The 72,089-nt window shown below is 44.9% G+C and overlaps 1 long non-coding RNA gene across 5 annotated transcripts; it reads right to left on the bottom strand.

Annotated features, from left to right (window-relative positions):
• Positions 1-4,797: 4,797 nt before the first annotated feature.
• LOC148139977 (uncharacterized) lies at positions 4,798-56,250 on the bottom strand. 5 transcript variants are annotated; one of them, XR_015753276.1, is made up of 4 exons: positions 56,201-56,250; positions 37,035-37,142; positions 33,886-33,994; positions 4,798-4,916 (listed from the first exon to the last, which is right to left on the bottom strand). It is a non-coding gene; the product is annotated as an uncharacterized LOC148139977 (long non-coding RNA). The 5 variants fall into 5 exon arrangements; XR_015753278.1 differs by lacking the exon at positions 56,201-56,250 and adding an exon at positions 49,969-50,031; XR_015753275.1 differs by lacking the exon at positions 56,201-56,250 and adding an exon at positions 42,451-42,557.
• Between the last annotated feature and the right edge of the window lie 15,839 nt (positions 56,251-72,089).

Consider the following 72,089-nt stretch of genomic DNA (forward strand, 5'->3'; position numbering starts at 1 on the left):
TAAATTCTAGAGGCCATAGATTTAAGGGGAAGTTCAAAGGAAATGAAAACCGAAAGAACAACAGATGCTGTAAACCAGAAAGAAAAACAGAAGTTTCTGAAAAAAACTCAGCAGTTCTATCAGCACCTGTGAAGAGAAATCAGAGTTAACGTTTCTGGTGAAGGGTGACCAGAACCGAAACATTAACTGAGTTTTCTTCATAGATGCTGCATGACCTGCTGAGAATTTCCAACAACATCTTTGCAAGTTTAAAGGAAGCTGTGTCAGACAAGTTTCTTGAGCAGAAGGTGGTGAGTGACTAGAATGTACTCTCCTGGGAGTTGGTAAAAGCAGAAACAATCACAACGTTCAAGAGGCATTTGGACAGACACATAAGCAGGCATGGGTTGTCAGGGATATGGATCATATACAGGGAGATTGAATTAGTTTGGAATAACATCATGATCAGCACAGACATAGTGGGCCGATTATTCCTGTGCTGTGCTGTTCTGTTTTCCAGGGGGTAGAATGTGTGGAACGAGAGTTAATATTTTGAATGGAATATGTCTCTTCTTTAGAACATACAGTAAGTTGATGCATTTTGAGAGAAGCAATGTAGAAAGGGAATATATAATTTGAATGGCACAGACACAGAGAGCAAGACAGCAGGAATGGGGAACAAAGTGTACAAATCATTAACGGAGAGAGAACATAAATTGTTTTGAGGAAAACGTACGGGATGCTCGGCTTCATTAATACGGGGAATGATAACAAACTCACGGAAAAGTTGTGATTTGGAGATGCCTGTGTTGGACTGGGATGTACAAATTTAAAAATCACACACCACCAGGTTATAGTCCAACATGTTTAATTGGAAGCACACTAGCTTTCAGAGTGACGATCCTTCATCAGGAGCCCTCCACTATCACCTGATGAAGGAGCGTCGCTCCGAAAGCTATTATGCTTCCAATAAAACCTGTTGGACTATAACCTGGTGTTGTGTGATTTTTAACTTTGTACACGGAAAAGATGCTTACCCTTGACAAAGCTCTAGTTAGGTCACAGTCAATCATTGCATCCAATTCTGGTCAACAGATTCCTGATCAGAATGAGGAAGTTAAAATACCACAGAGGGGCCAGTTCCATAATTTGCTTCTCTTTCAGGACATGTGGATTCCACCGTATCCCCAGACAGATGAATTTGCCCTTGCCAGACAAGACTGAGAGTCCTGGGCACAAGCCTGTTAAACTGCCTCCCGGTCCCATTATCTTACCTCCCCTCCATATGAGCATATGTAAGTGAATCCCCCATTTACTGAAGGAAGAACCCTTCTGCCTTAATTTCTTCCCATGAACACATAAACATGAACAATACGATAATCAGTTTCTGTAATCCATCACACGTTATCACAGGACATCGCCATTCATCAAGCTTTGTAAGGTCATAATTACCTACTTTAAACTATCTGTTGACAATCGCCCATGTGACTGATATGCCTTTGTCCAATTCCTATTAAATATACTGTCTCTGTGGGTAAGGCAGAGATTCAGGAAGAACAGCCTCTGCAAGTAGACACTCAGCTAATTTAGAGATGCTTTGAAACTCTCGCCGGCTGTCTAATAATAAAGCTGTTGTGCAGAAAACTTGCGACGTCTGGATTAGTGGAGCAAAATAGACATCATCAATGAAGGATATGAGTGATCTTCAGGGTGTGGAGTAAACACTTACAGGAGTGATTCACTGATGAAGAAAATGCTGTCACTGGATTGATTTGAAGAAATTGCTATTTTCTTTGAAGTGAAGATGTAGAATATATTTTTGATAGAGCTGTATAAGATTACAACAGACGTAGATATAGCAGACAAAAATATCTGTATTCAATAGGTGATGGCATAAGAATTAAGATCAGATGAAAGGTTTTGAGATAGCGGGAGTTGAAAAATGTGGTGCAGGAAAAACACAGCAGGCCAGGCAGCATCCGAGGAGCAGGAGAATCGACGTTTTGGGCATAAGCCCTTCTGCAGGAATGATACTAGTGCGCCAAGCGGGCTGAGATAAAAGGTAAGGGGGAGGGAATTTGGGGGAGGGGTGCTGGGAATACGATAGGTGGAAGGAGGTGAGGGTGACGGTGATAGGCCGGAGAGGGGCTGGGGGCGGAGAGGTCGGGAAGAAGATTTCAGGTCAAGAAGGCGGTGCTGAATCCGAGGGTTGGGACTGAGATAAGGTGGGGGGAGGGGAAATGAGGAAGCTGGAGAAATCTACATTCATCCCTCGTGGTTGGAGGATGCCTAGGCGGCAGATGAGGTGCTCTTCCTCCAGGCGTTGTGTGGCCAGGATGTGACGATGGAGGAGGCCAAGGATCTTCATGTCCTTGGCGGAGTGGAAGGGGGAGTTAAAGTGTTCCGCCACGGGGCGGTTGGGTTGGTTGGTGCGGGTATCCCAGAGTTGTTCCCTGAAACGTTCTGCAAGTAGGCGGCCTGTCTCCCCAATGTAGAGGAGACCACATCGGGTGCAGCGGATACAGTAAATGATGTGTGTGGAGGTGCAGGTGAATTTGCGACAGATATAGAAGGATCCATTGGGACCTTGGAGGGAGGTGAGGGGGGGGAGGTGTGGGCACAAGTTTTGCACTTCTTGTGGTTGCAGGGGAAGGTGCCGGGAGTGGAGGTTGGGTTAGTGGGGGGTGTGGATCTGACAAGGGAGTCGCGGAGGGAGTGGTCTCTCCTGAATGCTGATAGGAGTGGAGAGGGAAATATATCCCTGGTGGTGGTGTCTGGAAGTGGCAGAAATGACAAAGAATGATACGATGTATCCGGAGGTTGGTGGGATGGAAGGTGTGGACCAGTGGGGTTCTGTCCTGGTGACGATTGGAGGGGTGGCGTTCAAGGGCAGGGGAGCGGGAAGTGGAGGAGATGCAGTGGAGAGCATCGTCGCCAAATTGGAGGGGAAATTGCGGTCTTTGAAGAAGGAGGCAATTTGAGTTGTTCGGTATTCGAATTAATCCTCCTGGGAGCAGATGCAGCGGAGATGAAGGAATTGGAAATATGTGATGGCGTTTTTACATGGGGACAGGGTGGGGGGGGGGGGTGTAATCTAGGTAGCTGTGGGAGTCGGTCAGTTTATAGTAAATGTCCGTGTTGAGTCAGTCGTCCAAGATAGAAATGGAGAGGTCTAGGAAGGGGAGGGAGGAGTCTGAGACAGTGCAGGTGAATTTGAGGTCGGGGTGGAAGGTGTTAGTAAAGTGGATGAACTGTTCAACCTCCTCGTGGGAGCACGAGGTAGCGCCAATACAATCATCGATGTAGCAGAGGAAAAGGTGGGGGGTGGTGCCAGTGTAGCTGCGGAAGATGGACTGTTCCACATATCTGACGAAGAGGCAGGCATAGCTGGGGCCCGTGTGGGTGCCCATGGCTACTCCTTTGGTTTGGACGAAGTGGGAGGTTTGGAAGGAGAAGTTGTTAAGAGTGAGGACCCAGTTCAGTCAGTCGAAGGAGGGTATCAGTGGAATGGTAGTGATTGGGTCGGCAGAAAAGGAAGAAGTGGAGGGCTTGAAGGCCTTCGTGATGGGGGATGGAGGTGTATAGCAACTGGATGTCCATGGTGAAGATAAGGATGGGGGCCGGAGAAGTGAAAATCATGGAGGTGGAGGGCTTGGTTGGTGTCCCAAATGTAGGTGGGGAGTTCTTGGACTAAGGGAGACAGGACCGTGTCGAGGTATGCAGAGATGAGTTCGGTGGGGCAGGAGCAGGCTGAGGCAATGGGTCGGCCGGGGCAGTCATATTTGTGGATTTTGGGCAGGAGGTAGAAACGGGCGGTGCGGGGTTGTGGGACTATGAGGTTGGAGGCGGTGGATGGGAGATCTCCTGAGGTGATGAGGTTATGGATGGTCTGGGAGATGATGGTTTGGTGGTGGGGTCATGGTCAAGGGGGCAGTAGGAGGAGGTGTCCGTGAGCTGGCGTTTAGCCTCAGCGGTGTAAAGATCAGTGCACCAAACTACCACTGCGCCTCCCCAATCTCACCATCAAACCAACAAAAACCTCCACCCCCATCCGCTCCAACACCAAACTCACCATCAAACTGGCAAAAACACCACCCCCACTTTGAGACAGTGGGAGATGAGCCAGTGTTTCTGCTGTCTGTATTGGCTGGAAATATGCAGAACATACTGCCTATTTTGGTGGTGCAGGCAGAGGAGAAGATGAATAATTGATAAAAACAATTATATCAGATCTGAGGGAAGTAAACTTGCAGGGTTTGGGGGAAGTATAGGGAGTGAGAATATGGGATTCTGCTACAGAGAGCCAGTTTGGATTTGATGGGCCTCTCTCTGTGCTATAATGCATTTTATTTGGACTTGCTTAACTTGCTCTGGTCACCGATTAAATTGTCATTGAGTAAATCTGCTCAGTGTTCCTACACAGACTAATACAGTCTCTCCTTCCACAGCAAGAGATAATGTTTACTGTTTTATACTGGGTTCGGGGGTGGGGGAGGGGGGTGTAACGGTGTGTATAACAGTCTGCCAGCATTTATCCGAAATGGCAAAACACCAGTGCAGCCAAACTAGGGACCGACTCTGGAAATGTGGGGAATGCCAGAAGGGAATTCTTTACCCATCCCACCTGGAAACTGGCCAAACCAGTCAGACTGGGAGAAGCTGTTGATACACCAGTCAATTTACTCATAACCACAAGTTGAAGGATTTTTTTTTCTCTTGTTCACACCAAGTAATGAACAATGGTTTTGGCAGTTCATAAAGTTTTGCATATAGAGAACTTAGTTTTGGAAATGTTCACAACATCAGTGAACATGCAGATTCACACTGGTTAGAGACTTTTATTTTCCTTTATTCATTGAAAGAGTTGGATGTTGATTGGCTATTGACATCCATCCCTGAACCATGTATCCTGGGGTTTGTTTCTGATGCCTTGTTATCTATTGGGGATAAAAACAGTTTCAATTAGCTTTCTGTTAAATGCATGGCAATCAAGTCAATCCCATAACTCTCAGGCAGATTAGTTTCTTTTGAAGGGCTCTCCATCTCCCCAACCTCCTCCATCCTCACCCCCAACAGTACAATAATCTCACAGAGTTTCTTTGTGACTATGAATGAGACAATCTGATCAGCTGCTTCTTTCCATACTCCTATGTCGGGTTGGATCTTAAACTCCCCTTGCTGCTGTTGTGATCCTGCATCATTGTACAGAGTTGCTCGTATTTCATGTCTTGGCCTTTCAGTGTTCATGACACTGCATGTAGCTTCTTGTGTATGGGGCCGACAGTGTAAGAGTTTAGCTCTTTCCTTCCACCAACAGCAATAAAATTGTACTCCAACAAAACTTACAGATTAAAGCAACAGGAATACCTAAAAATGAGGTGTTAACCTGATGAAGTTCCCAAAGAGGACTACTTGTGTTCCAAACAGCATAAGCAGCAAGTGATAGACAAAGTGACGCAATCCGGGAAACAACAGAACAGATCGAAGATCTGCAGTCCAGCCATGGACTGTTGTCAATGAAGTCAGAGCACAGCTGGAGTTCTGAGGACAGTTCTCTTCAAGATATTACCCAACAAGAATGTCAGACTGGATTAATTATCATAAAACTCAAGTCCGTTTGATATTCATATATTTACAATCAGTGTTCAATTCACCAAATGTAGCTGAATGTAAAGATAATCTTCAAGTGATTGTAACAGTGGAGACATCTGAATACTTGATCAGCAAATTAAAGCCTGTTGTGTTTAGATAGTAATAATTTTAAAGATATTTTTAAAAAGTAAGTTGACTTGAGTATAATGGAAGAAGGTGATTGGTGGGTAGCTGATAATCTTGTTTTAATCTGAAGTTAATTTAGGATTAGTTAACAAATAAACACATGGTAGGGAATCCCAGCCTCATGGAGTGCACATCCAGTTCCATGTGGGAAATCCAGGACACTTCTTGTGTGAGCGACAGCCACAAGAACACGGAGGTGACACGGGAAATGTCAGGAACACTTGTTTGACCACAGTTAAAGTACTGCACACATTTCTGATCCCCTTATTCCAGGGTTAATGTGATCACACCAGAGAGGGTACAGAGGAGATTGATCAGAATGATTCTCCGATTGGAAATTTCTGCTCTGAGGAAAAGTTGGATAGGCTGGGGATGATTTCCGAAGAGGATGAGCTGAGATTTAATTGAAGTGATAAAATGCTGAGGAATCCAGATCGAGTGGATAGGGAGGAGCTATTCATTAACAGAGAGGTCAGAAACTGAAGGCTTTAGATTGAAACTAATTCTCAGAAAGAAGGGGAGGGGAGACTTCATTTCACTCAGAGATGGTGAGGAGCAGGAACTCACTGATGGGGTGGCAGAAGCAGTAACCACCATCACATTAGGACAAAAGGTCATGGATGTAACTGAGATGCTGGAACATGCAAGGCTGCGGACTAAAGTCTGCAGAATGGGATCAATGTGATTTATTTGACATTTCTCCAGCATATTAAACTCAAGTCGAATTTGAGAATTTATGAGCATCATCAGACTTGATATCCAAATGTCGGAATAAATTTATCAGAAAGTTGCAGCACAGATCGCGGCCACTTGGCCCATCCTGTATGTGTTGGCTGTAATAGAACTATCCAGGCTTTACAGCATTCTGTACTCCCCATTGACAGCAACAATCTCAGACTGTGAACTCTGCCCTCTATGTTCTTATTATCTGTTTTTTCAATGTATTTCTTTGACAGCTGCACACCTTGTTTCCTAGTTTCAATCCCAGCCCGAACTCTATTCCCTGTGGCCTTGAGGGACTACCATTTCTGCTGTTTAATCTCTCCTGCCTTCCCCTATGTGACAGACTGTCTTTTTGTCCTTGTCTCACCCCCACCTTGCTTACAACCTGTTAAATTTCTGATGGTTCCCAGACCTCTGTGACTTCACTGTGTTCCCTGGGTCAATGGCACGAGTTTGAATTCTCTTCCTCCAGAGATAATTGGAAATCTTTCTGGTTGCAGTTTGCCCCAGATTTTATTTTTAAAAACAGAACATTTGTATCAGAGTCAAATATTCGTGAGACATCATCCACAATTCCGAGCATTTGGATGTAATCTGTGACCCTCCCACAGATGTGCAGGTTTGCTCTATTGGCTGTGCTAACATGACCTGTAGTGTGCAGGTTTAGCGGGTTGGGTTAGCCATGGTAAATGAGAGGTTATGGAGGGAGGGTGGGAGAGCAGGTCATTGCAGACTCGATGAGCTGAGTAGCCTCTTTCTGCACCTCAGGGATTCGAACGAGTTGTGATTGTCATCACATTTTCCTGATGCCCGGTTCATTCAGCTCAGGTACACATGCTGCCTTTGTGTTTCTGTGGGTTCTCACTCAATCCTTTCCTTCTGTTTTACATCAATTTCACACTCTACGTGAGGGTGAGAATGAATTTTTAAATACAAATACTCCAATCGAAACCCACACAGGTCAGGAACTGTTTTTGCTGCTGGCATCACTCACAAGGAACAGTAAAATAAAGGTTCAGTCACAAATCTTATAGGAACACAGAGGTTATAATCACCAGGAGAGTCTAAACAGCTTAAAACTCTTTTCTCAAGAGGAGGCTGAGAGACAACTGGTACAAGTAGGAAGCTTTGTGCCTGTGTTTTCAGAGATTTGTGGTTGAAATCATTGGGATGGAAGCAGGTTTTATTGCCCCAGGTCATCAAAGGTGCTATCTAAATGTGCATCTTTCTTTCTGTCTTTCAGTCTGAGTTAACAATCAGATGGGTTGGTCAGTGTCTGAGTGTTTTCCAAATCTCTGATTGAATCTGTCTCCCCCCACAATCTCAGGTGCCTCACCACTCACTGGGTCACGGAGAAACTCTGCCGTTACAATGAGAACTGTCTTTGCTGTCACCGCTCCTCGTGCTTCCGCCTAATCCCGACTTCCCCTCATTAAATCCCAGCTGCCTCTAGCCCACCCACATGGGCATGTTGAAGAGCATGACAGGAGAATGGATTGAAACCGAGAGTTCAATAGCCAGAATGAAAGAGGAAGGAGGAAATAAACCGGGTTTGTGGATCCCCTGGGATACAGACTCCAGGCTGAGTCCATTGTGGGCATTCCCGCAGTAATACGAGACAGCATGCCACGATGACAGTTAAACCTGGGTGGCAGGGGAGGTACACTGAACATTAGCAGGTTTAAGCTCAAACACAGGAGGTTTGTTCAGTCAGTAACAGTGTTTTAAACATGGATGTGAAGTGAGCAGCAAGGGGAAATGTTGACACAAGTTGCAGATGGACAACTTTCACTGGAAGGGGAGGTGGACATTCAGCCCCTCAACCCTGCTCTGCCATTCAAAACTCTCTAAACTCATCAATAAACTCCTCTGCAACAGACAAGATGAATATTGAAAAACTAACCATCTGCAAATGCTGGGAAATCAGAAATAAAAAAAAGAAATTTTCAGCAGGTCTGGCAGCATCTGTGGAGAGTGAACCTTTGGGTCCAGTGATCAGTCAGGTGACCAGCTGCAGCTGACCATTCTGCCTTTTCTGTAACACTCTCTGGAACAGGTTCTGGTGCGAGGGGAATGAGACGATCAATAAAAACTGAGAAAACAGGAGGGCGTGCTCAATCAGAATAACACACATTTTGGTCTTTCACTTTTAATTCAACTGCAAAAGTTATTCATTATCATTACATAAATAATAGGCCAGAAATCAACTCTTCATGTCACTGGGTCTCGGAAACTGTGTTAATTCTGACCTTGACCAGCCTACATGTGAATCCAGACCCTGAATGATGGGGTTGACCCTGGACCATCTTCTTGGCAGTCAGAATGAATGAGAAATGCTGCCCCAGCAAGTGATGCCATGATCCCATGAACAAACAAAATAAATCCAATCGCTGTGGTTACTTGTGAACTTGCCGGTGTTTCACAAAGCTGGATATCTGAGTGAATTGCTTCCCAACCTCAGAGCAAGTGAATGGTCTCTCCCCAGTGAGTATTCACTGGAGTACAGTGAGGTTGGATGGTGTCCTGAACCCAGCCGCACAGTGAGAGCACCTGAATGGTCTCGCACTGGTCTCCTGTGACCGGGAGAGATGATATTCACCATCCCAAGGGATACTGGGTAAAGATACCTCCAAAAGGGATCTATTGAGAGTAGACCAGGAGAAACTGCTCTCTTTCATGAAAGAATCAATAATGAGGAGGCACCGATGTCAAGGCATTGACAAAAGAAGCACATGTAACATGATACAAAGTGTTTTCATGCAGAGAAAGTTTATGGTCAGGAATGCACTGCCAAAGAGTACAATGGGAGCCAGGTATAATGAAGAGAATAGAATTGAACTGAACAGTTATTGGAAGAGGACGAATGGGAAGGTTTATGGGGTAAAGGTAGAAGAATAGCATTCGGTGAGGTGATCCTTTGGAGAGCTGATGAGCCAATCAGCCTCCTTTTGTGCAGTAACAATTCTGTGGACATTTAATTTTGAGCCCTCTAGGGAAATATCAGGGCAGGGTTTGTAAAGAGGTCAAATTGAATGAGGGTCTTGGTGAACAAAAGCGAGACACAGATACAGAGAGGTTTCAGGATAGATTGAATCAAATGTTACCAATTTGCACGGCAACCAAAATTACAGCAGTTACAAATGGGATTCAATAAGAGAGTGGAATTAGAGCAGCAAATAAATCTTGAACATTTATGCAGCTAAAGGGGATTTTGGGTAAAGACACCGCAGTTAGTGCTTATTTCATTCAAGACATATCAGCCAGGGTGCACGTCGTCCTATATCTATCCTATTGAGCTCTTGAAGAATTTTGTTCATTTCAAGTGTTTCATATTTCAGTCCTCCAGAGAAGACAGCTTCAGGCTCCTCAATCTCTCCTGACAGGACAAAGCTGCTAATAGAATTCAATTCACTGGGGAATGTTACTGACTGCTTCATGGATTGGAATTGGCAACTAAGACTGTAAGGTTACTGTATAAACTATCTTCAATTGTATTGCCAGATTGCCAGACACATGTGGGGCTTTAAGAAAAATAACAACTTACGGGCATTGAGTGTCAGAGCGCCTACTGTTGTGTGGGCATCCTGTTTAGATACAATCTATTGATAATTGTTAGAATCAACTTATACCGACTCCATAGAAGTGGTCAGAGCATTATAACGGTCATCGAAGCTGGTAACACATTTCCCATGGGTTAAAAGTCGTATATGATAGAGTAGGAACAAGGTTGGCTAGTAAGCTCCAGTTATTCAAAATCATCCTAATTTACTTTCAGAAACAAGTGAGAGAAAGCCACATGATTGCATTAGTCCAAATTGAGAATTTCAGGAGAACTAAAGGGAGAGTTGGTGTTGGGAGCTGTAGTAATGAAGGAGATAAATTTGTTTTACAGAGAGAGTTCACAGATGGGAAACCCAGCTTTAACATCACATTTAACGCACCCAATTCCGCACGTCCCGAACATTATACATAATATGGAAGGGGAAAGCAGCATTCCCAGCCCAGAGAAACCATTTGTGTTGTGCATGTGGTTGAAGATTTAACTGGTCATGTCATTTGGGAAGACCCCAATGTGAAAAGACCAGGTAGAGGTTGTGTAAATGTGGGGATTGTGGGAAGGAATTCACTTACTCCTCCCAGCGGGACACTCACTGCACAGTCACACTGGGAAGAGGCTGGTCACCTGCCCCATGTATGGGAAGGGATTTACTCGCTCTTGCAATCTGCTGAGGCACCAGAGAGGGCACAGAGGATTTAGACTCTTCACCTGCTCCATATGTTAGAAAGGATTCATTCAAATCTCTCTCCTGCAGTGACATCAGTGCTTTCCCACCATGGAGAGGCCATTCACCTGCTCCATGTGTGGGAAAGGATCCACCCAGTCTTCTGATCTGCTGAGACCCCAGTGAGCCCACCCTGGGGAAAGGCCATTCAGATGCTCAGTGTGTGAAAAGGGTTTCAGTGATTCATCCCTCCTGCTGATACACCCGAGGGTTCACAGTGGGTAGGAGTTGTTTACCTCTCTGTGTGACAAGGGATTTGCTGCATCTTCAACATGATTGAGACCAGTGAGTGGACACAGGGAAGTGGTCATCCACCTGCTCTGTGTGGGGTAGAGTTCACACATCACTGCAGGACTCTGATTCTGCAGTTACTGTTAATCAGAGTCAGGAGTGGACCTTGTACATGATGACACTGTTGGAATATTGATGTTGTTGGTGTTAACCACATTAACTGGGCTGGAGTTGACTGAATTTATATTGCCACTTTCTGAACATCAGGATGTCTCTCTGAGCACAAGGCTACACAAACAGCAATGTGACAATGAGCAGGGATCATCTATTTTGATTAATATATTGGGATTGAAGCACCTCTGCTTCAAAACACCAGGTACAAGGTCAGAGGCCAGCCTTGGTCAACGGCCTGTGTGGAGTTTCCATATTCTCCCCATGTTAGTGTCAGTCCTCTGGTTTCCTCCCACAGTCAAAAGATGTGCAGGTGAGGTGGATCAGTCGTGCTACGTTGCCCATGGTGTCCAGGAATGTGCAGACTAGGTGGATCAGCCATACGAAATGCAGCGTTACAGGGATGGAGTGCAGTGGGTGGGATGTTCTTCAGATGGTCGGTGGGATTTGATGAGCCAATGCTCTCCTTCCACACTGTAGGGATTTTATTCTATGATTGAGGATAAAGGCTACACTGCAGGGTGTGCCTGGAGAAGGAGCATGTGGTGTGTATCAATGCTCTCAATGCCTTTAGATAGAGGTGGGCACAGCAGGGGATACGTGCTTTATCTCTATCGCTGCCCCCTCCCTACAACTCTACCTTGATTTAGTCCCTTCTCACTCTGTCACTTGTAATGGTTTGCTTTGCCTGTAAGGGGTCTTGTTTGGAAATATTCAATTGGTTACACGGGTGGCTTACTGCTGGTAACAAAAAGCAAAATGGCGAAATGATGATGTTGATGGTGGGAAGGTTGCACAGCTGTGTGAGATAACATTTCTGGTTCGGAGAAATGGGGGAAAAAGAACGCTTCACAGCTCACAGAACGAGAACTGAAAAGCAGTTAAATCAAACCAAAGGTTCAGTCAGGGAGGGAATATTTCCCTGGAGTTTGAGCAACTGGTAAGTGATGGTATCCGGGAATAGACAGCATTTTGTTTTACAGGGAGTTTGAAATTTTAAAAACTTATATTCAGATCGTTTCGATTCTTTTACTTTTATTCTGGGATAAACTTGAACACAAGGTTTGCAAATTTATTTTTTTTTAAATGTAAAAGACAAATATTAAATAAAATCCATCAAACCTTCCCTCACTGAAAACTGATGTGGAGGTGCAATCTCCAGGAGAATCCCTGCCCTGCCTACTTCTTCCTACTCGGGCTCCATGGCTATATACATACCTGGGAGATAGCAGGAAGCAGCTATTCGGCTATTCGATCCTGCTCCACCATTCAATGGGAACCAGCTGACCATCCAGCTCAGGCTCCTGTTCCTGCTGTGTCCCCAATCCCCTTAGATATAGTTCTTCGAGGTAAATTCATCAAAGTCCTCCTTTGTCTTCACCACCTTTTGTTCCAGTGACGTTGCTGTGTTACTGTGTGGGTGTAGGCAGGGGCTATGTGATGGTGCTGCCTCCTGGAGGATGCACTCAGCATCCCTCATCATCCTGCAGTAACATCAACCGCTTTTCAGCAACTAGAGAGCGAACCCATTTCCAGGAAATGGGCATCACTGGCTCAGTCAGCATTTATGCCCCATCTCCAGTTATCCTTGAGAAGATGGTAGTGAGCTGCTGTCTTGAACCATTCACAGTCCATTTGGTGCAGAGAGACCGACAATGCTGGGAGGGAGAGTGTTCAGGATTTTGACCGAGTGAGTCTCTATCTTTGGTTCTTCAAATGCTGGTTAACTTAATCACGATCGGCACATGATTTTGAGATTTCAGTCTGCAAATCTTCACCATCTCGCACCCTGTATAAAGAAATATGTACAGATTAGAAATTCAGAACAGACAATTCTAATTTCTCTGGAATATTTTTCCCCTTTCTTCCCCCAAAGCTGTAAACCTCCAGCCCACTTACGCTCTCCCACTGTTCTGCCTCTGCTACCCCCTAATGTACACCCTCCTCATTCTCATGGAGTTGCTGATAAACAGATCCATGCCACCACTTCCCATCCCTGGTTAGACTCTGCACCGTTTCTGGGTTCACTTCCTTTCCCTTCAGTTGCTGCAAGTCAATAATGTAAGAGCAGAATGAAACAAAAGGAAACAGAAAATGAGGTGGCAGATCCTGGACAGAAGAGGAACCTTCAGTCTGGGGGAATGGGTCAGATCCTTCCTCGTTTCCCATAGGTCGATTCCCAGCATTACAATGAGTTGGGGATGGAACTTGGTTCCACGTGGGTGTGATGGCACATTGACCGCGCCCCCCCCCCCAACCGATCAATACTATAAGTAGATGCGTCCCATCTCCAGCCAGTCAGTGTGGAATGCTTTCCGCTAGTTACCCAAAACAAATGCTCCAAAACACGCCCACATTCCGTACATGTACAGTGCCGGGTTTCCCCACATGTGTGGTCCCTGCCTCAGGGATTGTGGGAGTTGTTGTCCCCATGAAGCCTCTGGAAAGTGAATGAAAACTGTGGGCTGGAGGGTGTTGGATCCCCATTCAGACACACAGGACAAGTGGGCTGTCACTGGGTTTTACTGAGACATCTGCTTAGACAACCCGAGTTCTGACGTAAGGAATATACATTCAGCCAATTGCGGGGTGGGGATGTTAATAAGGGGCAGCAAATTTTAAGAGAGGTAGCTCAGTGGCTAGCACTGCTGCCTCACAGCGTCAGAGAGCCAGGTTTGATTCCAGCCTTTGGTGACTGTGTGGAGTTTACACATTCTCCCTATGTCTGCATGGGTTTCCTCTGGGTGCTCCGGTTTCTTTCCACAGTCCAAAGATGTGCAGGTTTGATGGATTGGCCATGCTAAATTGCCCACAGGGTCCACGCATGTGCCAGTTAGACAATTAACAACAGGAAATGCAGGGTTACAGGGAATGGATGGGTCTAAATGGGATGCTCACTTTCGGGTTGGTGTGGACTCGATGGGTGAACACCCTGTTTCTGCACTATAGGGACTCTATTCTATTCTCATGAAGAAGAATGTACCTATCTCAATGTGTTCTGAATCTGTGGCATTCCCTATTCAAAATGCAGTGGATGCCAGAGCAATGAGCAAACTTAATGAAAAGATACAGATGTTTCATTTGCAATGAGTTGAAGGGTGAGAGAGCGCAGGTGGGAAAATCCAGCTGAGAGCGAGGTGAGCTCAGTCATCATTGTATTAAATGGTGGAGCTGGTTCGAAGGGCTGCATTGCCTCTCCTGTGCCCAGTGCTTATCTTCTTACGGTAATAACTGGGAAGCTGAATCCAAAACTCACCACCTTCAGAAAATGCAGGATACTCAGGTGGATTAGCGTTCCAAATTTAGATAGTGAGGAAGCAAGTAGTAGATAATGATTTTGCAATTTTACACTGAGGGGAGACAGTGATTTGTGGTGTACGACTGTGTAGGACATTCACAGCGTCCAGAATACTCTGTTGTGAATATCTATCCTATACTACAAAGCCAAGGTCTCTGACAATGAAACCCAAAACACCGCCTCCCCACGTGAGAAGTCTGGTTGAACTTAGAACACAGATGGAAAGCAGGAAGATTAAATCCAATCCCAAGATCCTGTGCTTAAACAAAGGAGACGGCAATAGGATGAGGCAGGAGTTGGCTAATATAGACTGGAAGCAAAGACTTTACGGTGGGACAGTTGACGGACAGTGGAGGAATATCAAAGCAATTTTTCAAAGTGCTCAGTAAAAACATATATCAGTGAAAAGGAAGGACTGTAGGAAAAGGAGTAATCTGCCATGGGTGGCTAAGGAAATAATGGAGTCTGTCAAATTGAAATAGAAAGCACACAAATTGGTAAAGACCAAGGTGAAACCAGGAGATTAGAAAAACTTCAAAGATTAACAGAAAGCTTGATGGGATTCGGGATAAAATGTAATGAGTAGCTATCTCCAGGGACAGAATAGCAGTTTACCCTGCTGGAAGGGAACCTATTGTGTGGGGAACATATGGCCTCTGTAATTGTTGAAGCACTTAACTGTTACCATAGAGATAATCCTGATCAAGTTAAAAATCACAGCACACTCCAAAAGCTTGTACTTCTAAATAAACCTGTTGGACTATAACCTGGTGTTGTGTGGTTTTTAACTTTGTCCATCCCACCCCAACCCCGGTTCCTCCACATCAGAATCCTGACAGACAGCCCCACTGAAACTGAAGCGCCTGCCAGATACCTGACTGAGCCACAGAGCTGTGGGGGAGGGGTGTGTGGTTTAACCACAAAGTGCTGAACTGAACTAGACTTTTTAAACTGCTGTTGCCATGGAGATAATCCTGAGAGTGTGTCTCTATTCAAAGTCACAAACCACAAAGGTAGAAGAATGAGAGTGGCACATCGGACAGACGGGGAGTTACCTGATGCTGCCTGGAGGTGTTCTGCATGTACACGATCCAGGTAACTGCCATGTCTCATCAATAAAGACTCAAAGAAGACCTCTCAGAGTTCTGTGCCCAGTTATTCCTATCCAGCAGGGTTTAGGAATATGAGTACACAGCAGTCAGTCTTCACAGTGGAGGATACGAAGACCATGCCAGTAATTGATAAGGAGACTGAGGAAGGTGAGGACCTAGAAAGACCATTTTCACGAAGGAGTTAGAGCTGGGCAAGCTAATGGAGCTAAAGGTAGACAAGTCTCATTGCCCTGATGGAATACATCCCAAGATACCAACAGAGTTAGGGGGAGAAATAGCAAATGCACTTAGTCATAGAATCCAACAGCAGAGACAGGCACTTTGGCCCAAACTGGCCCATGCCGATCAGAATGTCCATCCACGGTAACCCCATTTCCATGCACTTGGTTCATCTGCTCCTGATGAAGGGCTTTTGCCCGAAACGTCGATTTCGAAGCTCCTCGGATGCTGCCTGAACTGCTGTGCTCTTCCAGCACCACTAATCCAGAATCTGGTTTCCAGCATCTGCAGTCATTGTTTTTACCTTGCTTCTGAAACTTTCCTATCCATGTATTTGTCCAAATGCCCTTTAGATGTTGTTAACAGACCCGCCTCAACTACTTCCACTGGCAGCTCATTCCACATACATACCACCCTCTGTGTAGAACAGTTGCCCCTCATGTTCCCTTTCAGTCTTTCTCCTCTAACCTTAAACTGATACCCTCCAGTCCTTATTCCCTGGGAAAAAGACTGAGTGCATTCACCTTACCCATGCCTCTCATGATCTTATACACTTCTTTAATATATTCCCCCTCGGTTTCCTCTGCTATAAACAAAAACGTCCTCGCTTGTCCAACCTCTCCCTGTAACTCAGACCCCTGAGACCTGGCATCATCCTTGTAAATTTCTTCTGTACCTTTTCCAGTTTAATAACTGAAACCTACACTGCACTCATCACATTTCCCGTGTTTCCCCACGGTGCTGGAACCGATGTGACAACACCAATGGATTACAATCCATGATCGATAATTCACTCCGTTACAACAATTCCATTTTCACAGCTTTTTCCATGATGCAGGAATCCTTTCGTCTTTCTGGTTTCATGGTTAATTGTCCTCATACAAAACCAATCTGGGGCTTAACTGTTCCTGGGAAATGTGCCATGATTTTTAAGACTTTCAAAAACCAATGAAATCTCTCTCCACAGTCCCCGCTAACACAGACTTCGCTGGCTCAGTACTTTTTCCAGCCACACTGACATTTGAAATATTCGTCCACGGACAGAATGCACACCTTTCCATCCAGATGAAAAGGCCAATGATATTCAGATCGGCACGGATCCAGTAACCATCAAAATTGAACATGAAATTCAATGTGAAATTCTCAACTGCAAATCCCCCCTTTCAGTACTCTACAACAGAGAAAACAAAAAGTGCTGGAGATCCTCAGCAGGTCTGGCAGCATCTGAAATGGTGAGAGATGCAGGAAACATTGCAGCCTGGAAGAAGTGTTTCGAAGATTACACCAGGCACGTGCGCTTGATAACCAGTATGGAGAAGATGGAGGCATTGTGTTCAACAGTTTTATACCAGAGACTCTGACCCCATTTTATTCCGTGTTTCTCTGAGATTCCCTCTTTTCAGAAGCAGGCAGGAGTGGGAAGCAGTGGAGAATGTAAATGATGTGTGACCTTCCTAGTGAGAGGATTCGAGTACCGGAGCAGGGATCCCTTTCTGGAAGGACCTTGGTGAGACCACACCTGGAGTACTGCGTATACCTTTGTTCCCCTTTCCCAAGGGGAGCTAGCCTGGTTATTGAGAGAGAGTAAAGGAGGGTCACCAACCTGACTCCTGGGATGTGTAGATAGTTAAGGGCTGCAGATGCTGGAAGTCAGAGTTTATACAATGTGGATCTGGGGAAGTGCAGGTCAGGCAGCATCAGAGGGGCAGGAAAGTTGATGTTTTGGGTCAGGACAGTTTGTCAGTCCGGATGAATAGTCCTGACCCGAAACATCAACTTTCCAGCCCCATCGTATCCATGCTGGTCATCAAGCGCCTATTTGTTCTAGTCCCACGTTCTGGCACTCCGTGTAACATCTTGGTGTGATCATCTAAACACTTCTTCAAGGTTGCAATGTTTCCTGCATCTGTCACCATTTCAGATGCTGACAGACTTGCTGAGGATGTCCAGCAATTTATGTTCTTATTGCAGATTTCCACCATTTTGCTGAAGCACAGAGTCATAGACATGTATACAGCTCCATATTTTGTTGACTCACATTTCTGAGAGGACTGATGGCTGAAGAGGGACTCAATCCTCGTTTAATCCTCCTTTTCTTTGGCTTTCTGAGCCGCTAACTACATCACTAATATTCTACCTCCCATTCCCTGACCTGAATCTGACCCATCTAAGCCGACACTTTAGTTCCCAACCCCCTGCCAGACTAGGTAAAACCTCACCAAAGGAACTGCAAAAGCCCCCATCAGATTTGCCTCAGCTCTGCCCAGGGGTAACCGGTCAGGCTGGTATAGGACCCACCCAGAAACAGTCCAAGTGCCTGAAGAATCTAAACCTTTCTCTGGTACACCATTTCCCCAGCCACACATCCAGCTGATCTACCCTCTTATTCCTGCTCTCACGAGCACATGGCACTGGGAGTAAGTCTGACCTTATTACATTTCAGGAGCTACATTTCAATGCATTTCTGCTCTCCCTATATCTAGCTTTCAGGCCCTCATCCCTCTGTTTAGCGATGTTGTTGGTATCTGTGTGTTCCACCACCATGGGCTGTTTAACTTCCAGCTCCAGAAAGCCCTGCACCCGCTCCATGATATTGCGGATCCTAGCTTTATGGAGGTAACATACCATCCTGGATTCATGTCTGTGGTCACAGCAGTGCCTGCCCTAACCCTGAGCATTGAATCCCCTGTCACTATAGCCGTGTTTCCTCTCTTTCCTCCCGCTCTGTGCAGCGGAGCTCTTTGTGGTGGCATGACCCTGGCTGGTGCTGATTTCCCGAGAAGCTACCCCACCCATTCCCGCCCTTACAGAATCCCAAGCGGGATACAGTATCTGTATGAGAAGGGGATGACCACTGGGGACTCCTGCACCCCCTTCCTGAGCCTTTTACTTGATCTGATGGTCACCCATTCCCTTTCTGCCTGTGTAGCCCTCACCTGCAGTGTGACTAACTCACTAAACGTGCTGTCCATACATTCTCAGATGCTCCACTGTGAGTCCACTCACAGCTCCAGGTCTGAAAAGCAGTTTCCCAGTTACTGCAGATGGACACACTTGCAGCACACATAGCCGTCAGGCACACTGGAAGCGTCCCTTATTTCCCACACTGTACAAGAGGACCACACCGCGGGTCTGAGGTGCCCTATCACAACATCTCTCTACATTCATCTCGTTACTCCCATTAAGAAAATTTAAATGAGTGAGCAACCTTCCTTCACTTCAAACATGTACATTATGATAAAAAATATTTTACTTCAGCAGATATGTCATACTTTAAAAACTTAAATACTCCGCAGGTATCACTGAGAAATTGGCTGTTCCCATTGGGACCACGTGAATTACTGAATGGCCTGAACTAAACTTGAGTTTCAGCTTCACCTTCTCCCAGTCTCACCTCACTCTGTTTACACCCAACTCCAAAACACTCTCATTAAGCCAAGCAGCACTCTCAGTACAGCCTTGTCATTTTCAATGTCTGCTCACACCGACACTGCCCTCAGCCTCCTGTACTGTTCCAATGCATCTCAATGGGAGCTCAGGAACAGCATCTCATCTTTCAGTTCAGCCCTTTGTAACCCCAGAGTCAACGTGGACTTCAGCAGTTTCTGGATGAACAGACAGTTGTCAGAATCTGGAACGTTCCACCTGAAATGGTGCTGGAATTTGAGTCCACAAGGAAATTCAAGGAGAAGCTTGCAGGGAATTGGAAGTAGGGAGTTTACAGGTTAACATCATGAAGTGGGTGACTGGGACTAAATCTGGTATTTGGATAAATCTGTGCTCTCTCTCAGGCCAATACCTCCTTCCACAGCTGCAGGGCCAAGAATTGAACACATACCCAAAGGGTGATCTGACCAGGAACTTGAACATCCTTCTGATTTTTGCTTGACAAAACAATTGGTGATATTTTCCCAGACTGAACAAACCTTTCTCGTTCTACAGTTAAATGCCAATGATATTCAGATCCTGATGACTCCGCTGACTGTAGAAACTTGTTTTTGAGATCCCTGTCTCAATTATTCTCAATTAATATCCTAGAAAATGAATTCGCAAAACAAAGCTCACAATCAGTGCAAGGTGAATAGTGAAGGCGAACACTTCTCTTGGTATGTGTTTGATGTGTAAACACTCCTCTTGAAATCACCCCCCCCCCCCAAAAGAGGACATGTGCATGCGCCTTGCTGTACCTTGCCCCAAATAAAGATGGCGGCCATAACCCAGGACCTCTCACTGCCTGAGGCCCACAGCTGTTTTCCCCTTTGCTGCAAATGTGGGACCAAGATTTTCTAATTCAGATTAACGACCTGCACAGAGTATGACTAAACCCTCCCAGACTACACTGATACATCTCATCCGGTTTCTGCTGCCACTCTCCCCTTTCCGCCTCCTGCAAACACCAAGGGTCATCACGGGTTCTGTGACCCTTCATCAGAACCGATAACAGCTGGGAAAAGTAGAATCCCTACAGCGTGGAAACGGGCTCTTCGGCCCAACAATTACACACCCACCCTCCGAAGTTCATCTCACCCAGACCCATTCCCCTCCCTATTACTCTCCATTTCCCCGGACTAATGCACATCCCTGAACACTACGGGGAATTTAGCTGGGCCAATTCACTGAACCTGTACATCTTTGGACTACAGGAGATAGGGGTTAAAGAGTAAATAATAGGTGGGGACAGAGCGCAAAGAGAGACAGGAACATTTGGAAAGACAAAGGAGTGAATAACAATCTGGTGGGAGGGTGGAAAGCTGTTAGTGGAGGAGACAGGAACCTGGTAGCATCTCAGTGGTGGTGGTGGAAGTGGTGACTGATGAGTTACATTGTAGCTGCAAAAAGGTCCCGGAGCTTCAAGTTGCCCGTCACTTTAACATACAAGACTGTTCCCTGTCCAACATCTCTGTCTCATGCTTACTGCGGTGTTCCAGTGAAGCTTGATACAAGCTGGCAGAACACTCCAGAACATACCAAATGGTCTCCTATTTCAAGGACTGTAATTTCCCCTCCCATGTGGTCAACAATGCCCTCCAGTGTATCTCCTCCGCTTCTCACATCACTGCCTTTGAACCCCACCCTTCAAACCCCAACAAGGATGGGATCCCCCCACTCCTCACCTTCCACCAAGATACAACACATCATCCTCTGCCATTTCCACCACCTACAATCAGACCCTACCAGAGATATGTTTCCCTCCCCTCCCCTTTCAGCATTCCACAGAGACCATTCCCTCTGTGACTTTCTCGTTAGGTCCACGCTCCCCACCAACCCATCCTCCGCTCCCAGCATCTTCGCGTGCCACTGCAAGTAGTGTAAAACCTGTGCCCACACCGCCAAGGCACCAAAGGATCCTCCCACATCCAGCAGAAATTTCCCTGCCCACCCAAACACCTCAACTATTGTGTCCTTTGCTCTCAATGTGGTCTCCTCTACACTGGGGAGTCAGGACGCCAACTTGTGGAATATTTCAGGGAATATTTCTGGGGCACATGCACCAACCAACCCCACCGCCTTGTGGCCGACCACTTCAGCTACATCCCTTCCGCCCCCACGCTGCCAAGGACATGCAAGTCCTGGGTGTCCTCCACCCCCAAATCCAAGCCACCCGACGCCTGGAGGAAGAACACCTCATCTACTACCTTGGAACCTTTCAACCACACGGCATCAAGGTTTCCTCATCTCCCCTCCCCCACCTTATCACAGATTCAACCCTCCAACTCGGCACTGGCCTCTTGAACTGTCCCACCTGTCCATCTTCCTTCCCAATTATCCATTCGACCCTCTCACTACTACCCCATCTACCGCTACCTAGTCTCTTTGTAGCTGCCTTCCCCCCAACCCCAAACACCCCTCCCTATTTATCTCTCAGCCCTCTTCCCCCAACTCCCACATTTCTGATGAAGTGCTTATATGCCCAATATGTCAATTCTCCTGCTCCTTGGATGCTGCCTGACCTGCTGTGCTTTTCCAGCGCCACACTTTAACATAAGCTGGAAGAACAACACCTCATCTCCCAGTCGGGGACCCTACAATCCTCTGGCTTCAACATCAAATTCAATAATTTTAGGTCGTGAACTCTCCCACGTCCTAGTGTCCTTGCCCCTTACCCCACACACCAGGCCTTGTTATTACATAGCCTAGCATTACACACTACCTATGGTTAGCCACTAACAGTCCCCATAAACAGCTATTCACCGTCTTCTCCCCCCCCCCCCAGCCAAATCGTTATCCACTCTTTTGTCCAACTGCTCTTATCTCTCTCTTTGGACTCTATTCCCCCCCCCCCCTATCATTTACTCCTTAACCCCTACCTTCTGCATAAAAACCAACATTTTTTTCTCAGTAGCATCGGTTCCTGAGGATGTGTCACCGAATCCAACATGCGAACCGATTTCACTTCACAGATGCTGCTAGATCTGCTGAGCTTTTCCAGTACTTTCAGTTGTTCTGTGTGATTTACAGCATCCACAGTTCTTTCAATTTACCCGGAGTATCTAATTCAGGTCTAGCAGACTGAAACAGTGTTTATCAAGCCTCCCAGTCAACATTAACTCCATCTCTCTCCCAGTCTCTGCTGTCTCTCCCACTCCCTTCACACTCACTGAGTCCCCCCTCACAGTGACACTGCGCCTGCAAAGCTGATGGTCATGTGGTGGCCTGCTGGACCCACCCCTCATTCACTCCCATTGGCTGGAAGATCACGCCAACTCTCCGATTGGTCTGAAGCTGTGTCAATCAGCCAGGCCCCATTGTGACCTGAGTGGTGGGATCCTCCCAGGTGCATCAGAGGCTGAGGGGTGACCTCAGAGGTTTATACAATCAGGAGGGGCATGGGTAGGATAAATAGACAAGGTCATTTCCCTGGGGTGGGAGAGTCCAAAATGAGAGGGCATAGGTGTAACATGAGAGGGGAAGAATTTAAAATGGATCAGAGGGGCAGTTTTTTTTCCCACCGAGGTTGATGCGTGTATGGAATCTTCTGTCGGGAAGTGGAGGATGTTGGTACAATTATACCATTTGGCATCTGGATGGGTATATGAATAGGAAGGGTGTAGAGTGATATGTGCCAAGTGTTGGCAAATGGGACTTAGATTAGGTTGGGATATCTGGTCAACATGGACCAGTTTAACCAAAGGGTGTATTTTCATGCTGTACATCTCTACAGCTCTGCCCTGTGATGAGCTTCATCATTCATAGTGAATGAGACAGTATCACAGAGCACAGGGGCTGGGAGCTATTCAGCCCATTGGGGCTGTACTCTCTCCCTCTGGAGATGGTACCAGTCAGTTCCAACTCACCTCCCATTTGTACATAGCCTTCCAAATCCTTCCTTAAAAAGTTAAATTTCAAATTTGTTTTGACAATAGCTACTGAATCTGCATTCAGCTGTCTTTAAAACTATTCCAGATGCTCAGAACGTAGTGAGTAAAATAATCTTCACATTTTTAACCTGCATTATTTGCCAGTTACCTGAAAGTAGTTACTAAAAATTGTGACGTTAAAAATTTCTCACTCTGTCTCTCTATAAATGAAATATCCTGGAAACAAATCAACTACTGGTCGAAATCACTGCTTAACCTTCTCAGCTCCAAGGAGAATTGTCTGACCTTCTGCTAACTCTCCATAAAAGAGAAACCGACCTTAATTTTAATTTATTAGTGTCGTAGAGATGTACAACACAGAAACAAACCCTTCAGTCCAAATTGTCCATGCCGACCAGATATCCTAAATTAATCTCGTCCCATATGCCAGCACTTGGCGCATAGCCTTCTAAACCTTTCCCAATCACATATTCAATGAGATGTGTTTTAAATGTTGTAACTGTACCAGCCTCCACACTTTCTCTGGCAGCTCATTCCATACACGTATCACGTTCAGCTTGAAACTTTGCCCCTAATATCCCTTTTCAATCTTTTCCCTCACGCCTGTGCTTTCTAGTTTTGGACTCACCTAAACAGGAATAAGACCCGAGCTGTTTACCTTATCCATGCCCCTCACGATTTTATCAACCTCTTTGGTCATCCCTCAGCATCCGATTCTCCAGTGAAAACAGCCTCAGCCTCAGCCTCTCCCTATAGCTCAATCCCTCAACCTTGGAAACATCTTTGCACATCTTTTCTGAATCCTTTCAAGTTTCACAATATCATTCCGATAGCGGGGAGATCAGGACTGAAAGCAGAATTCCAGAAGTGACTGAATCAATGTCCTGTACAGGCGCAAAATGACGTCACAACGCCTGTATTCAATGCACTGACCGATAAAGGCAAGAATACTAAACACCTTCTTCACTACCCTGCCTATCTATGATTCCACGTTCAAGGAACTACGAACCTGCACTCCAAGATCTCTTAGTTCAGCAACACCGCCCAGGACCTTCCCATTAAGTGTAGAAGTCCGGCCCTGATTTGCTTTTCCAAAATGCAGAACCTCACATTTATCTAAATTAAATTTCATCTGCCACTCCTCAGCCCATTTGATCGGAGTCTCATTGTACTCTGAGGTAACTTTACTGTCCATTGCACCTCAAATTTTGGTGTCTACTGTAAACCTACTAACCATAGCTCCAATATTCACATGGAAATCATTGATATAAATGACAAAAAGCAGTGGACCCAGCACCCAGCCTGACAGCATTTTGCTCACCACAGGCTTCCAGTCCTAAAAGCACCCTCCACCAAGACATTGAATGCTCAGCAAGGTTAGAGCTCATGGAATACAGGGAGAACTAGCCAATTGGGATCCAGAACTCGCTCAAAGGCAGAAGACAGAGGGTGGTGGTGGAGGATTGATTTTCAGACTGGAGGCCTGTGACCAGTGGAGTGCCACAAGGGTCGGTGCTGGATCTACTACTTTTCGTCATTTATATGAATGACTTGGATGTGAACATAGCAGGCATAGTTAGTGAGATGACACCAAAGTTAGAGGTGTAGTGAACAGTGAAAACATTTACCTCAGAGTACAACGGAATCTTGATCAGATGAGTTAATGGGCTGAGGAGTGGCATTTGGGTAAATCAAATCTTAGCAGGACTTATACACTTAATGGTAAGGTCCTGAGGAGTGTTACTGAACAAAGAGACCTTGGAGTGCAGGTTCATAGCTCCTTGAAAGTGGAGCCACAGGTAGATAGGATAGTAAAGGCAGCATATGGTTAGAACATTACATAGAGGAGTTGGGAGGTCATGTTGTGGCTGTACAGGGCATTGGTGAGGTCACTATTGGAATATTGCGTACAAATCTGGTCTCCTTCCTATTTGAAGGATGTTGTGAAACTTGAAAGGGTTCAGAAAAGATTTACAAGAAAGTTACCAGGATTGGAGGATTTGAGCTCAGCTGGGGGTTGAATAGATTTTGAATAGACTGGGGCTATTTTCCCTGGAGCGTCGGAAGCTGAGAGGTGAGCTTATAGAGGTATATAAAATCATGAGGGGCATGGATAGGATAAATAGACAAAGTCTCTTCCCTGGGGTGGTGGATCCCAGCACTAGAGGGCATAGGTTTAGGATGAGAGGGGAAAGACTTTAAAGAGACTTGTGGGGCAACGTTTTCACAGAGGGTGGTACGTGTATGAAATGAGCTGCCAGAGGAAGTGGTGGAGGTTGGACGAATGCAACATTTATAACGCATCTTGATGGGTATATGAATAGGAAGGATATGGGCCGGGTGCAGGCAGGTGGGACTACATTGCGTTGGGATATCTGGTCAGCATGTACTGGTTGGACCGAAAGGTCTCTGCTTCTGTGTTGTACATCTATGACTCTTTGATCTTCCAGCCAATTTTGTATCCAAATAGCTAGCTCCGCCTGTATTCTATGGTGTTGAACTTGCTAACCAGTCTGTTATGTGGAACCTTGTGTCTTTCTCAAGTCCAAGTTAATGACTTTCATGCACAAAGCCGTGCTGGCTATCCCTAATTTTTTCTTGCCTTTCCAATGACATGTAAATTCTGTCCCTGAGAATCCCTTCCAACAACTTGCCTGCCACTGACTTCAGGCTCACCGGTCTATAGTTCCCTGGCTTTTCCTTACTACCTTTCTCAAATAATGATTTGGAGATGCCAGTGTTGGACTGAGGCGTACAAAGTTAGAAATCACACAACACCAGGTTATAGTCCAACCGGTTTAATTGGAAGCACACTTCCAATTAAACCTGTTTGACTATAACCTGGTGTGTGATTTTTAACTTTCTCAAATAATGGCACCCATCTTTCAGCACCTTGTCTGTGGCAATCGATGATACAAATATCTCAGCGAGGGGCCCAGCAATCACTTCCTTGGCTTCTCACAAAGTTCTGGGATACACCTGCTCAGATTCCTGGGATTTATCCACCTTTCTGCTTTTTAAGACATCCAGTACCTCCTCCACTGTAATATGAACAATTGCCAAGTTATCACTATTTATTTCTCCAAACTCTCCAGCTTCCATATCATTTTTCAGTAAAAACTGATGTGAAATACTTACAGAATCTCTCCCACCGCCTGCGGTTCCATAGACAGCCTTACTGATTTTTGAGGGTTGCTATTCTCTGCCTGGTTACTCTTTTGTCCATAGTATATTTGTTGAATCTCTTTGGATTCTCCTGAAACCAATTTCCCAAGCTATCTCATGTCCTCTTTTTGCTCTCCTAGTTTCCCGAGAGTATACTCCTCTCGGGAGTCACACAAACACAGCTCTCCATACCTGCCATATCCCTCCTTCATTTTCTTGACCAGAGTCTCAATTTCTCTAGTCATGCAGCATTCTCTACACCTACCAGCCTTGGCCTAAACAGGAAAATACTGTGTCTGTACTCACATTATCACAGGCCTATGGAGGCATTGGCAGATGTGGACATTAAAACAATTAATCATTCTCAGTAAAGAGGTACTGTTGAAAAAGCTAAGAGCCCAAAGGTAGATGGGTCTCCTGGCCCTGATAGAATGCATCCCAGAGATGGCGGGGGGAAATAGCAAATGCTCGTGATTATTCACTAAAATTTGTTCGACTCTGGGACAGTTCCGACAGATTGGCAAGCTGCAAACGTGATCCCACTTATTCTAAAAAAATGCATAGGGTGCTGGTGAGGCCACATCTGGAGTCCTGTGTACAGGTTTGGTCTCCTTACTTCTGCAAGGATGTTCTGGCACTGGAGGGAGTGCAGATGAGGGTCACTAGTTTGGGTCTGGAGTTGAGAGGGTTGGTGTATGTGGAGAGATTTAGGACTGAGTTCAGGAGGAACTTCTGCAGCTAAAGGGTTGTGAATCTGTGGAATTTGCTGCTGAGTAAAGCAGCTGAGGCTTTCATCTTGAATGTCTTTAAGGCGAAAGGTAGATTTCTGAACAGGTAAGCAATTAAGGGTTACAAGTAAGAGCAGGAAAGTGGAGCTGAGGCCATGAAAAGATCAGTCCTGGTCTTATTGAATGGCAGAGCAGGCTTGAGGGGCCAGATTGCTTACTCCTGCTCCTCTTCCTTATGTTCCCCCTTTCCAGCCATCCCTTTCCCTGGAAATAACCTCCCGCAAACAAATTTTGCAAGTTCTTACCTTGTGCCATTGAAATTGTCCAATTTAGAAGGCTACCTATTAGATCTGGTCTATTATTTTCTGTAACTATTTTAAAGCTAGTAGAATTATCAGAGAATCCAGACAGCGTGGAAGCGGGCCATTCAGCCCATCACATCCACACTGAACATCAGAGCCTTCTACCCTACCCCTATAACGTTGCAATTCCAATGAGCAATCCACCTGGCCAGCACATCCCTGAACACTATGGGCAATTCTGCCTGGATAACCCACCCATCCTACACATCTTTGGACTGTGGGAGGAAACCAGAGCAACCAGACGAAACCCAAGCAGACAACCACAACAAGGTGATCATCCCTTTCTTATTTCCCAGTTCCATCCAAATAACTTCACTAAAATACTCCCAAGAATATCCTCCCTGAGCACAACCATAAAGGTATCCCTAATCCAAAACGCCATTCCGCCTCCTCTCGTCCCCCTTTCTATCCTTCCCATTGCATCTATACCCTAGAACATTAAGCTGCCAGTCCTATCCATCACTGAACCACGTTTCTGTAATATCCATGATATCCCAGTCCCATGTTCAAAACCATATCCTCAGCTCATCTGCCTTCCCTGTCGGGCCTCTTGCACTGAAATAAATGCAGTGAAACTGCTCTGTCCCACCTCGTTCTGTGCCTTGCCCTTGCCTGCCTCGACTGTCTAACTTCTCAACTGTACCAGCCTTAGACATACCTCTTCTCTCACTATCTCTTCAGGTTTACCCCCACTCCCTCACTGGTTTAATGCCTCCTGAGTAGCACTAGCAAATCTCCCTGCCTGGATATTAGACACCTTCCAATTCAGGTACAATACATCCTTCTTATGCAGCTCAATTCTACCCCAGCAGAGATTCCAATGATCCAAACATAGCAATCCTTCTCCCTGCACCAGATCCTTAGCCACACATTCATCTGCTCTATCCTGCTGTTCCTACTCTCACTAGCATTCGGCACAAAGAGTAATCCAGATATTCCTACCCACAAAGACCTACTTTTTATCCTCCAGGATAATGTGCTATATTCTCTCGTCAGGACCTTATCCTTTCCTCTTCCGATGTCATTGGTACTAATGTACAATGAGCTCCCACTGATCATACTCCCTTTTGAGAACACTCTGTTCCCTCTCTGAGACATCCTTGTCCCTGGCACCAGGGAGGTACCACCCATTCTGATGTCTCACTGTCAGCTGCAGAAACGGCAGTCTGTACCCTATACCAGAGAATCCCCTATCACCATCGATCACCAGGAACCTCATATACCTCACATTACATTGGAGCCAGTCTCTGTACCAGTACCTTGCATGTCAGTGCGATATGCCCCTGAGAGTGTTACCTCCGACGCTTTCCGAAACAGTATACTTGTTTGAGATCAATCAGCCAGGTCCCATTGTGAGGTGAGTGGTGGGATCCTCTCTCTCTCTCTGCCCTGTGATGAGGTTCATCATTCACAGTAAATGGGGTAGTATCACAGAGCACAGGGGCTGGGGGCTATTCAGCCCATTGGGACTGTACTCTCTCCCTCTGGAGATGCTGCAAATCTGTCCCAACTCCCCTCTCACTTGCCCAAAGCCCACTAAGTCTTTCCTTAAAAAGTAAAATTCTAAATTTGTTTGAGAACACCTGCTGAATCTGTGTCCAGCTGCCATTCAGCCTATTCGAGGTGCGCAGAACTTACTGAGTGAAATGATGTTCACATTTTCACTCTGCATTATTTGCCAGTTACCTGAAAGTAGTTACGAAAAATTGTGATCGTGCTAACAATTCCTCTCTCTCTGCAAATTAATTGTTTGGAAACAAATCTGCACCTGGTCCAAATCACTGCTTAACCGTCTCAGCTCCAAGGACAATTATCTGTGCTTCTGCTAGCTCTCCACAAAAGAGGAATGCATCTTAATTTATTAGTGTCATAGAGATGGACAGCACAGAAACAGACCTTCGGTCCAATTCTTTCATGCCGACTCGGAATCCTAAACTACTGGAGTCCCATTTGCCAGCTATTGGGCCCTATCCCTCAAAACCCATCCCATTCATGGATGCCTTTCAAATGTTGTTATTGTACCAGTCTCCACTTCTTCATCTGGCAGCTCATTCCACACACACACCACACTCAGCTTGAAAACGTTGCCCCTTAGATCCCTTTTAAATCTTTGCCCTCTCAACTTAAGCCCATGTGCTCTTGTTTTGGACCCACCTCACCTGGGGGGGGGGGGGGGGGTGGGGGGGGGGGGGGGGGGGAAGACCCTGGCTGTTCACCGTATCAATGCCCCTCATGATTTATAAATCTCCATAAAGTCACCTCTGTCTTTGACTTTTCAGGGAAAATAGCCCCAGTCTCTCCCTGTAGCCCAAATCCTTCAACCCTGGCAATGTTTTTGCAAATCTTGTCTGACTCCTTTCAAATTTCATAACATCCTTCCCAGAACAGGGATATTCGAACTGAAAGCAGAATTCCTGAAATGGCATAATCAATGTCCTGTATGACGTACCAGCTTCCGTATTCAATGCATTGACTAATAAATATAAGCATACCATACAGCACCTTCACTAGTCTGCCTACCTGCGACTCTACTTTCAAGGAACAATGAACCTGAACTCCAAGGTCTCTTTGTTCAGCAACACTCCCCAGGACTTTACCATTAAGTGCATAAGTCCTGTCCTGATTTGCCTTTCCAAAATACAACAGCTCACATTTATCTAAATTGAACTCAGTCTGCCATTTTTTGTTCCAATGGCCCATCTGATCAAGATCCTGTTGTATTCTGAACTAACTTTCTACACTGCCCACTACACCTCCAATTTTGGTGCCTTCTGACCATATCTCATATATTCACATCCAAGTCATTTATTGAAGGCCCCAATATCCATTGCTGCAACACATTGCTGCTCACAGGCCTCCAGTCCACAAAGCAACCCTCCATCACCACTCTCTGTCTCCTACCTTCAAGCCAGTTTTGTATCTAAATGGCTCGTTCTCCCAGCATTCCATGTTATCTAACCTTGCTAACCAGTCTGCTTTGTGGAACCTTGTTCAATGCCCATGGAGACAATGTTCACAGGCTGCCATCATCAATCATCTTTGTCACTTCTTCAAGAAAAAAAATACACTCAAGTTAGTGAGACACGATTTTCCACAAACAAAGCCACTTTAACTCTCCCTAATTATTTCCAAATACACATATATCCTGTCCTTTAGAATCCCTTCCAACAACCTTGCCTGCCACTGACTTCAGGCTCACTGTTCTCTTGTTCCATGGCCTTTCCTTACCACCTTTTTAAAAATAATGGCACCTCACCTGTCGCTATCAATGATACAAATATCTCAGGAGAGGCCCAACAATCTTAAAGGAGGACAGAGGGGGTTAGGGAGGATATTCTAGAGGTTTGTGTCCTTGGCAGCTCCAATCGTTGAGTGATGTAGGTGGGGGATAGCTGTCAACGGAGACAATTAGTGGTTAATCGTGGGTAGTGTGTAATGGCAGGCAATGTGATAACAATGTGTGTGAGTTAAGGGTTGGAGGGGTGGGGTTCAAGGGCAGTGGTGTCGGAAGTAGAGGATATACACTGGAGGGCATTGGGGTTGACCACATGAGAGGGGAAATTGCAGTCCTTGAAATATGGTCCATTTGGTATGTTCTGCCAGCTTGCATCAAGCTTCACTGGAACACTGCACCTAAGCATGAGACATATGTTGGCCAGGGAACACGCTCGCGTGTTAAAGTGGCAGGCAACCGGGAGCTCAGGGTCGTTTTTGGCCTGAGAGGGAGCACAGATTGATCCAAATTGCACTTCGTTTCTTTGTAGGAACTGTCAGATTTAGTCCCAATCACCCAATTCATAATGTTAACCTGTAAACTCCTTATGGACTCAAATCCTAGCACCTTTTCAGGTGGAATGTTCCAGATTCTGATAACTCTGTTCATTGAGAAAAATGATCCCTTTTAAATCTTTTCCTTCTCATCTTAAGCCTGTGTCCTCTAGTTCTGAACCCACAGAACCCGGGAAAAAGTCCCTGACTGCTCACCTTATCCAGGTCCATCGTGATTTTATAAACATTTATAAGGTCACCTCTCAGTCTCTAACTCTCCAGGGAAAATAGTCCCAGCCTATTCAGCATTTCCCAATAGCTCAACCCGTCCAACCCTGGCAAAGTCCTTGCAAACCTTTTCTGAAACCTTTGAAGTTTCACAACATCATTCCGAGAACAGGGAGATTGGAACTGAAAACAGAATCCCAGAAGAGAATTAATCAATGTCCTGTACAACCACAATATGACGTCACAACAGTTGCATTCAATGCATTGGCCAATAACGGGGAGTGTACCAAACACTGCATTCGCTACCCCGCCTACCTGTGACTCGACTTTCAAGGAACTATGAAGCTGCACTCCAACGTCTCTTTGTTCAGCAACACTCCCCAGGACTTTACCATTAAGTGTACAGGTCCTGCCCTGATTTGCCTTTCTGAAATTCAACAGCTCACATTTGTCTAAATTGAACTCCATCTGACATTCCTTGCGCCATTGGCCCATCTGATCAAGATCCTGTTGCATTCTGAACTAACCTTCTTCACTGTCCACTACACCTCCAATTTTGGTGCCTTCTGTAAACCTACTGACCATACCTTACACATTCACATCCAAGTCAATTATTTAAGGACCCAATATCGATCCTTGTAGCACACTGCTGCCCACAGGCCTCCAGTCCGCAAAGCAACCCTCCATCACCACCCTCTGTCTCCTACCTTCAAGCCAGTTTTGTATCCAAATGGTTGCTCTCCCTGCATTCCGTGTTATCTAACCCGGCTAACCAGTCTGCTTTGTGGAACCTGGTTGAATGTCCACATAAACAACATTCACCGCCTGGCTTCATCAATTTTCTTTGTCACTTCAAAACATTCAGTTAAGTTAGTGAGACACAATTGTGCATGTACAAAGCCACATTGACTCTCCCTAATCATTCCTTACCTTTCCTAATAGATGGATATCCTGTCCCTCAGAATCCCTTCCAACAACTTGCCTGCCACTGACTTCAGGTTCACTGTTTTCTTGATCCATGGCCTCTCCTTACCACCTTTTTAAAATAATGGCACCTCACCTGTCGCTATCAACGATACAAATATCTCAGGAGAGGCCCAACAATCACTTCTAGATTTCCAGAAAGTTCTGGGATACACCTGATCAGGTCCCAGGGCTTTATCAACCTTGATGCCATTTAAGACATCCAGTACCACCTCCTCTGTAACATGGACACTTTTCAAGTTATCACTGTTTATTTCTCCAAACTCTCGAGTTTCCATATCCTTCTCCAGTAAAAAAATGACATGAAATATTTGCATATCTTTCCCACTCCCTGTAGTTCCATAGACAGCCTTGTTGATATTTAAGGGGTCCTATTCTCTGGTCCAGTTAATCTTTTGTCTGTGATATATTTGTTTAATCTCTTTGGATTCTACTTAAACCAGTGCCTGAAGCTATTTCATGTCTTCTTTTTGCTCTCCTGATTTCCCTCAAGTATAAAAGCGTGATCCTGTACACTCCCAATTCCTCTGCCTTTGCCATATCTGCTCCCAGGAGGAGCAATTCCACCCCAGGACATTCCAGAAAGGCCTCCTACTTCAAGGACCACAATTTCTCTCTCACTTGATCAACAATGCCCTCCAATGCATACCCTCCACTTCCTGCATCTCCACCTTTATCCCACCACTTCAACCACAATAAGATTATAACCCTGCAATCTTCACCTTCCACCCCACTAATCTCCAGATACAGTGCATTAACCTCTGTTATTTCTGCTACCTAAAGTCGGATCCCACCACCACAGACATATTTCCCTCTCCACCCCTATCTGCGTTCCACAGAGACCATTCCCTCAGCAACACCCTTGTTAGGCCCACCCCCTCCCACCAACCCATGCTCCACACCCTTGACCCTCCCTTGCCGCCACGGGAGATGTAAAACGTGCGGCCACACCTCCCTCTGACCTCTGTCCAAGACCTCAAAAGGATCTTTTCACATCAGGCAGAGATTTGCCTGCACATCCCAAAACCTCATATACTGCATCTGGACACTATGGGAAATTTAACATGGTTCATCCAACTAACCTACACATCTTTGGACTGTGGGAGCAAACTGGAACACCCGAAGGAAACCCTCAAACACTGGGGAGAATGTGCCAACTTGAACACAGGCAGTTGCCCGAGGCTGGAATCAAACCCAGGTCCCTGGTGCTGAGGAAGCAGCGTTAACCACTGAGCCACAATACTGTGGGATCTTTGGTGCTGATGTGCTGCCCCACTGATACCTCGGTCACTCACCCTACCTCATTTCCTAACTGGCAGTGATGACGGAGTGAAATTATTGCTAGACAGTTAATCCAGATACCCAGATAACGTTCTGGGGACCCGGGTTTGAATCCCATCACGGCAGATTTTGGAACGTGAATTCAATAAATATCTGGAAAAAATAATCTAGTGACGACAAGGAATCAATTGTCAATTGTTGGAAAAACCAATGTGGTTCACTCACGACCTTTAGGGAAGGAAAATGCCATCCTTACCTGGTCTGGTCTGCATGGGACTCCAGACCTATAGCAACGTGGTTGACTCTTAACTGCCCTCTGGGTAAACGCAGCAATAAATGCTGGCCGAGCCAGTGACAGCCTCATCCTGTGAACGAATAAAGAAAACAGGTCAGGTTTTGTTCCTTCTCTAGTCGGTACATCCTACAAACTGAATCTGAAATGTTCTCGTACACACTGAACAAATACCTTTCCACCCAAGCCCTTAACACTACAGCACTCCGAGGCCATGTTGGTAAAGTTAAAACCCCTTATCATTGTATCCATATTATTCTTACAGATAACCGAGGTCTCCTGGTAAAATTGTGTCTCATTACCCGCTGACTATTGGGAGAGAGTCTATAATACAATCCCAGTAAGATGGTCATCCCTTTCTTATTTCTCAGTACCAACCAAATAAATTGCCTGGATGTACTCCCAGGAACATCCTCCCGAAGCCCAGCCATAATGTTATCCCTAATCAAAGACACTTCTCTGTTGGCCCCTTTCCATCCTTGCTATAGCATCTATGCCCTGGACCATTAAGCTGCTAGTCCGATCCATCCCTGAGCGATGCCTCTGTAATTGCTGTAATATCCCAGTGCCATGTTCAAAACCATACCCTGAGCCCACCTTCCTGACCTGTCAGGTCTCTTGCACTGAAATAAACGCAGTGCAACTGGTCCGTCGCACCTCATTCTGTGGCTTGCTCTTGCCTGCCTTGACAGTCTGACTGGTGAACACTACCAGCCTCAGACTCACCTCTTTTCTCACTATCTCTTTAGGATTACCCTGACTCCCTCACGGGTTTAATGCCTCCCGAGTGGCACTAGCAAATCTCCATACTCGTCAGGACCCCATGCTTTCCCCTTCCTATGCCATTGGTTATTTTCCCTTTTGACAATATTCTTCTCCCTCTGTGAGACATCCTTGACACTGGCACCAGGGCAGCACTACCCCATTCTGACGTCTCACTGTCAGCTGCAGAAATGGCAGACTGTGCCCCTGACTAGAGAGTCCCCTATCACTATCGATCGTGCGGAACTGGATATACCTCACATTATGTTAGAAGCCAGTCTCAGTACCAGTAACTTGACTGTCAGTGCTACATTCCCCTGAAAGTCTATTACCACCTGCATTTTCCAAAACAGTATACTTGTCTGAGATGGGGATAGCCACAGGAGACTCCTGCAGTACCGACCTACCCCTCCTAGCTTTTCTGGCGGTAACCCATCAACCTGACTGTATCTGCAGTATCCTGCATTCCTGAGACTGTCACCTATAACACCCCTGGCTCCTGTCAATTCCTCACTGCCTTTAATCACTCCTCCACCAATCCATGCGATCCAACAGGATTTGCAATCACACTTGCTGCAGACATAATCATCAGGAACATTGAAACTCTCCCTAATCTCCCACATCCGACAGGAACAGCACACCACTCTACAACAGGCCATCTCTCCGTCTTAACAATCTACAGACCAAAACAAAGACACAGTCTTACTGCTCGAAAAATACTGCCAGACAATAATTTAATGCTTACGTTTCATATCTTAAACATTTAATCAAGAGACTGTAAGACATTAAAAAGAAATCCTCACCTTACTCACGATTGTAGATTTAATAAAATAAAATCGACTAAGATTGATATTTGAAGAGACTGAAACTCACTGAGCTGATCCCCGGCTCGGAGTACTTCCAAGGGTAAGGTCTCTCGGAGGGCAGCTGTGAAATGTCTCTGTTTCTCTTCTCTGCCCACTCCACTTCCAGAGAGATTTTTAACTTCACAGCAAGTCAGCTCAGAGGGGTCACTGCTTGGTTTTATTCACTGGGGGTTGTCTTTGCTGCCCAGATCAGTATTTATTGGCCACCTTTACCGCCTCTCTGAAATGCTGCAGTCCATGTACACCACAGTGATGTTTGGACAACAACCCCCCTCTGGCCATACAACCCTCCCTCTCTCTGTAATCCCCCTCCGGCTTCAGAAATTACATGTCCGTGGCATAAGATTTTTATTTGGATTCATTTTTGTTTAATAAACTCTCCCAAAGAAGTGAAATATTTTGCCCCCAAACAAATTTCTGTTGATTGACCTTTTGGAGAGGCTGACACATGGACGTTGCAGTATTTTACCTCAAATTGTACACCTAGAATGATGGAACTTTCTTTTAAACATTGCTAAAGAGGGAGGCAATGGCTTAATGGTATTCCTGCCAGATGAGTGATATGTACAGTGTTCCGAGGATTAGGGTTAGAATCCCAACATGGCTGATGGCAGCATCGGAATTCAATACAATCTAGAACGAAAAGGCGAATGATGACCATGATTGTTGATTGTTAGAAAACCCATCTGGTTCACTAATGTCCTGTAGGGAAGGAAACGGTCATCCTCACCTAATCTGGCCAACATGTGACTCCAGACCCACAGCTATGTGGTTAACTCTCAACTGCCCTCAGGCAAAAAACTTTACAAACTGTTAACAAATACTCCGCAGGTATCACTTAAAAACTGGATGTTCACATTGGGACCATGTGAATTTCTGAACAGCCTGAACTAAAACTGAGTTTCAGCTTTACCTTCTCCCCGTCTCACATCAGTCTGTTTACACCCAACTCCAGAACACTCTCATTGAGCCAAGCAGCCCTCACAGTGCAGCCCTGTCATCTTCATTGTCTGCTCATACCTACATTGCCCTCAGCCTCCTGTACTATTCCAATGCATCTCAATGGGAGCTCAGGGACACCACCTCATGTCTCAATTCAGCCCTTTGTAACCCTAGAGTCAACATGGACCTCAGCAGTTTCTGAATGAACTGACACTTGTCAGAAGCTGGTACATTCCACCTGAAAAGGTACTGGAATTTGAGTCCAAAAGGATTCTTAATGGGAAGTTTGCACGTAATTGAAAATATGAAGTTTACAGGTTAACATCATGAAGTGGGTGATTGGGTCTAAATCTGAGAGTTCTTAAAAAGAGATGACGTGTAATTTGGACAAATCTGTGCTCCCTCTCAGAACAATATGTCCTTCCTCAGCTGCAGGGCCCATAACAGAGCACACACCCAAAGGGTGAACCAACCATGAATTTGTACATCTTTCTGCTTAACAAAAATTTTGGAGATATCTTCCCACAAACAGAACAGACAAACCTTTCTCCTTCCACAGTTAAATGCCAATGATATTCAGATCCTGATGACTCCATTGACTGTAAAAACTTGCTTTTGAGATCCCAGCCTCAATTATTCTGATTTAATATCCTATGAAATGAATTCACAAAACAAAACTCACAGTCAGTACAGGAAGAATATAAAGACATACTTTTTTCTTGGTATGTGCTTGATGTGTAAATGCCTCTCTTCAAGTTTCACGACCCCCCCTCCCCTCCCCCCATCCTAGGAAGGGGACATGCACATGCACCTCACTGTACCTTACCCCCAATAAAAATGGCGGCCATATCCCAGGACCTTTCACCACCTGAGAGCCGCAGCCATTTTCCCATCTGCTGCAAACGCGGGATTAAGAGTTTCTACTTTAGACTTACAAACCGCACAGAGTGTAATTAAAACTTCCCAGTCTAAAGTGACTCATTATCTCCCTGTCTCCAAGGCCACTCTCCCCTTCCCTGTTTGCGTCTCCCACATTCACCATCGGCCGAATCTCGTGGCACTGCACAGGCAGAGTTACTGGTGACGTGTCATCTCACTGGCCACGCCCCTCATTCACTCCCATCGTTTGGATGACCAGCTGGTTCCACTTCATCCACCAGTCCTGCCACCTTTTCCTATTGGTCCGAAGCTGCCATCAATCAGCTGGAGCCCATTGTGAGGTCAGTGGTGGGATCCTCCCCCTGTCTGAATCAAACCCAGAAGGCGTATGGATGGTGTCAATCAGGAACAACAAGCAGAAGGTGCTGGGAAAGCTCAGCAGGTCTGGCAGCATCTGGGAACAGAAATCTGTACAGTAGCCCTTCCTCAGAACCGATGGGAGCTGGGAAAATTAGAATCCTGACAGTGTCGAAACAGGCCATTCGGACCAAAAGTTCCACAGCGTCCCTCCGAAGGGTATCCCACACAGACCCATTCCCCTACCCTATTACTGTATATCTCTCCTGACTAATGCACCTAACCTACACATCCCTGAACATTATGGGAAATTCAGCTTGGCCAATTCAACTAACCTGCAGATCTTTATATTGCAGGAGATATGGGTTAAAGAGGAAATAATAGGCAGGAACAGAACCCAAAGAGAGACCAGAACATTTGGAAAGACAAAGGAGTGGATTATGATCTGGCTGGGGGGTGCATTGCTGTTAATGGAGGGGACAGGAACCTGTGCCTGGCAGCATCTCAGTGGCGGAAATGGCGACTGATGATCTACGTTCTGCTGCAAAAACAGACCCCGAGCTTCCAGCTGCCTACCACTTTAACACACGAGCCTGTTCCCTTGCCAACATCTCTGTCTCATGCTTAGTGCAGTGTTCCAGTGAGGCCAGAACATACCAAATGGCCCCGTATTTCAAGGACTGCAATTTCCCCTCCCATGTGGTCAATATAATCCACTATATCTCCTCCACTTCCCGCACCTCTGCCTTTGAAACCCACAACTCCAACTGCAACAAGGATAGAACACCCCCCCCCCAAGTCCTTACCTTCCACCCAGATACAAGACATCATCCTCTGCCATTTCCACGAGCTACAATCAGACCACACCACCAGATTCTTAAGGGGTTTGACAGAATAAATACTGATGTGTCTGAGGGTAAATACTGAGGGGGGAGTTTGAAACCAGATTCTGAGTCAGTCACAGAATCAAGGGTTCTGTTTCAGATTCGTCACGTTTAAGGCAACACAGACACGGGTAAGGGGTTTCAGTAGAAATGGAGCTGGGGTGAGGAGGAAATAAGCAATGTTTAAGAGATTGGAATTCCTGGTGTTTGGGATTTTGTGGATGTCTGATCAGAAGGTCAGCTTCGCGTAAGATATAACTGCAATACTGTGAAGAGTGTAGTTCTGCTGAATAGTTCCCAGTGAGAGGGAGAGGCTCTGCAGTAAGGGAAAGGAATTTGTCAGGCAACGGGTTTAACCACTACAATGTTTCATTGGAGGAAACTGCGCCTAATCGAGTAGTAGAAATGTGGTAAGCAGTTTGATAACTGAGTAACAGTGGGGTAATGGAGAGGGATGATGGGGAGGGAGAGCTGGGCATCGTCAGTGTACATGTGAAACCCAACATGGTGCTTTTGCACAATGTTATCTCCTGGCAGTCTGTATGTGAAATACAGAAGGGACCAAGGACACCAAATGCAAGGAATTCAGAAAGGAAAGGGAGAGTGGAGATGGAGCAGGATTTTGGGAGAGAAGGACATAACCAGAAAAGACAGAACAAGGAACAATATCTGTGAATCGGCGAGGGGGACTGATGAGGAGGAGGAGGAGGAAAGAATGTTGGAAAGTCTATAGTTTAGTGAAATTAGGGTAAAGGGTCAAGATGAGCTCTGATAAGGCTTGACAAGAGACTGGAGGAAGATGTAAGTTTAGGACAAAAACTGGGAACACCCCGTGAGGCAGTTTGGCCAGTGGGAGGGAGGGAAGCAGCAGATCAGATTATCTCAGTCTTAGTGACAGAGAAACTCCATGTGCTCCAAACTCTTGTTGTTGGAGAGAAGGATGGAGGAGACAGAACGATGGACAGTGTTTCACAAAGAAACAAAACCTGGGTAAGTGATATTTAAAGTGAGTGAACAAACCTTTAACCAAACTATTAAAACAAACGACTAAAGTCCTGGTTCGAATCCCATCTTGGCAGATGGTGGAATCTGAATTCAAGAAAAAATAACTGGAATTAGGAATATCCTGATCTCCATGGAACCATTGTCAATGGCGAAAAAAACCCTGCCAACCTGACAGTGGCCCAGCCAGCTACTCACTGAAATAATGACTGCAAAGTTTCAACAAAGTAATGAAACTGGATGGACCACTCGGCATCTAACAAGGCACCAGAAAATACAACCACAGAATCAGCCCTGTCGATGGTGCAACGTCCTCCAGACTAACATCTGGATTTTGGTGCCAAAATGTGCAGAGCTGTCTCACAGACCAATCAAGGAGCAGCCTGACATACTCATACTCATGAAATCAACCCTTACAGACAATGACCAGACACCACCATCACCAGATTGTGGTGATGGAAAAGCGCAACAGGTCAGGCAGCATCTGAGGAGAAGAAGAATCGATGTTTCGAGGCTAAGCCGTTCATCAGCCTGACCTGCTGTGCTTTTCCTGCACCAGACTCTTGACTCTAATCGCCAGCATCTGCAGTCTTCACTTTCTCCTGAAATCTCTGGATATTTCCTGCTCCACCAGCAGGACAGACCAGGCAGAGGTGGTGGCACAGACAGGGAGGATTTGCCCTTGGAGTACTCAGCATTGACTCCGGACACCAGGAAATCTCATGGCTCCTGATGATTTCCACGTACTGTCCTCCCTTGGCTGATGGATCAGTTCTCCTTCATGTTGAACAACATTTGAAGGAAGCACTAAGGAAGTAAAATGGTGTCAAACGTACTCTGGGTACAGGATTTCAATGTCCACAATCGAGACTAACTCTGCAACAGAATTACTGACTGAGCTGGTCAGGTCCTAAACGACATAGCTGTTCATCTGAATCTGCAGTGGGTGGTGAGGGAACCAAGAGTGTACAACATACTTGATCTCATTGTTATGAAGTGACCAGCTGCAGATACATCTGTCCATGACAGTATCAGTACGAGCGACCATCACACATTCCTTTTGGAGACACAAGTCTTGGCTTAAAGTTGAGAAAAACCTCCATCGTGTTGAGTGACACTATCACTGTTCTAAATGGGACAGACTTTGAATAGATGTAGGACCTCAAACTGGGTATCTCTGAGGCACTGTGGGACATCAACAGCAGCAGAACTGTACTCCAGCACAATCTGAAATCTCATGGGTTTGTACGTCCCGCACTCACCCATCACAATGGACAGTAAAGGAGGGCATGCCAAGAGCAGAACCAGGCATACCTAAAAATGAAGTGCCAACCTGATGAAGCTACCAAAAAGGACCATCTGCATTTCAAACAGCATCAGCAACAAGCAACAGAGCTAAACAATCCCACAACCAATGGAACAGATCGGAGCTCTGCAGTTCTGCCACACCCAGTTGTGAACGGTGATGGACAATTAAACAACTCACTGGAGGAAGGATCACAGATATCCCCACCTTTACTGATGGAGGAGCCTCACACATCCATGCACCAGATAAGATGACAGCATCAGCAGCAATCTGCAGCCAGATGCAAAGTGGGATGATCCATCTTAGCCTTCTCCAGTGGTTTCTAACATCACAGATGTGAGTTTTAAGCCAGTTAGCTTGAGTTTGAATAACATCAAGAAATGGTTAAGTAGTGCAAAGGCTATGGACTCTGCCAACATTCTGGCAATAATACTGATAGCTTGTGCTCCAGAACTTGCCATCCACCAAGTCACGTACCGCTCCAGCACTGGCATCTACTGACAATGTGAAACATTGCCGAGGAATGTTCAACACAAAAACACAGGACAATCCAACCCAGCCAATTTCCCTCTATCAGTCCACACTCGATCAGCAGTAAAGTGATGGAACATGTTATCAACAGGGCTATCAAGCAGCAGCTGCTCAGCACAGCCAGCTGAGCGACACTCATTTTAGTCTCCACCAGGGCCACTTAGCTCCCGATTGTGGTACCGCCCTGATTCACAACCTGACAACTAACTAAATCCCAGAGGCGAGGTGAGGGTGACAGCCCAGTCCCACTCCAAGACCACTAATTCTAGCTGATTCCACCCTTGTCGCAGCTCATACACTCTCATCCATCTTGTGTTATCTCCAGACTTCATTATCCAAACGTACCCCTGGCCAGCTTCCCACATCCAACCTCCCTGTAATCTCAAGAAAAATCTCTGCTGCCCAAGTACTCCCTTGTACCAAAACTTGTTGATCCATCAAAAGGCTGCTATTCATAATCAACAACATAGAGCCACAGAGATGTACAGCATGGAAACAGACCCTTCAATCCAACCCGTCCATGCTGACCAGATATCCCAACCCAATCTAGTCTCACCTGCCAGCATCCGGCCCACATCCCTCAATTTAAAATTCTCACCCTGGATTTAATTCCTGATTGTGATCATCCCCTAGCTCGCTGCAACACACAACCTTTGAGACTTCGACAACCCATTCTGTTCGAGACTCCCAATGATCTGTTAATTCATTACTTTACCTGTGTGGCTGCTTTTACAGTTGCCAAAGCAACACGGTCTGAAATTCGCAGCCAAAACCTCACAGGTCTGCTTTCCCCCTTTAAGACATTCCTCAAAACCTGCTTATTTGGCAATGCTTTTGGTCACCTGACCTAATATCACCATCTCTGGCCTGATGTTTAAAATTCTCAATAATATTTTTGTGGAATTATAAGCATGATAATAAAAATACAAACTGTTGTTGATTTGGACATTATCTTCAGATCTTTACTGTTGCTGAGTGAATACTCTGTAATGTCTCTTACCCAACCACATTGTGGGAGCACCTTCACCACACAAACTGCAGCTGTGCAAGAAAGTCAAACATCACCCTCTCCACAGCTACAGGGCTTTGGCATTAATCACTGGTATCTGTGGAAGGAGAAACACAGTTGATGTTTCAGGGAGTGCAAAACGGATTACGGGGATTGAAAATGGTGCAGAATTTGATAGTCAGAAATGGAAGGAAGATACACTTGCTTATTGGAAAAAGGAATTCTTGACTGTTAAAGATTTTCCAGCAAATATTGATAAGCAGCACATGGTCAGGGGCTGTGCGGCAGTGAAAAATTAACTTACAAAAATGTCGGTAAAAATAATAGTAAAATACCAAACAGACCAAAAATACACCCATTGTTCGATACTGACGAAGCTAGATATTGACAAAGTGGTCATGAGGGAGCCCAGAGATGAAGCAGAGCAGTTTAAGTTGTTGTGATCCCACAGTCATAGAGATGTATAGCACCGACACAGACCCTTCGGTCTAACTCATCCTTGCCAAACAGGTATCCGAAGTGAGTCTATTCCCATTTGCCAGCACTTGGCCCATATCCCTGTAAACGCTTCCTAATCATATCATGTGTCTATTTAGATGCCTTTAACATGTTTTAATTGTACTAGCCTCCACCACTTACTCTGGCAGCTCATTCTACCCACTGCATGAAAGAGTTGTCCTTTAGGCCCCTTTGAAATTTTATCCGTTCACCCTAAAGCAATGCCCTCTACATCTGGACACCACCATTCCAGGGAAAACACCTTGTTCATTTACTCTATTCATGCCCCTCATGATTGTATAAACCTCCATAACATCACCACTCAGCCTACGCCACTCCAGGGAAAATAGCCCCAGCCTTTTATGCCTCACCCTACAGCTCAAATCCTCCATCCGTAACAACATCCTTATAAGTCTTTTTTGAAACCTTTCAAGTTTCACAGCACCCTTCTGATAGGAGTCAGGCCAGAATTGCACACACTATTCCAAAAGTGGCCTAACAAATGTCCTGTACAGAAACATGACCTCCAACATCCTATACTCAATGCTCGAAACAATAAAGGAAAATATACTGAACACCTTCTTCATCATCCTATCGACCTGCAACTTGACTTGCAAGGACTATGAACCTGCAGTCAAGGTCTCTTTGTTCTGCAAACGTCTCCAGGGCCTTGCCATTCAGTGTATAAGTCCTGCCCTGATTTACTTTTCCAAACTGCAGCACCTAACATTTATCTAAATTAAACCCCATCTGATCAATATCTCATTGTAATGTGAGGTATCCTTCTCCATTATCCACAATACCTCCAATTTTGTATGACCTGCAAACTCATTTACGATACCAAATAATTTAAATGAATGACGAAACAAATCCAGAAATAAACATCAATTTCTCTGACTTTGAATGTGCTCTGTGTAAATCCTGCCCAATGACTCTGTACCAGAGAAAGACCGCACATGCGCCTGGCTGCACATTGCCCCCGACAAAGCTGGTGGCTCCGCATGTGTCCAGTGAATTTTTGCCCCAAATAAAGATGGCGGCGTGCACCCATGCCTGCAGCCACACTGAGGCAATTCCCCGTTTACTGAAAACACGAGACTGGGACGTTCAAATTTGTGTTTTCCGATGTGCACATTTTGTTTGTAAAACCTCTCCGCTCATACAGAATCGCTCTCACCTCCTGCGGTTCCACAGACAGCCTTGATGTTTGCGGGTACCTATTCTCTGCCTGGTTACTCGTTTGTCCTTAGTGTATTTGTACAATCACTTTGGATTCTCCTTAAACCTATTTCCTGAAGCTATCTCATGTCCCCTTTTTGCCCTCATGGTTTACCTCGAGTATACTCCTATTGCCCCTATACTCCTCTAGGGATTCACACAAAAACCGCTCTCTGTACCTACCATATGCCTCCTTCATTTTCTTCACCAGGCACTCAATTTCTTTCGATAGGCAGCATTCTCTACACCTACCAGCCTTGGCCTTAACAGGAACATACTGTCTGTGTACTCTTGTTGTCGCAGGCCTATGGAGGCAATGGCAGATGAGGACAGAGAAGCAATCATTCCCAGTAAAGAGGTAATGTTGGGAAAGATAACAACCTAAAGCTAGATGGGTCTCCTGGCCCTGATGGATTACATCCCAGGGACTAAAGGAGAAGGCGGGGGTGGTGGTTGGGGGCGGGGGGGGGGGGGAGTGAATAACAAATAGACTCGTGCTAATTCACCAAAATTTGTTGGATTCTGGGATGGTTTTGACAGACTGGAAGCTGCAAATGCGGTGCCACTATTTTTCAAAAAGGACCCGTTAGCTTAACTTCTGTAGTGGAGAAAATGCTTGAATCTCTCAAGGAAGTAGTGCTGAGATATCTGGGTAGAAATTGTCTCATTTAGCAAACACAGCATGGATTCATGAAAGGCAGGTCGCATTTAAGGATTTACTGGAATTATTTGAAGATACGACGAGCGCGTTGGACAAGGCGGACTCGGTGGATGTGGTGTACCTGGATTTCCAGAAGGTATTCGACAAGTTGCCACACAAAAGGCTGCTGAATAAGGTAAAGATGCACAGCAGTATGGGTAATGTATCATCATTGATACAGGATCGGTTAACCAACAAAAAATAAAGAATGGGGATAAACGGGTGTTTGGTTTAGTGTTGGCACTACAACTGTTTGCAATTTACACAAATGTTTTGGAGTTGAGGACCAAGTGTACGGTGTCAGAGTTCACATTTGTTACAAAGATGAGGTAGAGCAATGTCTGCAGAGGCCACTGTCAGTCTGCACAGGGAGACAGATAGGTTAAGTGAGTGGGTAAGAGTCTGGCAGATGGGGTTCAATGTTGGGATATGTGAGGTCATCCATTTTGGTTGAACTAACAGCAAACTGGATGATGAAATGGTGAGAACGTGCACCATGCTGCTGTGCGGAGGGAGCTGGGTGTCCTTATGCATGAATCACAGGAAGTTGGTTTGCAGGTGCAGTAGGTAATTATGGCAGTGAAGGGAATATTGTCCTTCATTGCTAGAGGGATGGTTATGCTGCAGTTGTACAGGGTGCTGGGGAGGCCACACCTGGAGTACTGTGCACAGGTTTGGTCCCCTTACATTAGCAAGGATGTACTGGCACTGGAGGGAGTACAGAGGAGGTTCACTAGTTTGAGTCAGGAGTTGAGAGGATTGGTGTATGTGGAGAGATTGAGAAAACTGGTTCGAAAGTCATTGTAATTTAAAAGATGGAGGTTGGAGAGGAAACAATAAAATTATGAAGGGAGTAGATAAAATAGAAGCAGGGAGGCTATTTCCACTGGGGGCGGGTCAAACTAGAGCATAACCTGAAAATAAGGGTGAGCAGATTTAGGGCTGAGTTCAGGAGGAGCTTCTTCAGCTAAAGGGTTGTGAATCTGTGGAATTTCCTGCCGCGTGCAGCATTTGACGTTATCAACTTGAATGCCTTTAAGGCAAAATGTAGATTTGTGAACAGGAAAATAATTAAGGGTAATGGTGAGAGAGCAGGAATGTGGAGCCGAGGCCATGAAAAGATCAGGCCTGATCTTATTGAATGGCAGAGCAGGCTTGAGGGGCCAGATGTAAGTTCTTGCCTTGTGCCATCAAAATTGGCCTTTGTCCAATTCAGAACCTTAACGTTTAGATCTGGTATATTATTTTCTGTAACTATTTTAAAACTAGTAGAATTATCAGAGACTCCCAACAGTGTGAAAGCAGGTCATTCAGCCCATCATATTAATACTGACACTTAGAGCCTCCTAACTTCCCCCTGTAACATTGCATTTCCCAGGGCCAGCCAACCTACACATCCCTGAACATTATGGGCAATTCAGCCTGGATAATCCACACAACCTGCACATCCCTCAACACTCTGGGCAATTCAGCCTGGATAATTCACCCAACCTGCGCAACCGTCAACAATGGGCAATTCAGCCTGGATAATCCAACCTACTCTACGCATCTTTGGACTGTGGGAGCAAACCAGAGGACCCAGACGAGATCCATGCAGAAAACCCCAATAATGTGATCATCCCTTTCTTATTTCCCAGTTCCACCTAAATAACTTCACTGGGCGTACTCCCAGGAATATCCTCCCTAAGCAAAAACATAATGCTATCCCGAATCAAAAATGCCACTCCTCCTTCTCTCTTGTCCCCCTTTCTAATCTTCCTATAGCATCTATACCCTGGAACATTAAGCTGCCAGGCCTATCCATCCCTGAGTGATGCCTCTGTAATTGCTATAATATCCCAGTGCCATGTTCAAAACCATACCCTGAGCTCATCTGCCTTCCCTGTCAGGCCTCTTGCATTGAAGTAAATGCAGTGCAACTGCTCAGTCCGACCTCATTCAGCCCATTATATTAATACTGATCCTTGCCTGCCTTGATTATTTGACTTCTGAACTGTACCAGCCTCAGACATACCTCTTTTCTCACTATCTTCTTGGGTTTACATCCACTCCTTCACTGGTTTCTTGCTTCCTGAGTATCACTAGCAAGTCTCCCTGCCTAGATATTAGACACGTTCCAATTCAGGTACAATCCATCCTTCTTATGCAGGTCAACTCTACTCCAGAGGAGATCACAATGATCCAAAAAAAGTGAATCTTTTTTCCCCCTGCACCAGCTCCTTAGCCACTCATTGAGCACCTCCTCCTCTGTAATATGGATGTCACCATTTATTTCCCCACATTCTATATCTCCCATGTTCTTCATAGTAAACATGATGCAAAATACTTGTCTCCGTATCTCCCCGTCGCCTGCAGCTCCACACAATGGCTGCATTGCTGATCTTTGAGGGTCACCTCTCAGTCTTTGACTCTCCGGGGAAATTACACCTAGCCTATTCAGCCTCACCCTGTAGCCCACATCCTCCAACCCTAGCAAAGTCTTTGTAAATCTTGTCTGAACTGATTCATGATTCACAACATCCTTTCCTGAACAGGGAATTTCGAACTTAAAACAGAATTCCTGAAATGGCTTAATCAATGTCCTGTCCAGCCACAATTTGACGTCCCAGCTTCTGTACTCAATGCATTGACCAATAAATATAAGCATACCAAACACCACCTTCACTAGTCTGCCTACCTTCGACTCTACTTTCAAGGAACAATGAACCTGCACTCCATGGTCTCTATGTTCAGCAACATTCCCAAGGACTTTACCATTTAGTGTATAAATCCTGCCCTGATTTGCCTTTCCAAAATCCAACAGCTTACATTTGTCTAAATTGAACCCAGTCTGCCATTCCTCGCCCAAATGGCCCATCTGGTCAAGATCCTGTTGCATTCTGAACTAACTTTCTTCATTGTCCACTACACCTCCAATTTTGGTGTCTTCTGTAAACCCACTGACCATATCTCATATTCACATCCAAGTCAATTAGTTAAGGACCCAATATCCATTCCTGCAGCACACTGCTGCTCATAGGCCTCCAGTCCACAAAGCAACCCTCTTTCACCACCCTCTGCCTCCTTCATTCAAGCCAGTTTTGTATCCAGATGGCAAGTTCTCCCAACATTTCATGTTATCTAACCTTGCTAACCAGTCTGCTTTGTGGAACATTGCTCAGTGTCAATATAGACAACGTCCACAGTCTACCTTCAAAAAAAACTCAATGAAGTTAGAGAGAGAGAATTTCCCGCACACAAAGCCATGTTGACTATCCCTCATCATTCCTCGTCTTTCCAAATACATGTAAATCCTGTCCCTCAGAATCCCTTCCAACAACTTGCCTGCCACTGACTTCAAGCTCACTGTTCTCTTGTTCCCTGGCCTTTCCTTATCACCTTTTTAAATAATAGCACACGTTTTCCAGCACCTCACCTGTCACCAATGACAATATAAATATCTCAGGGAGGTGAACTGCCATCATTTTCTTAGCTTTCCACAAATATCTGGGATACACTTTAACAGGTCCCAGGGATTTATCCACTTTTCTACGATTTAAGACATCCAGTACTACCTCCTCTGTAATATGGCCAGGAGCCGGGCAGCAGTGGACAATTCATTTACAGAAAGGTCTGTGAATGTGATCATAAAATACTAAACAGAGCAAAAATACACTCAGAGACTGAGGAAGCTAGATAATGAACAAGTGGACATCAAGGAGCTCACAGGCGAATCAGAGCAGTGTTCACTTTTATGATCCCACAGTCAGAGATGTCTAGCACCGAAACAGACTCTTCAATCCAACCAGTCTATGCCAACCAGATATTGTAACCTAATCTATTCCCATTTGCCAGCACTTGGCCGCCATCCCTCAGAACCCTTCCTATCCAAATGCCTTTGAAATGTTACAATTTTGGTTGCCCTTTAGGCTCCTGTTGAATTTTCCCCTCACACCCTAAACCTACATCCTCTAGTTTTGGGCACCACCACCCCAAGGTAAACACCTTGTCTACTTACGCTATCCATGTCCCTCACGATTATATAAACCTCTTCAACATCACATCTCAGCCTATGACACTCCAGGGAAAATGGCCCCAGCCTATTATGCCTCTCCCTGCAACTCAAATCCTCCAACCCTGGCAACATCCTTGAAAATCAATTCACAAACCTTTCAAATTTCAGTGCCTCCTTCTGATAGGAGGGAGACCAGAATTGCACAAAATAATCCAAAAGTGGCCTAACCAATGTCCTGTCCAGCTCCTTTACTCAACACTCTGACCAATAAAGGGAAGCACACCAAACGTCTTCTTCACTATCCTATCTACTTATGACACTACTTTCAAGAAACTGTAAACCTGCATTCCAAGGTCTCTTTGTTCGGCAAGACTCTCTAAGACCTTACAATTCAGTGTGTGAGTCTTGCTCCGATTTGCTTTTCTAAAATGCAGCACCTCACATTTATCTAAATTAAACCCTATCTGCCATTGCTCAGCCCATTGGCCCATCTGATCAATATCCCATTGTATTCTGAGACAACCTTTATCACTGACCATAATACCAACAATTTTGGTGTCACCTGCAAACTTACTAACTGTACCGCCTCTATTCATATCCAAATCATTTAAATGAATGACGAAATAAATCCAGAGAAAAAAAAATCAATTTCTCTGGGATATTGGGTCCTTAAATAATTGACTTGGATGTGAATATGAGATATGGTCAGTGGGTTTACAGAAGACACCAAAATTGGAGGTGTAGTGGACAATGAAGAAAGTTAGTTCAGAATGCAACAGGATCTTGACCAGATGGACCATTTGGGCGAGGAATGGCAGACTGGGTTCAATTTAGACAAATGCTAAATATGCTCTGTGTAAATCCTGCCCTATGACTCCCCACCAGAGAAGGCTGCACATGCGTCCCGCTGAACTTTGCCCCCTACAAAGCTGGCGGCTGCACGTGTCCAGTGAATCGTTGCCACGAATAAAGATGGCGGCGCTTACTCGAGTCAATCGCTAGATGAGGCATTTTCCCGTTTACTGCAAAAAAGAGACTAAGTTTCAAATTTGTATTTTCCGATGTGCACCAAATGTTTGCACAATCTCTCAGCCCATACCAACACATTTTCCCTCCCGCTTCCTGGTGTTTATTCCTTTCCTGACTGACAACTCTCCTCCCGCACATTCGCGCTGTTCGCGAGGATGATCACGTGGTATTACCAAGTCCCGCCCCTCGCTCACTGATTGGTTGGAGGGCCAATTGCCCCGCCAGGTCCTCCAGTTCCGCCCCTGACATCAATCATCCGGGGAACTTTGTTGGCTGGAGCATGCGCACTGCTTCGTGGCTTTTGTTGCTATTCGTAAGTTACAAGAGTGAGGGACAAAGTTAAAAACACACAACCAGCTGATGAAGCAGCAGCAACGCTAGTGCTTCCAAATACACCTGTTGGACTATAACCTGGTGTTCTGTGAATTTTAATTTTGTCCATCCTAATCCAACACCAGCACCTCCAAGTCACGAGTGAGGGAGGAATACATAACATAAGAACGAGGAACAGGAGAAGGCCATCCTGCCCTTTGAGCTTGCTCTGCCATTCAATAAGATCATGGCTGATCATTTCGTGGACGCAGAACCATTTACCCATGTTCTCACCGTATTCCTTAATTACTTATTTCTTTTTCTGAAAAAAAGCTACCTGAGCTTTACTGAACTAGCATCAACTACTTCCCTGGGCAATGAATTCCATTGAGGTTAAGAAGTTCCATCTCAATTCAGTCCTAAATTTGCTGCCTCTAATCTTGAGTTGATGCCCTCTTGTCCTAGATTCACCTGTCAGTGGAAACATCCTCTCTACTTTTATTTTATCCATTTCATTCATTATTTTATATGCTTCCTTTCTTCTGAATTCCAATGATTATAATCCCAATCTACTCAGCCTCTGTTAAGCCAAACCCCTCAACTCTGGAATCAACCTATTTAACCTCCTCTACACTCCCTCTAGTGCCAGTACATTTTTTCTCAACTAAGGAGATAAAAACTACACGGAGTACTCCAGGTGTAGCCTCACCAGAACCCAATACAGCTGGAACATAACCTCTGCTTTTAAGCACAATTCCTTCAGCAATGAAGGACAAAATTGCATTTGCCTTCTGAATTGATTGTTATATCTGGTGACCAACGTTCATGCAGAAGGGTACTCAGGTGCCTCTGCATAGCAAATAATGCAACTTTTTAAAATTCAAGTAATAATCTCTTTTTAAATGTTACTCCAACCAAACAATATGACATTACATTTATGAACATTATATTCCACATGACTTACCATTGCCAAATCAATGTATCTGTGTTACTCTGCAAAGTTTCACAGTCTTCGTTGTTGTGATTCTATTCGCCGAGCTGGGAATTTGTGTTACAGACATTTCGTCCCCTGTCTAGGTGACATTCTCAGTACTTGGGAGCCTCCTGTGAAGCGCTTCTGTGATGTTTCCTCCGGCATTTGTAGTGGTTTGAATCTGCCGCTTCCGGTTGTCAATTCCAGCTGTCCATTGCAGTGGTCGGTATATTGGGTTCAAATCGATGTGCTTATTGATTGAATCTGTGGATGAGGGCCATGACTCTAGGAATTCCCTGGCTGTTCTCTGTTTGGCTCGTCCTATAATAGTAGTGTTGTCCCAGTCGAATTCATGTTGCTTGTCATCTGCGTGTGTAGCTCCTAAGCATAGCTGGTCATGTCGTCTCGTGGCTAGTTGGTGTTCATGGATGCAGATCGTTAGCTGTCTTCCTGTTTGTTCTATGTAGTGTTTTGTGCAGTCCTTGCATGGGATTGTGTACACTACATTGGTTGTGCTCATGCTGGGTATCGGGTCCTTCGTTCTGGTGAGTTTTGTCTGAGAGTGGCTGTTGGTTTGTGTGCTGTTATGAGTCCTAGTGGTCGCAGTAGTCTGGCTGTCAGTTCGGAAATGCTCTTGATGTATGGTAGTGTGGCTAGTCCTTTGGGTTATGGCATGTCCTCATTCCGTTGTCTTTCCCTTAGGCCTCTGTTGATGAAGTTGCGCGGGTATCCGTTTTTGGCGAATATATTGTATCGGTGTTCTTCTTCCTCTTTTTGCAGTTCTGATGTACTGCAGCGTGTTGTGGCCCTTTTGAATAGTGTCTTGATGCAACTTCTTTTGTGTGTGTTGGGGTGGTTGCTTTCGTTGTTCAGGACTTGGTCTGTGTGAGTGGCTTTCCTGTGCGTTGCCAGGAGGTTATATCTGGTGCATGTTCCCTTTCCAACCCAACCCAATTGCAGTTGGGTTGGGTTGGAAAGGGAACATGCAAAGGGGAAACGGAGGAGGGTAGGCAGTGTATAAGGTCTTAAGGACAGAGAAGGTTCCAGACTGAGTCTGTCTGTCATAGAGAGTATGGCTGCCTCATGAAGTTTCAAGCACTGCAATGGGTCCATGCAAGTCATGTTAGTCAAGGATAGTATAACGGTGGCTGAGAATACTTTTGATAAGGACTCTATTTCTGAGGTAGTGTGTGCTGAGGTTAGAAACTGGAGAGGAGAGTTCACACTGCTTGGAGTTTTTTATAGGCCTCCACAGAGTTCCAGGGAAATGGAAGAGAGGATTAGCAAAATTATTCTGGGTAAGAGTAAAAGTACCAGGGTGGTCATTATGGGGGACATTAGCTTCCCCAACATTGACTGGGAATACTATAACTCTAGTACGTTGGATGGATCAGTTTTTGTCCAGTCTGTACAGGAGGGTTTCCTGACACAGTATGTCGATGGCCAACAAGAGGGGAGGCCACATTGGATCTGGTGCTTGGTAATGAACCAGTTCAGGTGTTTGATTTAGTTTTAGGTGAGCACTTTGGAAAGAATGACCATAATTCAGATATGTTTAGTTTAGCAATGGAAAGGGACAGGTACATGCCACAGGGCAAGAGTTATCAATGGGGCAAGGACAATTATAATGCAATTAGGCAGGAATTAGGATGCATAGAATAGGGTAGCAAAATGCAGGGGATGCAGACAATGAAAATGTGGAGCTGGTTTAAGGAAGAGATATTGCATGTCCTCGATAGGTATGTCCCTGTCAGCAGGGAGGAAGTGATAAGGTAAGGGAACCGTGGTTTACTACAGAAATTGCTTTGCTTGTTAAGAAGAAGAAGGAGGCTTATGTGTTGATGAGCCAAGATGGTTCAGATGAGGAGATGGAGAGTTACAGATCAGATAGGAAGGATTTAAAGAGAGAGTTAAGAAGAGCAAAGAGAGGAGACGAGCAGTCTTTAGCAAATAGAATAAAGGAGAACCCTAAAGGTTTCTATAGGTATGTGAGGAATAAAATGATGATTAGGGTAGGAATAGGTCCAATCAAAGACAGAAGTGGGAAGTTTAGTGTGTACCCTGTGGAGATTGGAGAGGTGCTAATGAATATTTCTCATCGGTTTTCACTCAGGGAAAGACGAATATTGTAGAGGAGAAGAATGTGGTATGAGATATTAGACTATAAAGGATCGAGATTAGTTAGAAACAGGTGTTATCAATTCTAGAAAGAGTGAAAGTAGATAAGTCCCCTGGGTCGGATGGGATTTATCCGAGGATTCTCTGGGAAGCTAGGGAGGAGATAGCAGAGCATTTGGCTTTCATATTTGAGTCGTCATTGTCTACAGGTTTGGTACCAGAGGACTGGAGAATTCCAAATGTTGTGTCTTTGTTCAAGAAGGGCAGTAGAGATGACACAGATAATTATACACCAGTGAGCCTGACCTCTGTTGTAGGTAAGGTTTTGGAAAGGATTATAAGAGATAAGATTTATAATCATCTTGCAAACAACAATTTGATTTCAGATAATCAACATGGTTTCGTCAAGGGCAGGTCATGTCTCGCAAACCTCATTGAGTTTTTTGAGAACGTGACCAAGCATGTAGATGAGGGTAGGGCAGTTCACGTGGTATACATGGACTTCAGTAAAGCCTTTGATAAGGTTCCACATGGTAGGCTGTTGGAGAGATGCACAGGCATGGAAATCAGGGTGATTTAGCAGTTTGGATTATAAACTGGTTTTCTAAAGGAAGGCAGCGAGTGGTGGTTGATGGAAAATATTCAACTGGAGTCCAGTTACTAGTGGTGTGCCACAAAAATCTGCTTTGGGACCACTGCTGTTTGTCAGTTTTAGAAGTGACTTAGACGCAGGCATAGGTGGATGGATTAGTAAACTTGCTGATGACACTAAAATCGGTGGAGTAGTGGACAGTGTGGAAGTGTGTCACAGGTTGCTGGGGGACTTGGATAAACTGCAGAATTGGGCTGAGAGGTGGAAAATGGAGTTCAATGCAGCTAAATGTGAGGTGATGCACTTTGAGAAGAATAACAGGAAGGCAGAGTACTGAGTCAATGGAAAGATTCTTGGTAGTGTGGATGTGCAGAGGGATATCGGAGTCCATGTACATAGATCCCTGAAAGTTGCCACCCAGGTGGATAGTACTGTCAAGGGGGCATACGGTGTGTTAGGTTTCTTTCAGAGAGTAATTGAGTTCCAGAGCCGCAATATCATGCTGCAAATATACAAAATGCTGGTGCGGCCATACTTGGAATATTGTGTGCAGTTCTGGTACCCATATTTCTGGAAGGACGCGAGGAATTGGAAAAGGTGCAGAGGAGATTAACCAGGATATTGCCTAGTCTGGAGGGAAGGTCTTTTGAGGAAAGGCTGAGAGACTTGAACCTGTTCTCCTTGGCAAGAAAAAGGCTAAGAGGGGATTTGATAGAGACATACAAGATGATCAGAGGCTCAGATAGGGTAGACAATGGAAGTCTTTTTCTAGGATGATGTCGTCAGTATGCACGAGGGGGCATAACTACAAATGAGGAGTGATAGATTTAAGACAGATGTCAGAGGCAGGTTTTTTACTCAGAGATTGGTAATGTTGTGGACTGTACTACCTGCTAATGTAGACAACTCAGCCACATCAGGACGATTTAAACAATCCTTAGATAAGGACATGGGTGATTTTGGAATAGTGTAGGGGGACGAGCTGAGAACAGTTCACAGGTCGGCGTGACATCAAGGACTGAAGGGCTTGTTCTGCACTGTATTGTTCTATGACTATTGTGCTACAAGAGATTTCCACTGTCTTAAACAGAGTGACGGATCTTGTATGTTGGCTTACGAAATGTCACCTGATCTCTACCAAACATGCACGAGGTCGAGTCAGGGCAATAATAAGTTGCTGCAACAGGAGGGGAACAGGTAACTCCATACAAAACCCTGCTTCTTCTCACCTATTTTCACCTCCAAAACCGAGGGAGTTCCAGAAAAGCACCTCCGTATCCCACCACAACACTTTGCCCCACAATCGTGGTATCTGGCTGTGCACTAGGTGGAGTGGAATAGTCTGTACAGGGACCCACTGGGGCCCTGAAACACTTGGTAAAGACTAAAATCATCTGAGCATTGAGAACCCCACCACATTGTATGCATTTTCTATTGTTTTTACTCTGTTCCTGACTTCCCTTGTTTTTCCGAATGAACATGTTCTAAGTTGTGATTAGACACACCTGCACTCGCTGTGAATTGAACCCATCAATTCAGGCAGCATCCGAAGACAGGCAAAATCAACGTTTCGGGCAAAAGCCCTTCATGAAGGGCTTTTGCCCGAAACGTCGATTTTGCCTGTCTTCGGATGCTGCCTGAATTGCTGTGCTCTTCCAGCACCACTGATCCAGAATCTGGTTTCCAGCATCTGCAGTCATTGTTTTTACCTCCTGAATTGAACCCAGTCTCCCGGTCCAAGATTCGGGATATTTTCACCGCATCACAAGATATCGACTCTAACTTCCCTTGTCCCTTAATGTTTTTGGTGCTTAGCTGCTGAGTCATGCCCGAATCAACTTTGCAAATGGGAGGAAGGGGCGGAACGGGAGGACCAAGCAGCGGCTTGGTCCTCCAACCAGAGTGAGTGAGGAGCGGGGCCAAAGCATTCTCGGGAGTGAGCACTTCAGGATTGGTCAGAAAGCAAACTGTTTTGCAGGATTGATCGTTGTCACTACATAGTGGAGTGTTAAACCTCTCTCATAAATCAATGTGAGATTTTAAGAAATAGTTGTGATGTAAATCCGATAACATACATATTTCCAATCGTTTTGCACAAATTGAGTAAGAAACTTCTTTTCAAATTGAGAACGACTGGTAATTTACATACTTGGCCGGTATGGTTGAGTTGTAAAAAGGTTGAGTTGTACCGAACAATCTACTCGCATACTAGACAGCTCTATGTCTCTAAGTCGACACACACAGTTGTTAATGACAAATATTTCACCCATGATTCTGTGCAGTTATGAATATTCTCTATAAACTCACCGGAAACCTCAGACGCATGCGCAGTGTCACATTGATCATTATAGAGAGAGCGACATGGAGCTGCTTTCTCCGGCAGCGGCTGCGATCGGCTTCAGAGAGCGGCGCTCAGAGCCGGTGTGTGGGAGCCCTCGCTGGGAGAAAGGAGCGGAGAGAATTCACAAGTCCGGGATACAGGTTAAAAATAACTCGAAAAAGACCCTTCAGACCCGTGTAAGGAGGCGGCGGTCTCTGATCAGGGAAGCGGCCAGGGTCACGGCCGCCATTTGTTTGAGGGAACAGGGAGCGCGGAGCTCAGGGCCGCCATCTTGAGAAGGTCAAGGTGCAGGAGGGCGGGGCCTCGGGGTCTGTAGAACAATCAGAGGAAAGGGAAGACCCATTGTTCCTGATTAATCCCACGGACACAGCGTCACTGGGTGGTCCCACAGGAATATTCTCTCTCAGTCCTGCTGGGATGGTTCACCCAGTCAGAACAGCAGCTCACTCCTCTCTCAGCTCCCCTTCTGTCCTTCCTGCAGCATCTGTCCCCTGGAACATTGAGCTGCCTGTCCTGTCCCTCCCTCAGCTGTTGTTTCTGTAATACCTGTGATGTCCCAGTCCCCCCTTAGATTACTTCACTAAAGACAGAAATGCACCCGATGGATTTTTCTTAACATCAGCAATTGTTTAATATTCACTTACAGGTTTTTAATTGTATCTTTTTTGAAGAACTTAATTCACATTCAATCATTTGCAATGGCTGGATTTAAACCTGTGTCCAGAAAACATTTGCTGAGTTTCTGGATAAATTGCCTCATAATAATGCCACTAGGCCATCACTTTGCCTGCTCACAGGTTGCGCATCCCAGTGCAACATGAATCAAAACCCTTTCTTCCCGCACAATTATTTGATCCTGAACTCTGGTGATATCACTCAGTATCTCTCCATGTGGGATCCCTCACTGTATGTGTCTAATTGCTGCCTCTGTCAGCATCTCTCACTCTTGCAGCTACTCCAAATCCTGAGCCAACAGAATTCTCCGCTACAGAGAGATGAGGCAGCACAAGCCAGGAATGGAGACTGGAATTTTCCAGATCTCTGTGGGCTCACTGCCATTCTACATGTGTAACCCTCACAGCATCAGTCTAATTTCCCATTCTGCTTATTTATGTGTCTTCTACAGGTACTCAGGGAGTTCCTGACTCAATAGACTTGCCAACTGCTGGTTGGGAAGATGATTGTTCAGCCAGAGACAAAGGTCAGGGAGGTCAGGAGCCTTTAATAAATCCTGCTGCCAGGTAAGATCACTCACAGTGCACAGAGAAGAGAGCAATGAGAGGGCCCCAAACATCAGCTAACAAGACATGACATAGACATAGTGCTGGAGGGGGAGCACAGTACAGGCACACCCCAGGCTCAGTCACCACCCCTACTTTAAGTTTTGTTGTACTGAGACAGCATCGGGAGTTCCCAGTTTTCAATCCAGGCGTGTGCTATCTTGGTAAGCACGAGGACAACAGAGGGGAATGCAGGCCTGCAATGAGAGAGTGGTAATGCTGCCTGTGATCTTTCTGTTCTCTAATCCCTCTCCAACATTGTATCTATGGGTCGTCTTGTGGACCAGTGTCTTCAATCATTCTAACTCCTATAACAGTTCCTATCTCTGTCATCCCCTCCCCTCTTACCAATTAATTGACATATTTGAATCCTCCAGTCCAGACGACCATCCATATCGCTATAACTTGCTTCAGTCTCTACAACATGCCTTGTCACGATAGTCTCCTCCTCCAACAACTGGAGACATCGGGTCTGTTTCTGTGCTGCATGACTCTTTGTTTGAGGTTTCCTAAACGGAATGAGTTGCATTTGCCTGTGTTTGGCCTATACCCCTTCCAATCTTCTCCTCTCCATGTACCTGCGCAAGTATCTTTTCCATGTTGTAATTGTACTTGTTTTTACCATTTCCTCTGGCAGTTCATTCTGTCTATGCACCATCCTCTGTGGAAAATGTTGCCCCTCAGCTCCCTCTTTAAATCCTTGCTCTCTCACCTCACGTTTATGCCTCTAGCTTTGGACTCACCTACCCTTGGCTTTTCACCTTACTTAGGCCCTACATGGTTTCATAAACCTTTATAAGGTCACCCCGTGGCCTCCTCTGCCCAGGAGAAATATTGACGACAATGTTACAAATATCTCCAACTCATGTACTCAATGCTCTGACCAATGAAGACAAGTGTGCCAAATGCTGCTTTCCCCACCCTGTCATCCTGTGATGCCATTCCAAAACAATGTAACTGCACCCCTTGGTCTCTCTTTGTTCGACAACACTGTCCAGGGCCCGACCATTAACTGCATTAGTCCTATCTGGTTTGTCTTAACTAAATCCAACACCTGAATTAAATTCCATCTTTCATTCCTTGGCCACTGGCCCAGTTGATTAACATCCCCTTCGATAACTATATTCCCTGCCCACTCTTACACTAATTTTGGGATCCGCGAACATACTAACAGTGACTCCAATATTTTTACCCAGATTCTCTATATAAATGATGCACATCAGTGGCCCCAGCACCAATCCTTACAGCATACTTCTGGTCAGAGGCCTCCAGTCTGAACAACAACCCTCTACCTCCTCCTATCAAACCCATTGTGTATCCAGTTGGCTCGCTCTCCCTGATCCCATGTGATCTAACCTTACTAACCAGTGTACCCTGCTCAACCCTGTCAAAGGCCTTGCTGAACCCAGAAACAACATCTATTGCTTTGCCTTCATCTATCTTCTTAGTCACGTCTTCAACAAACTCAGTCAAGTTTGTGAAACATGTTTTCCCGCGCACAAAACCACTCTAACTGTCTGTAATCAGTTCTTGTCTTTCCAAATGCATGTAAATCCTACGTCTCAGCATGATCTCCAACAACTTACCCATCCTTGATTTCTGCCTCCTCAGTCTGCAGTTCCTTGGCTTCCTCTTCCAGTCTTTCTTAAATAAGGCCACAACATTATTTTCATAGTCAGACAGTCATACAGCACGGAAACTAACTGTTCGGTTGATGCCGACCATAATCTTAAACTAACCTCGTCCCTCCTGCGTGTTCCTGGATCACATCCCTTCAAACCTTTCCTATTCCTGTACTAATATTTCAAGCTTTATAATTGTACCCCTTCCTTGGGAATTTCATTCCACACACAAAACACACTCTGTAACAGTTTGCTCCTTATGTTTTCTGATTTTAAATCTCTCCCTTCTAATCTTAAGAAATGTAGCCCCTAGTTCTAAAATGACCTGCTGTTGGGAAAAAGACAAGTCACATTAACTCTATCTATACCCCTCATTATTTTATAGACTTCTATACCCTCACCTCTCAACCTCCAGGCTCAAGTGAAAAATGTCCCAGACGATACAACCTTCCTTTATAACTGAAACCTTCTATACCCATCACCATCCTGGTAAATGTGATCTGAACCCTCTCCAGCTTAATATCCTTCCTATAATTGGGCAGGGTATTCCAGAACAGGCCTTACCAATGACCTGTACAATCTACACACGACTTCCCAAACTCCTAAACTCGAATGACTGAGCAATAAAAGCAAGTACCATTTATAACCATCCTGTCTCTCCTTGAGGCAAACTTTAAAGAACTACATACATGAACCCCAAGGCGTACAACACTACTGAAGACCCTACCATTAATTGTGAAAGCTGGACCCTTGTTTGTTGTAACCTAAATTCATTACCTCGCATTTATCCGAATTGAACTCCATCTGCAGTTTTTCAGCCATTCACGCATTTCATCAAGATCCCTTTGTAATCTCAGAAAACCTCCATCACTGCCCAGAATGCCACAAATATCACTGCTCAGGCCCCTACAATTTCTTCCCCAGCTTCCCACAATGTTCTGAGATACACTTGATCAGGTCCTGGGGATTTATCTACCTCTATGTTTTAAAACATCCAACACCGCCTCTTCTATAATGTGGACTCATTTCAAGACATGGAGTCATCGAGATGTACAGCACAGAAACTGACTCTTTGGTCCATCTCCTCCATGACGTTTTTCATCCCATTTGCCAGAACTTTGCCAATATCCCTCTAAAATCCTGCTATTTATATACACACCCAGATGCCTGCTAAATATATTTCTGTCAGCCTCCACCATTTCTTCTGGCAGTTTATATCATACATATCCCAGCTGTCCCTTTGGTCCCTACTAAATCTTTTCCTCTCACCTTAAAGCTATGTCTTGTAGGTTTGGACCCCCCCCCCCCCCCCCCCCCCCCCCGCCACGACTGGAGAAAAGTCCTTATCTATTGACCCCATGCTCATCATGATTTTAAGAAACCTTTATACGATAACTCCTCAGCATAACATGTTAAAGTGAAAATAATCCCAGTCTATTCAGCTTTTCCCTGTAGCGCAAACCTGCCAATCCTGGCAACACTCTTCTTCGTTTCTTCTGAACCTTATCAAGTTCCATAATATCACTGATGGCATTGAGACCAGAATTATACACAATATTCCAATAGTGTTCTGGCCAAACAATGTTTATTTCCCTTAGCACCCCAGGCCTTATCCACAGTAAGCTCCGAAGTGAAATATTTGTTTCAGATCTTGAAGTTTCACTCATCGTTGGATTTGTTGATCATTAAGGATATCGGTTTTGTCCCTAGCTCTTATTTTGCTCTTAATACACTTGTAGAATATCTTTGGATTCTCCTTAACTTTATCTGCCAAAGTTATTTCATGTCCCCTTTCTGCATTCCTGATTTCCATCCAAAGAGTATTCCTACAGCCCCTATGATCCTCAGGGATTCCCTTGATCCAGCTGGCTACATATGACAAGTGTCCCCTTTTCCTTGATCAGAGTTTCAGTCGACAGCCAGTGTTTCCGAAAGCTGCCAGCATTGAGCTGCACACTAACAGGAACATGCTGGTGGTGATCGCTCAATTTATCTCACATTTAAAATATTCCCAATTGTCAGAATTCCCGTTACCTGCAAATAGACTCTCTAATCAACTTTAAAACAAGTTCCTGTCTAATACTATCAAGATTTGTCTTGCCACATTTTATAACTTTAACTTTTGGACCAGGCCTGTCTTTCAGCAAAGCTATTTTCAAACTAATAGAATTGCGGTCACTTTGCCAAAGTGCTCCCTCACTAACACCTCAGTCCTATTCCCTACATTGTTTCCCAAGGGGAGGTCAGGTTTCACTCCTTTCTCCAGTTGGGCCATTTACATATTGACTGAGAACTTGTCAAAGGCCTAACCGAACGCCATGATAACCACATCATCTGCACTGCTCTCATAAATATTTTTAGATAACTTTTCAAAAAAAACTCAATTGAATTCATCAGACAGGATTTTCCTTTACAAAATCTGTCCTGAATCTATTCCTTTCTTTTCAATGTTGATACATCTTGTCCCTGAGAATTGTTCCCAATTTTTACCCAATATCCCTGTGGCCAGCAAAGTATTAAAGAGATCCAAAAGGGCCCAGCAATCTCCTCCCTTACCTCCCACTGCAGCCTGCGATACATTTCATTGGACACTGGGAATTTCTCCCCCTTTATGCCTGTGAAAGCATTTAATACCTCCTTATTGATCTTAACATGTTCTCGAGTCTCACCATCCCGACTGAAATCCCCAGCTACAGTGTCTTTCTCCTGTGTGAATACAGATGGGAAGCATACATTGAAGACCTCAGCTACTTCCTCTGGCTCCATGCGCAGATCGTCCCTTTGGTTTCCAACAGGCCGCACTCTTTAGCTGGGAATCTTCTTCCTCTGACTCTCGTCATAAAATATCTTGTAGCTTTTCCTTACTAGTGTCTGCCAAGGAGGTTTCATGGCCATTGAGTGCCCCTCATTTTTAAGGATCCCCTTGCACTCTCTACAGTTGTTGAAGGGCTTCATCTGGTTTTATTGCACTGTATTTTCTTTACCAAACTCACAATATCACTTGATCAGTATTCGCTGAACTTGGTGACTTTGTCATTCACTGTTCATGGTACACGCTGGCCCTGAATTCTCACTGTATCACTTGAAAATACTCCCTCTTTCCAATTGTAGGCTCGACTGCAAATAGTTCCTCTGAGTCTATATTTTCAATGATCAGTGATAGTGATAATGAAATGATAAGTAGCATTCCCCAAATTTGGACACACAACTTCTGCATGATCCTTAGCTCTTTCCATCATGACTTCAAAACGTACAGAATTATGGTCATTATCCCCAAACACTACCTTATCCTTGTCTCTCTCAAAATGTCCAGTACTACAGCCCACCCTGTCTGTTTAATATCCTCCAGTCCTTACCAATCGCCCCATCTGTGTACCTTCCTCAAGCCTTTCCATCATATGATATCACTGCAAACTTCTCCAGACCCCACAGCACTCCTCCATCCTATCCTACAGCACCTCACTCCCATGAACCTTCTACCATCCCTATAAACCTCCTTATCTGTATAAACCCCTCCAGCTCCCACAGCCATTCCTGCCCATCCTCCCTTTGTGTAAATTATGAAGCCATGTGACCGTTCCCCAGACCTGTAACCTTGGCCAATCTCTGCAATATTATCTATCTCTGTGACCTCCTCCCATCACTACTAGCCTTCGTAACTCTGTAACCTCCTGCAGTCACTAAAATCATCCGTGAATGTGTACCATCCTATTAAGGCCTGTCACCTCTTCCAGTCCCAACAACTCTCTCTGCCTGTAACCTTGGCCAGTCTGAAGAGTCCTTACTAACTCTGCAACCCTCAGTATTGATAACTTCATCCAGTCTCGATAACTGAGAAGAGAGGAATGAGAAGGCTCCAAACCTCTGTTAACAAGACATGACATCGATACAGATCTGGAGGGGGAATACAGTACAGGCCCACCCCACGCACAATCCCCACCCCAATTTAAGTTCTGTTGCACTAAAACTTGCTACACTCCAACACTGCACCTATGGCATGTCTCGTGGACCGGTGTCTTCAATAATTTTTAACTCCGATAACAGTTCGTATCTCTGTAAACTCCTCCTATCCCAATAGTCACTCCACGTATTTGAAACGTACTGCATTCCAGATTACTATCCCTATCGCTGTAACTTGCTTCAGTGTCTACAACATGCCTTATCTCAGTTGTCTCCAGTTATTGGAGGAGGAGACTGAGTCATGCAGCTCGAAAATAGTTCCTTCGATCCAACTAGTCCATGTTGACCAGAGTCCCTGACCGAGTAGCGTTTCCCTGCATTTGACCCAAATCCCTTCAAACCTTCTCCTCTCCATGTTTCTGCCCAAATCTTTTTTACGTGTTGTTATTGTACTTTTCTCTACCACCTGCACCATCCTCTGTGTGAAAAATGTTCTCCTCCAATCCCTTTTAAGTCTTTCCCCTCTCACCTTATATTTACTCCCTCTAGAACATAGAACATGGCGGCACAGTACAGGCCCTTCGACTCTTGATGTTGCGCCAACCTGTGGAACCAATGTGAAGCCCAAGTAGCCAACACTATTCCATTCTTGTCCATGTGACTATCCAATGACCGTTTAAATGCCCTTACGGTTAGCAGATCAACTCCTGTTGTAGGCAGTTTGTTCCATGCTCCTACTACTCTGAGTAAAGAAACTATCTCTGACATCTGTCATATATCTTTCACCCTTCAATTTAAAGCTATCCCCCCTCAGATCGCCATCTGAGGGAAAAGGCTCTCACTGTCCAATCCATTTCACTTTCTGATTATCTTAATGTCTCAATTAATTCATCTCAAATGTCTTCTCTCGAACAAAAACAGCTTCAAGTTCCTCATATCACACTCCCTCCATACCAGGTAACATCCTAGTAAATCTCCACTGAACCCTTTCCAAATCTTACACATAGTTCCTCTAATGGGATGACCTATCTGCTCTGTAATTTCCTCGCCTATCCCTGCTGCCTTCTTGAACAAAGGAATCTCGTTTGCTATCCTCCAGTCATTCGGCATTCCATCCGTGGTCAGCAATATATTAAATATATCCACCAGGGCCCCAGCAATCTCCTCCCTTACCTCCCAAAGCAGATTGGGATACATTTCATTCAGAGGGAAGGAGCCTTCAAGAAATCCTGCAGCGAGATAGGACCACTCACAGTGAACAGAGCAGAGAGCATTTCAGCGATCGATCTTTGGTATGGAGGACATGACATAGATACAGAGTTGAAGGGTGAACACAGAGTGTGATGGTCCCAGGTTCAATCCCCACTCTCTTGTTTACTTTCATCTCTGCTGTATTGAGCCTTCCTATGTCAATATAGGAAGTTAACAGTTATCAATCCAGGCCTGTGCTGTCTTAGTGAGGATCAGTCCAACAGAGGGGAAAGCAGGCTTCCCCCAAGTAGATGATTTCAAATCCTAGGATCTTTCTGTTCTATATTTCCCCCTATCACGCTGACTTTTGTCATGGGATAGAGTCATTCAGCAAGGAAACATACCTTTCGGTCCAACTCATCTGTGCCAGGGCCTTGAATGCTTGTAATTCCCAGAAAAGTTCGTATTTCTGTAACCTTAACCCCGCCCATAATCCCACTATTAATTTGATCCCTACTCCAATGCTGATGATTCTTCCGATTTGTAAATTGCTCCAGCCTTGATAACATGCCGAATCTCAATAATCCCATCCTGCACTCAGTACAATCATCACTATTTCTGTAGTTTTCCACAATAACTACAGTCCACATTGTCACTGTAAAATCCTTTTCAGACCCTTTTCCAGTCGCAACAACACTCCACATCTCTGTTTGCTTCTCCAAGCACCTCTAACGCTCTCCCTTTGTGTGGTCAGTACTGTGTGTGAATAACCCTTGGCATGTGGATGGACAATATGGTATGTAAATAATCCTGTGGCCAGAGGATGGTCAATACTGTGCGAGAATAATCCTGTGGTCTGCGGTTGATCAATTCTGTGTGAATAATCCTTTGGCCTGAGGGTGGTCCATACAGTGTGAGAATAATCCTGTGGCCACATGCTTGTCAATAAAGTGTGTGCATAATCGTGTGGGCTCAGAATGTTGAATATTGTGTGTGAATACCCCTGTGGCTTGAGATTAGTCAACACAGTTTGTGAATGATCCTTTGGCCTGTGAATGGTCAATACTGTGTGTGAATAACCCTTGGCCTGAGGATAGTCAATACTGTGTGCGAAGAACCATTGGCCAGAGGATGGTCAAAACTTTGCGTAATTAATCCAGTTGCCTGAGGTTATTCAGTACTATGTGTGAATAATCCAGTGCACTATGAATACTCAACACAGGGTGTGAATAATCCTGTGGCCTGAGGGCAGTCAATACTGTGTGTAAATAACCCTGTGGCCTGAGTGCAGTTCATACTGTGTGTAAATAACCCTATGGTCTGTGAATCGTAAATACTGTGTGTGAATAACCATTGGCCTAAGGATGGTCAATACTGTGTGTGAATAATCCTTTGGACTGTAAATAGTCAATGCACATTGTGAATAATCCTGCGGCCTGAGGATGGTCAATACTGTGTGTGAATACGACAGTGGCCTGTGAATGGTCAATACAGTGTGTGAATAATCCTGTGGCCTGTGCACTATCAATACTGTTTGTAAATAATCCTTTGGCCTGAGGATGGACAATACCGTGTGTGAATAAGTTAGTGGCCTGTGAATGGTCAACACTGTGTGTGAATAATCCTGTGGCCTGAGGATGATCAATACTGTGTGGGAATAACCCTTTGGCCTGTGAATGGTCAATACTGTGTGTGCGTAATCCTGTGGCCTGTGTACTGTCAATATTGCATAAAAATAATCCTGTGGCCTGAGGATGATCAATAATGTGTGTGAAAAATCCTTTGGCCTGAGGATGGACAATACTGTGTAGGAATAATCCTGTGGTCTGTGGATAGTCAGTACTGTGTGTGAATATTATTCTGGCCTGAGGTTGTTTAATACTGTGTGTGATTAATCCTGAGGCCTGAAGCTGGTCAATAATGTGTGTGTATAATCCTGTGGCCTGAGGTTTGTCAATACTGTGTGTGTATAATCCTGTGGCCTGAGGATGATCAATACTGTGTAGGAATAACCCTTTGGCCTGTGAATGGTCAATACTGTGTGTGAGTAATCCTGTGGCCTGTGTACTGTCAATATTGTATAAAAATAATCCTGTGGCCTGAGGATCAATAATGTGTGTGAAAAATCCTTTGGCCTGAGGATGGACAATACTGTGTAGGAATAATCCTGTGGTCTGTGGATAGTCAGTACTGTATGTAAATATTATTCTGGCCTGAGGTTGTTTAATACTGTGTGTGATTAATCCTGAGGCTGGTCAATAATGTGTGTGTATAATCCTGTGGCCTGAGGTTTGTCAATACTGTATGTGTATAATCCTGTGGCCTAAGGATGGTCAATACTGTGTGGGAATAATCCTGTTGGTTGAGAATGTTGAATACTGTGTGTGAATACTCCTGTAGCCTGAGGTTGGTCAGTATAGTGAATGAATGATCCTGTGGTATGAGGATGGTCAATTCTATGTGTGAATAATCTTCTGCGGTGTGAATGGTCAATACAGTGTGTTAAAAATAAAACTCTTGGCCTGAGGATGATCAATACTGTGTGTGAGTAATCCTTTGGACGGAGGATGGTAAATACTGTGTATGAATAATCCTTTGGCCTGTAAATTGTCAAGACACTGTGTTCATTAATCCTGTGGCCCGTGAATCATAAATACCGTGTGTGAAAACCCCTTGGCCTGAGGATGATCAATACTATGTGTGAACAATCCTGTGGCCTGAGGATGGTCTTCACTGTGTCTGAATAATCCTATGGCCTGACGATGGTCAATACTGTGTGTGAACAATCCCGTGGCTTGAGGATAGTCAATACTGTGTGGGAATAATCATGTGACCTGTAAATGGTCAAGACAGTGTGTTCATTAATCCTGTGGCCGTAGGCTGGTCAATGCTGTGTGGGAATAATCCTGCTGGCTGAGAATATTGAATATTGTGTATGAATACTCCTGTGTGCTGAGGTTGGTCAATACAGTGTGTGAATGATACTGTGGCATGAGCATGATCAATACTGTGTGTGATAATCCCCTGGCCTGTGAATGGTCAATACTGTGTGTGACTAATCCTTGGCAAGAGCATGATCAATACTATGTGTGAACAATCCTGTGGCTGTGAATGGTCAATACTGTGTCAGAATAATCCAGTGGTTTGAGGATGTTCAATACTGTGCGTGAATAATCCTGTGCTTTAGGGATTGTCAGTACTGTGTGGGAATAATCCTGTGACCTGTTAATTGGTAAAGAGAATGTGTTCATTAATCCTGTGGCCTCGGGTTGGTCAGTACAATGTGTGAATGAACTTATGGCCTTAGGATGGTCAATACTGTGTGTGAATAACCCTTGACCTGAGGATGATCAATACTGTGTGTGAGTAATCCTGTGGACGGAGGATGGTCAATACTGTGTTGTAATAATCCTGTGGCCTGATGATGTTCAATACTGTGTGAATACCCCTGTGGCCTGAGGATGGATAAAACTGTGTGGTAATAATCCTGTGACCTGTAAATGATCAAGACAGTGTGTGCATTAATCCTGTGGCCGTAGGCTGGTCTATACTTTGTGAATAATCCTGCTGGCTGAGACTATTGAATATTGTGTGTGAATACTCCTGTGTCCACATGCTGGTCAATACTATGTGGGAATAATCCTGTGACCTGTTAATTGGTAAAGAGAATGTGTTCATTAATCCTGTGGCCTCGGGTTGGTCAATACAGTGTGTGAATGATCTTATGGCCTTAGGATGATCAATACTTTGTGCGAATAATCCTCTGGCCTGTGAATGGTCAATACCTTGGCCTGAGTATGATCAATACTATGTGTGAATGATCCTGTGGCCTGAGCATGGTCAATAGAGTGTCAGAATAATCCTGTGGCTTGAGGATGATTAATACAGTGTGTGCATAATCCTCTGGGCTGAGAAAGGTCAATAATATGTGTGTGAATAATCCTGTGGCCTGAGGATGTTCAATACTGTATGTGAATAATCCTGTGGTCTGAGAATGGTCAATACTGTGTGTGAGTAATCCTGTGGATGGAGGATGGTCAATACTGCGTGGGAATAATCCTCTGATCTGTAAATGGTCAGGACAGTGTGTTCATTAATCATGTGGTCATATGTTGGTCAATGATGTGTGTGAATAATCCTGTTGGCTGAGAATGTTGAATATTGTGTGTGAATAATCCTGTGGCCTGTGGTTGGGCAATACAGTGTGCGAATGATCCTGTGGCCTAAGGATCGTCAATACTGTGTATGAACACTCCTCTGGCCTGAGGATCGTCAATACTGTGTGGGAGTAATCCTGTGGCCTGAGGTTGGTCAATACTACGTGTGAATAATTCTGTGGCCTGAGTGTGGTCATATTCTGTGTGTGAAAAATCCTGTGGACTGAGGACGGTCAATATTGTGTGTGAATAATCCTTTGGACAGTGAATGGTCAATACCATGTGTGCATAACCCTCTGGCCTCTGAATCGTCAGTACTGTGCGTGAGTAATCCTGTCGATTGAGGATGGTCAGTACTGTGTTTGAATAATCCTGATGCCTCAGGATGTAGAATACTGTGTGTGAATAATCATGTGGCCTGTGAATGGTCGATGCTGTGTATGAGTAATGCTGTGGACTGTAAATGGTCAATACCGTGTGTGCAGAATCCTATGGTTTTAGGATGGTCCATACTGTGTGTGAGTAATCCTGTGGACTGAGGATGGTCAATATAGTGTGTGAATATTCCTGTGTACTGTGATTGCTCAATACTGTGTGTGAATAATCCTGTGGCCTGACGTTGGTCAGTTCAGTGTGTGTATCAGTCTATGTACTGAGAATGATCAATACTGTGTGTGATTAAACCTGTGGCCTGAGGATGGTCTATACTGTGCATAATTAATCATGTGGACTGAGAATGATCAATACTGTGTTTGAATCATCCTGTAGCCTGAGAATGATCAATACAGTGTGGGCATAATCATTTGGCCTGAGAATGGTGAAAAGCGTGTGTAATTAATCCTGTTGCCTGCAGTTGGTCAATACTCTGTGTGAACTATCCTGTGGCCTGTGTCTGTTCAATGCAGTGTGTGAATAATCCTGTGGATTGAGGAAGGTCAATACTGTGTGTGAATAATACTATGGTTTTCAGATGGTCAATACTGTGTATGAGTAATCCTGTGAACTGAGGATGGTCAATATTGTGTGTGAATAATCCTTTGGAATGTGAATGGTCAATACAGTGTGTCAATAATCCTGTGGCCCATGAGTCGTCAATACTCTGTGTGAATAATCCTTTGTCTAAAAATGGGCAATACTGTGTGTGAATAATCCTGTGTCCGTATGCTGGTCAATACTGTGTGTGAGTAATCCCGTGGACTGAGGATGGTCAGTAGAGTGTGTGAATAATTCTGTGCACTGTGAATGCTCAATACGTCGTGTAAATAATCCCGAGGCTTGAACATGGTCAATTCTGCGTGGGAATAATCCTGTGGCCTGAGGTTGGTCAATACAGTTTGTGTTTAATCGTGTGGGTTCGGATGATCAATACGGTATGTGGTTAATCCTGTGGACTGAGAATGATCAACACTGTGACTGAGTAATCCTGTGGAATGAGGGTGGTCAGTATTGTGTGAGAATAATCCTTTGGAATGTAAATGGTCAATACAGTGTGTGAATAATCCTGTGCACTGTGAATGCTGAATACTGTGTGTGATTAACCATTTGTCTAAAGATTGTCAATACTGTGTGTGAATGATAATGTGGCCTGTGGATGGTAAGTGCTGTGTGTTAATAATCCAGTGGCCTGTGGATGGTCAATACTGTTTGCTAATAATCTGTGACCTGTCGATGGTCAATTCTGTGTGGGAGTAATCCTGTGGCCTGAAGATGATCAATGATGTGTGTGAAAACTCGTGTGGTCTGAGGATGGTCAATACTGTGTGTGAAAAATGCTGTGGACTGTGAACGGTCAGTACTGTGTGAGAGTAATCCTGTGGAGGGAGGATTGTCAATACTGTGTGTGAATGATCCTGTGGCCTGCGAATTGTCAATACAGCATGTGAATAACCCTTGGCCAAAGAATGGTCAATACTGTGTGTGAATAATCCTTTGAATTGTGAATGGCAAATACACTATATGAATAATCCTGCGGCCTGAGGATGGTAAATACTGTGTGAATAATCCTGGGGCCTGTGAATTGTCAATACTGTGTCTGAATAGTCCTTTGCTGAAGGATGGGCAATACTGTGTGTGAATAATTATATGGCCTGTGGATATTCAATGCTGTGTGATAATACACCTGTGGGCTGTGGATGGTCAATACTATGTGTTAATAATCTCTGGCCTGTGCATGATCAATACTGATTGCAAATAATACTGTGGCCTGTGGATGGACAATACTGTGTGTGAATAATCCTGTGGTTTGAGAATGGTCAATACTGGGTGTGAATAATTCTGTGACCTGTGAATCATCAATACTGTGTGTGAACAACCCTGTGGCCTGAGGATGGTCAATGCTGGGTGTGAATAATCGTGTGGCCAGAGAATGGTCAATACTGTGTGAGAATAATACTGTGACCTGCAAATGGACAATACAGTTTGTTCATTAATCCTGTGTCCGTATGCTAGTCAATACTGTGTGGGAATAATCCTGTCGGCTGAGAATGTTGAATATTGTGTGTGAGTACTCGTGTGGCCTGAGGATGGCCAATACTGTGTGTGAATTAACCTGTGGCCTGAGAATTGTGAATACAGTGTGGGAATAATCCTGTGCACTTTGAATGCTCAATACTGTGTGTGAATAATCCTGTGTACTGAGGGCAGTCAATACTGTGTCGGAATAAACCAATGGCCCGTGAATCGTAAATACTGTATGTGAATAACCCTTGGCCTAAGGATGGTCAGTTCTGTGTGCGAATAATCCTTTGGACTGTGAATGGGCAATACACTATGTGCATAATCCCGCGGCCTGAGGATGGTTAATAATGTGTTTGAATAATCCTGTGGCCTGTGAATTGTCAATACTGTGTGTCAATAGCCCCTTGCGGAAGGATAGGCAATACTGTGTGAATAATAATGTGGCCTGTGGATGGTCAATGCTGTGTGATAATAATCCTGTGGGCTGTGGGTGGTCAATACTATGTGTTAATAATCTGTGACCTGTGCAATGTCAATATTGTTTGCAAATAATACTGTGGCCTGTGAATGGTCAAGACTGTGTGTGAACAATCTTGTGATTTGAGAATGGTCAATACTGTGTGTGAATAATCCTGCGGTATGTGAATCATCAATACTGTGTGTGAATGGTCCTTGGCCTGAGTTTGGTCAATACTGTGTGTGAATAATCCTGTGCACTGTGAATGGTCAATACTGTGTGTGAATAATCCTGTTGCCTGAGGATGATCAGTACTGTGTAGGAATAATCCTGTGTTTTGAGGATTATCAATACTGTTTATGAATAATCCATGGCCTGAGGATGGTCAATCCTGTGTGGGAATAATCCTGTGACCTGTAAATGGTCAAGACAGTGTGTTCATTAATTCTGTGGCCGTAGGCTGGTAAATATTGAGTGTGAGACATCCTGTGGCCTGAGGATTGCCAATACTATGTGGGAACAATCCTGTGACCTGTAAATGGTCAAGACAAAGTGTTCATTAATCCTGTGGCCATGTGCTAGTCAATGCTGTGTGTGAATAATCCTGTGCCCTGTGAATGATCAATACTATGTGTGAATATTGCTGTGGCCTGAGAATCGTCAATACTGCGTAGAAATAATCATGTGATGTGTAACTGATCAGGACAGTGCGTTCATTATTGATGTGGCGGAATGGTGGTCAATACTGTGTGTGAATAATCCTGTGGACTGAGAATTGTCAATACTGTGTG

Source organism: Chiloscyllium plagiosum, unplaced genomic scaffold (genome assembly GCF_037043375.1).
Source record: "Chiloscyllium plagiosum isolate Xiang-an unplaced genomic scaffold, Cpla_swu_hap1 HiC_scaffold_36, whole genome shotgun sequence".
Classification (NCBI taxonomy): domain Eukaryota; kingdom Metazoa; phylum Chordata; class Chondrichthyes; order Orectolobiformes; family Hemiscylliidae; genus Chiloscyllium; species Chiloscyllium plagiosum.